Here is a 72,089-nt window from a genome sequence, read left to right as displayed (position 1 = left end):
GTATCAAAAACAATTAAGAAATTGAATGAAGCATAAATAGTTGCTTCACTCTCAAGGGCTCGCAAATGAAAATTTGGGCAAATAATTGTTACTGTTAAATTTGACGGAATTCTTTTTGAGCAGTACCTTCAAAAGAAGAAGGACTGAAGCCAGCCAGCCAAGCAGAGGTCACAGAATAGAAAGTCTCACATGTGACATGTTTTATCAGATCAATTTAAAACACTGGCAGAGAAGCAGTGTGAAAGAGGTCTGGTAGCTCAATTCATTTATAAGTATGGAAGGGAGGACTACATTACATGAATCCTAGGCTATGCAATGTTCATTTGTCCTGGATCTCTCCCTGCCACATCAGTATTCTCCACTGGTGAATGTTGTGTCTTCTAGAGTGAGTTGAGTTTGAGCAGGGGGATTGGGGAAAGGGAGGTTGTTGTAAGGGAGACACTTGGGGGCAAGTATACCCAACCATCGTTAAACTGAGGAGAGATCAATTCATTCCAATCAGGAACTGAGACTATTCAGAGCTGGACTTAGTCCTTGTGAAAACTAGTTTCTTTCCAGTTCACTCTTACTCCTGATGAGGGCCTTTTGTCCTTGGCCCAGCTTCCTCAGCCCCATGAGACAGCTAAAAGCTCCACTCAGTTTTTCAGCCACTGCTTTCAGAATTAGCAATCACCTCAGGTGGAAAAGTGATGGCAAATGTCAGGCTCACCTCTTGTGGCTTCCCTTTTCTTACAGATCTTGGACCCATAAATTCTCACTGCCATGGTATCTCCTCCATGCCTTAATGTTTTTGTGTTTTGTCCAGTGATTCTCAGTGGTGGGAGAATTTGTTAGACAACAGTAGGCCATTGCTGAAGCAAAATTCATATATATATATATATATATATATATATATATATATATGATGTTACTTTTACAAAAATGTTATCATACCACGCAATGTGTTTTATTAGTGAATATCTCTCTGACTTCATCTTTTTGTAGTTTGAGACATTTTTAAATTGTAGAACAATAGGGTTTTTCTTTTTTACAAACGATGCTGCTATGCAAATTTTTGCACACATCTTCATGTGTGTAGGGAAACTGCTAGATCCTAGGATATTGCATCTTTAACCTCACTAACTGTGATAGGAAGAAGTCTAAGATGGCCCCCTGATCTTTGCCCCCTGGTGTTGCCATATTAATCTCTACCCGTCAAGTGTGGGTGAGATCTGTGACTTAATTTTAATATCCAATAGAATATGGCAAAGATAATTGGATGTTAGTCCCATGATTACATTTCATTATATAAGTCTCTATCTTAGCAAACTGGGGCTAGACATGCTCCTGTGGGGCTTGAAGAAGTGAGCTGTCATGCTGTGACCTGCCTAAGGAGAGGGCCATGTGGCAAGGATCTACTAATGGCTTCTAGGACCTAAGTGCCTCCAGCTGACAACCCAAAAGCAGCCAGGGCCCTCAGTCCTACAACCATGAAGAAATAAATTCTACCAACAACTTTAGAGAGCTTAGAAGTGACTCTTCCCCAGTCAAGCCTCCAGATGAGAAGACACCCTGACTTATACCTTGATTATAGCTTTGTGAGACCCTGAGCCAGCAAACCAGCTAAGCCTAGACTCCTGGGCCACAGGAACTGTGAAAATGCTTTACTGGTAATTAGTTACACAGAAATAGAAAACTAATACACTAAATATTGCTAGATGATTTCACAAAGTGGTTGTACCAATTTATACTCACAAGCAGTATATATATAAGTTTCTCTTCTAAATATCCTTGCTACCATTTGAAAATGTCTGGCTTTTTTTTCTCATTCTTATAGGTGTGAAAATAAATAATAATATAATTATACTCATGTTATCACTTTAACATAAAAACATGAAAAATAGGTATTTACTTGAAATTATATATTCTGTTATATTTCTTTTCTGTTGCATAAATGCTATTACTTAAAATAGCAACAGGACTAGTCAAAAGTGGTAATTCATAATAAGAAGACTAATGACAGTTAAGTAAATAATATGTGTAAGAAAAATATAACAATATTTTTTAACATAATATTTTTATGTTCTTTTCTGTCCTTGGGTGCAAGAAATTATTTTAACTCTTTTAACTATTTCTTGCATATTTAAATTTTGTCAGCTATATTATTGTATATTCTCTTTTTTTAAAAAGAACTTGGTTTTTTTTTTCAGATATAGAATTTAGTGATTCATCACTTACTTATCACCCAGTGCTCATCCCAACAAGTGTCCTCCTTAATGCCCCTTGCCCATTTAGCCCATTCCTCCACCAAAACCCCTCCGGCAACTCTCAGTTTGTTCTCTGTATTTAAGAGTCTCTTATGGTTTGTGTCCCTCCCTGTTTTCATATTATTTTTGCTTCCCTTCCTTTATGTTCATCCGTTTTGTATCTTAAATTCCACATGAGTGAAGTCATATGATATTTATCTTTCTCTGACTTATTTCGCTTAGAATAACACACTCTAGTTTCATCCACATTGTTGCAAATGGCAAGACTTCATTCTTTTTTATCGCCGAGTAATTTGGGCTCTTTCCACAATTTGGCTATTGTCGATAGCACTGCTATAAACATTGGGGTGCATGTGCCCCTTCAAAACAGCACCCCTGTAACCTTTGGATAAATACCTAGTAGTACAATTGCTGGGTCATAGGGTAGTTCTATTTCTAATCTTTTGAGGAACCTCTATACTGTTTTCCAGAGTGGCTGCTCCAGTTTGCATTCCCACCAGCAGTGCAAAAGGGTTCCTCCTTCTCCACATCCTCACCAACATCAGTTGTTGCCTGAGTTGTTAATTTTAGCCATTCTGACAGGTATGCGGTAGTATCTCATTGTGGTTTTGATTTGTATTTCCCTGATGATGGGTGATGTTGAGCATTTTTTCATGTGTCTGTTAGCCATCTGGATGTCTTCTTTGGAAGTGTCTGTCCATGTCTTTTGCCCATTTCTTCACTGGATTATTTGTTTTTTGGGTGTTGAGTTTGATAAGTTCTTTATAGATTTTGAATACTAACCCTTTACCTGATATTTCATTTGCAAATATCTTCTCCCATTCTGTCAGTTGCCTTTTAGTTTTGCTAATTGTTTCCTTCGCTGTGCAGAAGCTTTTTATCTTGATGAGGTCCCAATAGTTCATTTTTCCTTCTGTTTCTCTTGTCTCCAGAGACATGTCAAGTAAGAAGTGGCCAAGGTCAAAGAGGTTGTTGCCTGTTTTTTCCTCTAGGATTTTGATGGCTTCTTGTCTTACATTCAGGTGTTTCATCCATTTAGAGTTTATTTTTGTGTATGGTGTAAGAAAGTGGTCCATTCTTCTGCATGTTGCTGTCCAATTTTTCCTACACCATTTGCTGAAGAGACTATCTTTTTTCCATTGGATAGTCTTTCCTGCTTTGTCAAAGATTAGTTGGCCATATGCTTGTGAGTCAATTTCTGGGTTCTCTATTCTGTTCCATTGATCTGTGTGTCTATTTTTGTGCCAGTACCATACTGTCTTGATGATTACAGCTTTGTAATACAGCGTGAAGTCTGGAATTGTGGTGCCTCCAGCTTTGGTTTTTGTTTTCAGGATTGCTTTGACTATTCGGGATCTTTTCTGGTTCCATACAGATTTTAGGATTGTTTGTTCTAGCTCTGTGAAGAATGCTGGTGTTATTTTGATAGAGATTGCATTAAATGTATAGATTGCTTTGGGTAGGATCGACATTTTAACAATAGTTGTTCTTCCAATCCATGAGCATGGAATGTTTTTCCACCTTGTTGGGTGTCTTCAATTTCTTTCATAAGCTTTCTATAGCTTTCAGTATATAGATTTTTTACCTCTTTGGTTAGGTTTATTGCTAAGTATTTTATGATTTTTGGTGCAATTGTAAATAGGATAGATTCCTTGATTTCTCTTTATGCTGTTTCAATATTGGTGTATAGACATGCAACCTATTTCTGTGCATTGATTTTATATCCTGCGACTTTGCTGAATTCATGGATGAGTTCTAGCAGTTTTTTTGGTGGAGTCTTTTGGGTTTTCCAAATAGAGTATCATGTGATCTACTATTGTATATTCTTAAGAAACATAAATGTAAGAGTTTTTTTTTAAGGAGAATGTAAATACAGTAGGACTAATTAAACAGATACTACCTATATTAAATTTAAAAATAACAATGGTATGTTTCTTTGTTCTATGATACAGTGGAAATTTTTTCATTCATTGTTTCCTTTTCCATTACTACTTATCTGAATTGCCTGGAGTCTTTAGGTCTTTCTTTCTTTTTTACATAATAGCTAAAGTGAATACATATTCTATCAAAAAGTGAGCACAGAATACTTAGAATTTTATTTACGAGCACAGCACATTTCTAAATTTATAGGGATTCATTTCCAGCTCTCCAAAGTATCTACCTGCTTTGTATCTATGGACTTGATTTGGTAAGCCAGATGTTTGTCAATCAGAGTGTTTGCATGTATAAATTAACCATGTGAGCTCTCCATATCTAAAATCCTCATCATTTAAAAAACACTCTGAAGCACACTGTATGTCATCATAAGTTAAACTTCTCTTCTCCAGGGAAAATGGCTTTAGAGCACAGAAGTAATTTAAACTTGTGAAAACTGAAGTTAGCTTCCAAGTAAGTTTACAATTTTAGTAAAGAAACTCAGAAAGTTCTGTTTAACTTGGTTGCCTTTGGTGGGGGGGACTTCTTAAAAAGTTCTGAAACAGTTTTATTTCCAGAAAATTCATCTTTTTTTTTTTAATCTGTTGGAGTTTTTGACTCAACCTAGTATAACACTGAATAACTCAGGTGCAGTTGGTTTATCTTTTTCTAGATTCCTTATGGCCTCTTCAAGATTATCACACATTTTTAGAGAACCAGCATGTTTATTTCTGTTTCACTGTAGTCCTTTCCATTCTCATCCTCAACATATTTCCAAATTGGAACAGGACATTCTTCTTGTTCCACACTATGAAAATATGATTTTATGGCAGGCCAGGATTTTAACATCTTTTCTCATGGCTAACAATAATAATAGTCATCTTTTTTTAAATAATGTGGTTTTATTTATTTATCTATCTTTTAAGTAACCTTTATGACCAATGTGGGGCTTGAATTCATGACCTTGAGATTGAGACTCATACTCTACCAATTGAGCCAGCAAGGTACCCTCAATGATAGTCATCTTGTGCCTACAAGATGTTTCATGTTTAAGGTAGCTAACTCCTTCCATTTCTATAAAGCCAAAAATTTAATTAAATGCTTCTGCATATTTTGAGGAAACTGAAATGAGCAAACACTTCTATTATTAAAACCTCCACATCACAGGTGAGTAAACCACACCTTTTTTTAGTATTGTTATGTATAAGGTGTTTAGCAAATGAGATTGTTTCATTTTCTTTGGTAAGTAGTGTGGAGACTGAATAGAATTTGTCCAAATTAACATTTTCACTGAAAGCAGATAAATGAGCCAAGGCTACTTTGTCTTTGGACAAGATATAACACCCTTTGTTATGTTTATGGTTTCATTTAAAAATCTTAATAAACATTAAGAAGCCAATTTGAAACTCCATTTTTCAGGTTAAATTGGCTAAAGGGCTAGAGGAGAGTTTTGGTTTTTTGTTTTTTTTTAAATCAGGAAATGTAACCTTTTTTAGTTCCATAGAGCAGTAGAAAGTACAATACAATAATGCACATTGGTTCATGTGATACGCCCAAGCTAATTCAGCAGCTGCTATTTTCAGTTGAGCAGTGGTATCTTTGAGAAACTAAAAAACTTTTGATTTTGAAGTACTTGTCTGTCTTATCCCAGACTTGTAAGATTCAGTCTCCGTATGTGCTTTCAAATCCTCTTCTCTACCATAGCCAATCCAAAAGTCTTTCTGCATATTGTGCAGTATGCTCTGTTTTTTGTTATTTACCTTCCTAATCCAGTTATATATTGTCTTCCATTGGTCATTAATATTACATAGTTGTTTATCTTTCTTATGCAGTGATGTCTGGATCATGTTGTTGTTGGTGTTATAATCATTCTCATTTCATTATCTCTGCTCTTATAAAATATGGTCACCACATTCACAATGTTAAAAAAAATCAACTTGTAAAAGGCACAGCGGTTAATCCACAGGCAAAGCCAAAGGTGTACTGTTAATGCTTATGATTATAATGCACTTAAACTGCATATTTAAGTCATATTCCTCAGAACAATGCAACAATGGATGATAATTATTGTGAACTGCAAATCATGGTTACTAATATTAATGGGCAGGGGAAAAAACACTGATAGTGATTACAGACGTCAAAGAATCTGCTATATCTATTTGACATGAAGCATGATTGCTTTCAGCTCCTATTTTCTGGGCTGTCATATGGATGGGTTTTGTAATTTTCCCCCAACCTTCCACACCCATCGAAGACCAGGATGTTTTGTGTGTCCTGGGAGGGTTTCCCCAGGATGTGGGAATTTCAGTGCCAAAACCTGGAAGATCAAGCAAATCGGGACAATTGGTCACTCTTCCCCACCTGTACGGGTGGGGAAATGAAATGAATCTACTCCATCTGGCCAATATACCCATTCCCCAACCTGATGTGAGTGCTGGCAGGTAACTCTCAACTGCCATCTTTGAAGAAGTGCAAGCCTAACAGGAGCCAGCTCGCTGGAAGGCTCCCGCTCCCACCCTCAAGGACAGACCTAGGCCAACAACTGACATTACTTCAAAAAGCTAACTTTTGGAGCGCCTGAGTGGCTCAGTTGGTTAAGCATCTGACTCTTGATTTTGGCTCAGGTCATAAACTTGAGGTTCGTGAGATGGAGCCCCATGTTGGGCTCTGTGCTAACAGCCAGAGCCTGTTTGGGATTCTCTCTCTCCTTCTCTCTGTCCCTTCCCTGCTTGTTCTCTCTCTGTCATAATAAATAAACTTAAAAAAAGAAAAAAGCCAACTGCTGCTACAGTGTTCAGCTTACTCTAACGGTACAATTTTTTCCCTAGAGCTTTCCCTTGGAATTATATTGAAGCTAGTCTTCAGCTGAGACTATACTCTTGCTAGCTTTCCCCTGCCCTATGCTGTCTCCTTGATTCCCACATTCCCAAAAGCACTCCCTAATAAGTCACTTCAACAAGAATCCCCACAAGATCCAAATTTATTATTCCACTTCCTTAACCAGTTGTCTAAGACCATTTATTAAGATTGGTTTATTGTTTTCCCAATGATCCACAACTTTACCTCTGTCATTCATATATATACACATATTCAAAGCTCTATACTGAGAAAAATGTGTATATAGTCACATGACACTCAGAAAATAAGAACTAGTGAGCAAAAATGCAAGCATCAAATAGCCATTTGACTTCATATGGAAAATTGAGTAAGAAATCAACAGTATTCTTTATCACCTGAATTATGACTTTTGAATGGTACTTAGCTTCTAATTGCAAATATCTGAGGGAAAATTTTATAAATGTACCATAAAAATATGGACACCATAAAACCTGCAATGTGAAAAAGTATATCATAAATATTGCAGAATATATCATTTTTATAGTACATATAATATATAAACTTGAGAGATATATTTATCTCATATATTTATAAATTTATTTGTATATATTTTATGTATATCATATATTTATATATTTAATATATTTTTTATAAATGTATTTGATATATATTTGTAAATGTATTATATATGTATACATATATATGTGTGTGTATATATATATATATATATATATTCACTCAAGATACATATATTCTAAAATTTCCATATTGGTATAGGTCTGTTTTGCAGCTTTCTATTCTATTCAGTTGGTCTGTTTGTCCCTGCACCAGTAACACATCTTAATTACTGTAGTTGTATAGTAAGTCATGATATGCTGTAGGCCAAGTCACCTCCACTTTGTTTTTCTTCTTTAAAATTGCCTCAGCTCAGGGAGCGTGGGTGGCTCAGTCAGTTGGGCACCTGACTTCACCTCAGGTCATGACCTCACCATTCATGAGTTTGAGCCCCATGTCGGGCTCTGTGCTGACCGCTTTGGATTCTGTGTCTCCCTCTCCGTCCCTCACACCCACTCACACTCCTGTTCTCAAAAATAAATAAACATTAAAAACAATTCTTTTAATTGCCTCAGCTCTTCATGGGTCTTTTTATTTCATATAAATTTTACAACTACTCCATCAACTTCTATGAAAAAAACTTTTATGATTTTGACTGAAATTTCATTGAATTGATAAGATTTATTTTTAGAGTATAGAGATTTTTATTATATTAAGTCTCCCTTTCGATGACAATATAGTATATAGTTCCATTTATTTATAAGGTCTTCTTTAATGCCTTTCAAAACATGTTGTGATGTTTTTCATGAAGTTTTTATACATCTTTTGTTAAACTTATTTTTAGTTACTTTATTTTTTTGGTGTTGCTGTTATAATGGTAAAAAAAGTCATTACATTTATTGTTTCTCATGCATAAGAATGAAATTGATTTATGTATAACTTCTATTTAGCACCTTACAGAATGCTTTTATTCATTTTAATAATTGTCTCCAGATTTTCTTGGATTTTCTTTTTTTTCTAGAGAGATTTTTAAGTTATCTCCAAACCTAACCTGGGGCTCAAACTCACAACCCTGAGATCAAGAGCCACATGCTCCACTAACTAAGCTAGCAAGGTGCTCCTTTCTTGGATTTCCTATAGACAACCATATTTCCTTTGATTAATGACATTTTTATTTCTCCACCACTAGTCATGTTTTTCATTTGTTGTTTACTGTGTTTGACAGGAGTTCTAACTCATTGGAGAAGGTAAGTGGTGATAGCATCCATTGTCTCATTCCTGATTTTGCAGGGAATTGTTCTAATGTTTTACTATGAAATATAATGCTCTAGGTTTTTTATGAATTGCTTATTAAGTGACTTATTTCTATACATTGAAATGAGCATACTCTTTTATATATTTATATGGTGAGTTACACTAGCAGATTTTCTTAAGTTAAATTATCCTTGAATTTCTGAAATAAACCCAACTTGACCATGATTTATTTATTTATACAGAACTGAACTATATTTGTTAATAGTTTCAGATTTGTGCTTTGTATCTGGATTTTTCATATCTATACTGGTTGTCTATTTTTGGTACCAAGGTTAAACTAGCCTTGAAAAAATTGTTGGAGAAAGTTTCCTCTTATTTCTCTAAAAAGTTCTCTGGAAGATTTTATATAAAATTGGAATTATCTGTTCTTTGAAGATTTAGTAGAACTCACTTAGTAAAATCATCTTAGCTTGTATTTGTTTACTTGGTAGGTAAAACTTCAATTGCTGATTCAATTTATTTAATAGATTTTAGAACATTCAGGATTTCTAGTTCTTCAATCAATTTTGATAGGTTATATTTTCAAGAGAAAATCTATATTTTGTCTAAATTTTCAACTTATTAGCACAAAATTGTTTCTGACATTATCTTATTACCTTTAGATCTCTAATGTATTTTAGTTACATCCTCTTTTTATTCCTCAAATTCTTTATTTGTACCTTTTGTTTTTTCTTTATCAATCTTACCAAAGATTTGCATATTTTTAAAATCTTTACAGGGGCACCTGGGTGGCTCAGTCTGTTAAGCATCTGACTTCAGCGTAGGTCATGATCTCACGGTTTGTGAGTTCAAGCCCTGCATCGGGCTCTGTGCTGACAGCTCAAAGTCTGGAGCCTGCTTTGGATTCTGTGTCTCCTGCTCTCTCTACCCCTCCCCCACTCAGGCTCTGTCTTTCTCTCTCTCTCAAAAATAAATAAACATTTAAAAGAATTTTAATCTTTACAAAGAAATAGCTATTACTTTATTCCCTCTGTTGTAATGTTTTTGCATCCATTTCATTATTTTCTGTTTTTATCCTTTCAAATTTATTCTGATTTTCTTAAGTTGGATGCTTAGCTGATTAATTTATGCCTTTATTTTTTTTTAATATAAGCTTTAAGGTTATAGATAATTTAAGCACTATTTTAGCTTTATATCGCAAGCTTACCCCCAGGCATATGAATGCTTCAGCCCTACTGTCCATGACCCAAACAGTCACTCTTTGGCCATTCTTGATGCAGACTGTGGCACAGTCCACCCTCAAGAGGACAGAACCAAGAAAGAGGTCGAGTTAGGCCCTGGAAATAGACTTGGAGCTGTTCAGTCAAGAAACTTTGGGGTTCCAGGTACCTAGTGGGTGGTTTAGAAGTGAAGTATGAAGGCTTATAATTGATACATTCTCTTGACCTTATAGACTACTTATCTTGTAGAGATGAGAACACATAGAAGCAGACCAGAGTGGGGCCCTCTCAAACCAGAGGTTCAGGGCAGGGCCTCTTTTGCCCATATCCAAAGACAGTACCATATGAGATAGGAAGCATGCTTCTTTCAAGAGGAAGAATACTGTCACAGCACTCAGACAAGAAAAAGAAATAAAAGGCATCCAGATTGGTAAGGAAGAAATATTAGATTCACTATTTGCAGATGACATGATACTATATATAGAAAACCCTACAGACTCCACTAAAAAACCATTAGAACTAATAAATGAATTCAGTAAGGTTGCAGGATACAAAATCAATATACAGAAATTCATTGCATTTCTATATACTAATAATGAAGTAGCAGAAAAAGAAATCAAGAAAACAATACCATTTACAATTATACCAAAAAGAATAAAATACCTAGGAATAAACAACCTAGGTGGTGAAAAACCTATACTTTGAAAACTATAAAACATTGGTGAAAGAAATTAAAGACAACACAAATGGAAAGATATTCCATGCTCATGGATTGTAAGAGCAAACATTGTTAAAATATCCATACTATCCAAAGCAATCTACACATTTAACGCAAGCCCTACCAAAATACCAATAGCATTTTTCACAGAACTAGAATAAATAATCCTAAACTTATATGGAATAACAAAAGATCCTGAATAGTCAAAGCAATCTTGGAAAAATACAAAACTGGAGGTATCACAATCCCAGATTTCAAGATATACTACAAAAGCTGTAATAATCAGTATGGTAGTGACACAAGAATAGACACATAGATCAATGGACAGAATGAGTTCAGAAATAAACCCACAACTATATGGTCAATTAATCTTCAACAAAGGAGGCAAGAATATACAATGGGAAAAAGTCTCTTCAACAAATGGTGGTTGGAAAACTGGATAACTACGTGCAAAATAATAAAACCAAACCACTTTCTTACACCATACACAAAAATAAACTCAAAATGGATTACAGATGTGAATATGAGGCCTGAGACCATAAAAATCCTGGAAGAGCACAGGCAGTACTTTCTCTGGCATTAGCCATAGCAACATTTTCTAGATATGTCTCCTCAGGCAAGGGAAATAAAAGCAAAAATAAACTATTGGGCTATATCAAAATAAAGCTTCTAAGGAGCTAAGATGGTGGGGCATAGTAGGGGGGCCCTACACTCCTCTCATCCCTAGAGCACAATTAGATAACTATCAAATCATTCTGAATCCCATAAAATCGACCTGAATACTGACAGAGCAACCTACACAACTAGAGGGAGAGAAAAGGCCACATTAGGGAAGGTAGATAGCATGGAGACATGGTTTAGGGGAAAAACAAAATAAAAAGCTTCTGCACAGCAAAGGTAACAAGACTAAAAGGCAACCTACAAAATGAGGAAAGAGATTTGCAAATGACATACCTGATAAAGACTCAGTATCCAAAATATATAAACCAACACCCAAAAAACAAATAATCAAATTGAAAAATGGGAAAAAGACATGAACAGACATTTCTCCAAAGAAGACATTCAGATGGCCAACAGACACATGAAAAGATGCTCAACATCACTCATCAGGGAAATGAAAATCAAAACCACCATGAGATATCACCTCACATCTGTTAGAGTAGCTAAAATAAAAAAACACAAGAAACAATAAACTGGAATTTAAAAACTTCTTTAAAAATTAAAACACACACACACACACACACACACACACACGAAACAACAAATGTTGGCAAGTATGTGGGGAAAAAGTTACCCTCATGCCCTGTTGGTGGTAATGCAAACTGGTGCACCCACTGTGGAAGACAGTATGGAGATTCCTCAAAAAATTAAAAATAGAATTACCATATGATCCAGTAATTCCACTATTCCCAAAGAATAGAAAAACACTAATTTGAAAAGATATATGCACCCCTATGTTTATTGCAGCATTATTTACAGTAGCCAAATTATGAAAGCAGCCCATTGATAGATGAATCAATAAAGAAGATACGGTATAGATATACCCAATGGAATATTATTCATCCCCCCCCCCAAATAATAAAATCTTGCCATTTGCAACAACATGAATGGAGCTAGAGGATATAACGCTAAGTGAAATAAGCCAGGGAGAGAAAGACAAATACCATATGATTTCGCGGATATGTGGAATTTAAGAAACAAAACAAAGAAAAAAAAAAGAAACCAAGAAATATACTCTTAACTATAGAGAACAAACATTGTTACCAGAGGGGAGGTGGGTGGGGTTGGTGAAATAGGTGAAGGGGATTTAAAAAAAGAGGAAGAATGCTGGTTAGAGTAAGAGGAGGAAGAAGTGTTCTGTGTAAGGATATGAGGGTGAGGAAATTTTGGAAGCATAGGGAAATACAGATTTCAGAATAGGCAAGAGATAAATGGTGAGATTAGCTGGCCTTTACATTACAGAACTCTGAAGTCAAATTTGGGCAAAGTCACAGTGGATTCAGCCTTGATAAGAGCTTTTCTCTCTGCATAAAGTATTCTTCCATCTCTGCTCCTGATTTGCTGCACCCCTCTTTCACCTACCTCTTACAAATACTTCAGGTTTCATCTTGAGTTTCACTTTCTTTAGAAGGCCTTCCTCCCAACCCCTGATTAATTTATTCCTCTCCCTCTTAAATTTTTCCAAAGAATCTGTAATTCCTCTTTTATTATACTCAATCATATAGCTGCATTTCTGATTATTCAGGCTGCCAGCTGCCTGAAGATATTTGCCTTGTCTGGCATCATGTCCCCAGTATCCAGAAAAACGAAACACATCTGATGATCAAGAAATATTTGGTGAATTAATCATTTGGCCTCATGATGCTTGAATGGCATTGCTTGATATGGCTGAATCCAAATATGATATCAGTAGAATATCAGCCTTTTGATGTCCTTCCACTTCGAATAATGTCATTTTACATATAACTTTTCAAAGCCAGTTACTCAGACAAAGGTGATTTATTTTGATCTCTAAAACACTATATAAGATTATCTGGAAAATGCAAAAGCATCCTGCTATTACACTATCCATTTTAGAAACTAAAAAGGCTTGGATTGTATGCTAGAAAAATCCCTTCATTACATGTAAAACATTTTTGCTGTTACCTATAGTAAAAGAGGTGAAAGGACAACTTGAAGGAGAGGGAATGGTCCTGAGAGTGTTTTAGTTGGGATCTATTCACCTCAATCCCAAGAGATGAAGACAAAGATGAAAGAACTAAGATGTGAGGATGTGGTGGGTTCCTTGAATAACACAATCAGTCCACATGGACAACCCATTTGACATATTCAAGCCACTCTGACTTACTGATGGTCATTATTTGGATAGTTCCTCCAAAGTAAGGACATGCCAGTTGTCAAAATGATGTGGAGGTTAATCAACAGAGGTTAATCAACAGAGCTACCACTTGAGAATCTTTCCCAAGGCTGCTGTGAAGATAGCATCATTGGTCCTGCTGAGTCCTTCTGTGGTTGTACATGATCCTGGGTGCAAGTCCACAAATATCGAGGCATAGCCTGTGTGCCACTAAAAATAACAAAGGTTTCAGGGTTGGAGACATTGTCAACCACGCTGTCATGGCTATCTATGTCTCCAGGACTCAACGGTGGGGGGAAAATATTTAAATGATGACCCTGACAGAAGGAGCCTGTGAGTACTTCAGCTTCAAACACATAGATCAGTTCATCTGTGGCAGATGTATTCTTGACTTGGTATGCTAGGTTTTTCAGATTCTTGGTGAAGTATATACCAACTCCATATTTTGGGTCTGATAAAAGAAAAAAAAAGATCATTATGATCTGTTGAATCATATTGCCTATTTGGGTACTAACATGTATACTCTCTCTAGTCCTATTACATTTTCTAGTAGCCACATAAAAAAGTAAAAAGAAACAGGTAAAACTAATGTAATTATTTTTATTTAATCTGTTATATTCAGTATGGTATCATTTCAACATGTAATCAATATAAAAATTATTAAGGAGATATTTTATATTCTTTTCTTTGGTAGTGGTCTTTAAAATCAGTATATATTGGGGTGCCTAGGTGGCTCAGTTGGTTAAGCATCTGACTTCGGCTCAGGTCTTGATCTCATAGTTCATGAGTTCGAGCCCCAAGTCAGGCTCTGTGCTGACAGTTCAGAGCCTGGAGCCTGGAGCTTGCTTCATATTCTTTCTGTGCCTCCCTCTCTCTCTACCCCTACACACCCCCAACTCAAAAAAAAAAAAAACAACATTAAAAAAATTAAAAATAAATAAATAAATAAAATGAAGTGAAATTAATTTACACTTAGAGCATGTCTCAATTCAGATTAACCACATTTTAAGTGCACCATAGCCACATGTGGCTAGTGGCAACCATTTGGACAATGCAGCTCTAGGGCTTAAAAAAATGACTAAGACATGATCCCTGGTCTCAACAATTCACAAAGGGAACTCCCCACATGTAAACACAATTTTATGTGGAGAGCAAATATTTTGAGATAAAAATCAAAGATTTATTTCCTGGGAGTTTCTTCTTGCTCTTGATTCCTCCACCCATTGAGTTCTTCCTACTTATTACTCAGGGAAAAAAGGATAGAGCTTAGAATAAGGTCAGTTGTGTGTGTTTGTGTGTGTGTGTGTGTGTGTGTGTGTGTGTATAATTATATCCTATGTAATTAATTTTAATCAAAGCAGAGACTGTGGTCTTGAAAGTTAGGTTTTATGAGAGAGAAAAGGGTTTTTTGAACCAAAAATCTAAAAACCTAAAGAATTCAGGGCGCCTGGGTGGCTCAGTCAGTTAAGCATCCGACTCTGTTTTGGCTCAGGTCATGATTTCATGGTTTCGGGAGTTTGAGCCCCGCATCAGGCTCTGTGCTAGCAGTGTGGAGCCCGGTTGGATTTTCTCTTTTTCCCTCTCTCTCTGCCCCTCCCTCACTCATGCTCTCTCTGTCTCTCTCAAAATAAATAAATAAACTTTAAAAATAAATAAAAATTAATAAAAACCTAAAGAATTCATAGCATGGTGTTTATGCCATATGTAACAGAGGAGAGAAGGATGAAAGATATTCTCAGAATAATTTTCTCACTTCAAAATAAATAAAAATTCTTCATTTCACCTGGTAGGAAGAGAAGAACCAGAGAGGACATGACTAGAACTCTTGGGGATTCTGAGAAGGGGCTCACTTCACTGCTCCATTCTCTCAAAAGAGCCCTGGGAGTCGAGATGGGGCAGAACAACAAGAATCTCGGAAAAACAGGGAGGGGGACTTCTAAAGTAGAAGGAACCATTGCCTGACTCTACTGGGTACAACCCCCTCCTCCAGTCTGGCATCTAAGTGAAAAGTAGCAATGGCTGGGGAAGATGTCCAGAACAGCTGAGGACTGCTATATAAGACCTTGCACTTCAGCTTGGAGGATGTGCACACTCAAAAATTTCCTGTGCTCTAGGACAGGCACAGACACTGGCTTGGAAAGGAATTCCCTCAGCATGAAAAACAGAGTGCCCTGTGGAGACACTAAGAGCAAAGGGCACCATGAATTTAAGTACTGGAGGGTGCTAATGACTGATGCCCAGGATGGCTTATCTAGCAGAGGACATTGGGAGGCAGAGAACAGATAGATGCAGACCATGCACCAAACCACCTTCCTCACAAATGCCTGTCCCATAATCTAAAGCACTCTCAGAAGAGAAGAAGGGGAACACCTTGCAGGAACTGAGTTTAAACCCCAAAGGGACTAAGAAAACTCTGAAAATGACTGAGTTCATCTTGAACCATCAAGAGTTTTCCTCATCTGCAGACATAGGAGCATGAGATGTAGGTAAAGTTCCATTTTACAGCAATAAAGACAAGACCCACACCCAGGTTTTGTGGAACTGTAAATTTTGATACTTATTGGAGTTACAGATGTGGTAACAAAGGAATACCAGAAGTGCAGGAGGACAGAAGAGGAAGCAAATTCCTGGGCCTGCAGGAGTTAGGGAAGGTGTCAACCAGGACATGCCATTTGAGCTATGTCTGGAAGAAAGAATGGGACTTTGCGGGCTAAAAAAGGATGAGAGAGGGGCGCCTGGGTGGCGCAGTCGGTTAAGCGTCCGACGCCAGGTCACGATCTCGCGGTCCGGGAGTTCGAGCCCCGCGTCGGGCTCTGGGCTGATGGCTCAGAGCCTGGAGCCTGTTTCCGATTCTGTGTCTCCCTCTCTCTCTGCCCCTCCCCCGTTCATGCTCTGTCTCTCTCTGTCCCAAAAATAAATAAAAAACGTTGAAAAAAAAATTAAAAAAAAAAAAAAAAAAGGATGAGAGAGGAAGGCATTCCACATGCAAAGGCATAAAGGCAATCTCCAGCACATTTAGGAAACTCTTAAGCAGTTCATGGCTGAAGTGTTGAGGAACATAGTGACAAGGTGGGTGAATAATGTGGGGCTAGGGCCTTACGTGCTTTGCTAAGGGGTTTGGGGTTTTACCTTGTAGGCGACTAGAAAAATAGATATTAAATAAGCATGTATTTTGATGAGCTCTGGTACTTGTTTAAAAAACATTTCTATTGGTTTCCCCTTCTAGAAAAAATCTTTTAAACCTTAAACAATGGAGATTGATTATGAAAACACTTAGGCACGCTCATCAAAATGGAGATATCATTTCTTTAAAAGTTTGGTCTTTATGCTCTTGGAGATGGCTTTATAGCCTTTACAGTCTGACTCAGAACAAAATATAAGTTCACCTAAATTAAAAACTCATCAAGAAGAAGGAGATGAGTTGGATTTTACATCTGATAGTTCTGAGGATGAATCTTCTTCTGAAGAAATCAAGGCTATCGCGCCTGAGGAAGACACTTCACCAGAATGGCCTCTACCGCCACTCACAAATGATAACTTGGAGGCCACTGCCCCTCCTTACAATAAAGTATACCCCCCTCCTTTACCTGAAAAATTACCACTCATGTTAAATGAAACACTGCCTATCCAGTCACTTCCAATCCTTTTTCTAATGACCAGCCTCATTCCGACTCGAGTATGAGGACCTTCACTTAACTGCACTTTGTTTGCAGGCTCATCTTTTGCAACTCCGGCCATACTCCCTGCAACACGCGTATTTTTTTAGGATGATAATTCTGGTAGCAGAGTAAAGGGTAGGTTGGATAGGGTTGGTTTTGAGGCAAGGAAAGGACCTGATGATTGTCCAGGCCCAGGGGAAGAACAACAAAGGCAGTAGGAATAGAAAGGTGAGACTGGGCTGCAAAGGTCACCGAGAGAGAACCAGTAGGGCTGTGTGACTGCCTGGACATAAGAATGAGAGGAAGGAAGGAGTGGAAGATGGTAGAGTTTCCAGCTTAGGAGACCCAGTAGATAGATGGAGATGGTATTAGTCAGGTTAGGGAGTACTGGGAGGGAGGGGGGAAGCATATTTCTCAGGGTAAAGTATGGCCAAGAAAAGAGTTCAGTCTGAGGTGGCTCTGGAACATCTTGGCAGAAATGTTCAAAAGACAGTCAGAAATATGGACCTGCGGGTCAGGGGAGAGGTAGGGGGTCAGAGTTACAAATTCATAACTCATCCATAGAGGTAGGAGTTTGAAGCCATAGGAATGGGTGCAATCACCCAGGGTGACACTGTAGGGTTACAAAAGAGAAGGATTCCTTTTGAACTCCAGAAAACATGGACATTTAAAGAATGGGTAACAGATGGACTCACTAGATTATAAATTTTAAGGGTAGGAACTCTGTGTGTTCTGTTTACTGTGGTATTCCTCTCACCTAGCACAGGGCCTGACTTATAGAACGTGTTCAAGAAACACTTGTGGAATGAATGAATGAACCCAATAAAAAAAATTGCAAGCATGTATTCTCCTTCTTGCTACATTCAGCCAAGCCCTACAAGCAAGAGATGAACTGGCTGGAATACAAGGCAATATAGAAAATATATACATACAACTTCATTAATAGAAGCCCCTGTGCCTATAGGTGGCCATCTGAATTGACCAAGAGTCCCATAATTTGGAACCTTGCAGGGTAAAAAAGACTTTGTAGTCCAAATGAAAACTAGGTTAGGGGCACCTGGATGGCTTAGTCAGTTAAGCATCTCACTCTTGATTTAGGCTCAGGTCATGACCTCACGGTTCGTGAGATCAAGCCCCACATCAGACTCTGTGCTAACAATGCAGAGCCTGCTTGGGATTCTCTTTCTCCCTCTCTCTTTGCCCCTTCCTCTGCCCATGCTCGCTCTCTCTGTCTCAGAATATACATTCAAAACAAAAACAAAAACAAAAAAAAACGAGGTTTAAAAAAGAGTTGCAAAACAACTTCGGGGTAATAAAATATCTCCTGTGTTTCTCAAGCACCTTTGGTCAAGCATGCTCCCCACAGACATGTTGGTACAGTCACATTATGGGCATAATGACTCTAATCATCTGAAATGCCTCAGGCAGTGGGTGTTAAGCTAAGACCTAGGGACATGGACAGAGCACAGAGGCCAGTAGGTAAAAGACCAGAATCTTAAGGCTTAAAGACTAGATGGAGACAAGACCTTTAGCTGGGTTATAAAGACACAAACTTGACCAGAAGCAAACAGGTTTCCTGCCTGCTGAGGTTTTAAAGGAACTGTACTGCTGAAGAAACTGCAAGCCTGGCTACAGTAGCCTGAGAGCATTCTAGTCCCTGAGGCAATCCACCGACCCCTGATAGGCAGAGGGCCTAAAAATGACCAATGGTGGCAATACATAAGGAAGATTCTTCCCAGAGTGGAAAACAAGGGTCTTACCACTCCCAGAATAGAGAATACTCTCTATGCCTATCCAGCAGCATGATTAGTGGTATGGACCAGTGACTTTCCTTCTACCGTTTAGAAATGGGAGGGGTTTTATTTTTAAGTTTATTTATTTTGTTAGAGAGAGAGGCAAAGAGAGAGGAGAGAGAGAATCCCAAGCAGGCTCCACACTGTCAGTGCAGAGCCTGATGCGGGGATCGAACTCACGATGTGAGATCATGACCTGAGCTGAAATCAAGAGTTAATGCTTAACTGACTGGGTCACCCAGACACCCCTAAAAATTGGAGTTTTTATTGCAATTTTCCTGCTCCTTCTCCTCTCATTATATAACAAGTGGGTTAGGGCAATTACTTTGCTTTTAAGCTTTAAGAGAGGACTTTCTGGATTTGAAGCTGATGATGAGACAAGATGAGATTTGGAGGCTGTCTTCATTGGGAGGTGGTGTATGTGTCTTTTAGGGAAAAAGACATGTACAGATGTCAGGCAGGCAATTAGCAGTGTCTGCCACAGGATTGAAAAGAAGGCACTACTGGATTTGAAAAATAGGACAGTGATGGTCTTAGAATAGTTTAGGTAAGGGTAGGGAGGGGGAGTGCAGAGAAGGCCAGTTACAATGGGTTTAGGAGCAAATGGATGTTGTGAATTTTTAAGACTTTGCCAATATCACTTTTCTAGTTATAATCAAAGACTTCTTGGTGGGGATTCACTTGTGAGTTTTTACCCCCAGGAATTTTCCATGTTCAATTTTTACTCCAGGTATTGCTTATGTTCTCTCTGGGGCAAAGAGAAGATGATTTCTAGACCCTTTGCTTTCTAGAAATCAAGAGTTGGAGTTAGCTTCACAGCAAGGGTCATGCTATATATTTTGAAAGATAAAGATCAAGAACATAGTCAATAGATCAGGCAAAATCAAGCCTCATCATTAGGTATCCATCACGATCATCACTAAACTTCTTAGGCTCCTTTGGAGACAGACATCTGAAGGGGATAAAACAGCAGTTAAGTATGCAATATTTTCGCACAACTGAAAAGAGACATGAGAGCTACACATAGAAGCCCCATAGCTGAAAAGGATCTTAAGATGTTATTTACTTCCCCTGCCAGATATCTAATTCATTCACTAGCAGCCTACAGGAAATGAAGAGGATGGAAGAGAAAAGAGCAACTTTATGAAGTTCAGGAAAGCGCTCTTTTGATTAAGGGATGAGGTTTGGTAATGTTGATAATAATTTTGTGGAAATAAGCCAAAAAAAAAAAAAAAGAGAGAGAGAGAGAAGAGCTTCAGGGTGCTCTCTGCAGATAAAACACATGACCACAGAAAAGAGAAAAACAGTGAACTGTAGTCTCACCGTTCACTTTCGTCAACATTAAACCCATCAGCAATAAAAAATATGAAGGAAAAATAAAAAATATGACCCTTCCCAAATGACTTTACCACAAAATCCCAATTACAAGCGATCCCCTCACCACAGCAACAAATACTATTAGTGGTGAGTCATCTGCTGATGTCTGCTTACCAGTTCCCACATATAGAGCCCCCCAGTGATGAGGGGCTAATACCTACCACAGGGCATCGAGTACATTCTTTGAAAGCCAACTCTGCATACTGCTTCACAGAACTGGTAAGGAACTTGCTGAAACAACCTGTGGCTCACAGGATCCCTATGTGTTCTTTCTTCCACCATTTTCTTCTTTCTTTGGAAGACAGCCATGAGAAACACATTGTCAATTTCCTCCACCTATGACCCAAGGATATGAAAAACTGAAAACACTGAAAAAAAAGGGTGAGAACCCGTATTTCAAGTGCCTGATACTCCACTTCAACGATAATGGTTCTTACGTGCATATTACTTTGCAAGCAATTTACTTTTTATATAAAGTTTTTAAAGAGTCTCTCCGAGCCCCAACCCTCTCCTACTTTGACTTCTGTCTCTTCAAAACTCCCTGTCCCTTCTTTGATAAATCCATTTAATAAAAATTCACTGAGCACTCACTATGTGCCAAGAAGTGGTAACAAATTGGTCAACAGTGTATACACATTCTTGGCCTTCTTAAGAGCCCACAGTTTAATGAGAAGTAAAAATAGGTAAACAATTATAATACAGTGTGGTATATGCTATTCCATTTCTTTCACTTTGCTTCAAGATAGGCAGATAACTTTCCCCCAAATCTTCATCGGTGCTTCTGTATATCCTGACATCATTTCTACCTCCTGGTGCCCATCCCTGCCCCACTTTCAGTCTTAATCCCAGGGTTCCAGGTCAATGAGCAGCTGGCTTAGAGTCATCAGCAGGTGAATTCTTCTTTTGGTTATAGACCCACGACAGGTCAAACCCTTCCCTTAATTAAGTATACCTTTATAACCTGCAAACCACAGCTTTCAAACTGTTTCTTCTGATTCTGAATTTCCTCAGTTGAAAGCTTTAGGCATTTCAGAAATGTATTCCTTTTCATTTCATCCTGGTTTTTTGGTTGCCAATCAGTCCATTGTCCTAAAAACGAGTAACACAAAACTTGGTCTCAATACTCTGTGAGATGAAAAAGGTTTGTAAAGAAATGCAATGAAACAAATTATAGATGTTTAAAGGAATAGATTAGCCAGTTTACACTGTATGCCTTACATGTTTAGGCATGCAAGGAGAGTATCATATAATGAGAAGTCATAGGATAAGAGAGGGGGCTAATAAATTTGTCCTCACATGATTTGGATTATGAGGCTGAGGGGGTGAGAGAAAAAAGAGCATTAGTATATACTTCCCCCATCAATGTTGTAATGATGATATAGAATTGTGTTGCCAATAGGTAATGTTTATATTTCTAGCCAGGATGCTCATCAACAAAAAGATACAGGCATAACAAAACATTAAGGATGATGAAAAACAGTATGACATTTACATAAAACTTCAAGATTCTCAAAAAGATTTCATATCTCAACCTCATTTGAGCATTTTAACACCACCACTGAAATAATTATAATTAACACACTTTTACAACGAAGGAAATTGAAACTCAGAGAAGTTAAGTGACTTGCCCGATATCACATAGCTAATAGGTACATACCCAGGAGTATAAACCTGGCTTTCATCAGTGCTTTCTGTAAGTGGCAAGGCAGAATATTTGGTACATGTATCACTCATATGCCACCCAACCACAAAGAGCAAAATTTGGAGATTCAGAGTCTATGGTGTCCTGTCTTTCCTCCCTTCCTTCCTTTTTTCCTTTTTTTCTTCCTTTGTTCCTTCTCCCTTAACTTTCCTTCGTTCCTTCCTTTTTAAATTCAAGGGACAACCTGTTATTGCCCAGCAACTCCTTATTGGACAAAATACACAGGTGGACAAATGGACCCCACCACCACTACCAAAAAGACTTCTTTTCTTTCAGTTTATTTTCAGTTTGACGTAAACCCAAGTATACAAAAATGACAAAATTCCCAGCACATTATTTAATTGAGTGGTCTCAATTTAACCACAAAAAAGCAGATAATAAATCCTAAGAAAGTCACTAGAGGGGCCAAGTTGTAAATCTGGAAAGCAGGAAGGACAAAATTTCATAGCAGAGAAACTCCAAACCCAGGAAATTTCTTTTTTTTTTTTAATTTTTTTTTTTAATGTTTATTTATTTTTGGGACAGAGAGAGACAGAGCATGAACGGGGGAGGGGCAGAGAGAGAAGGAGACACAGAATCGGAAACAGGCTCCAGGCTCTGAGCCATCAGCCCAGAGCCTGACGCGGGGCTCGAACTCACAGACCGCGAGATCGTGACCTGGCTGAAGTCGGACGCTTAACCGACTGCGCCACCCAGGTGCCCCCAAACCCAGGAAATTTCTAAGGAAGAGACTGTAAATTAAATCTCAAGAGCAATAGCTGACATTAATAAAGTATAGTAATAGAATTCAGTTCACTTGAGTTCAGCAACTCATTTACTGAGCTCCTATTATATGCCTGGCCCTGGGTTGGGCACCGAAGAAGCACTCACCAGGAAGGATTTAAAAAGCAGCATAAAAGAGGAAATCCCTAACTTCTATTATTTAAATTTTATTGTTCTGACGGATAGTTGATGTTTCTTGTAGTAATAACTCATTGAAAATGTATCCATTTTGTTAATGAAGGTCTTAATCTGATCAAGAGAGGGTGAGTCTGTAGGAAACTCTGAAACACTGCTGTGGAATACTATGCTTAGTCATCACCTATCAAAAATGCCACCTTGCACCAGAACATGGGACTCACATGACTAAATTGCCAACTGCTGGGAGAGTGGATCAACCTTATGAATGCAGTTAGTTTAAAGTAATGCCACAAGTTTTATAGGCCAGTGTTTTTTTTTTGCGTCTTGTTCTCTTGGAAAGTATCAGAGTCAATTTAAATATCCACAGTCATTACAATTCAAACTAAGTAGAAATTAAAATCTTTGGTCTTATCCTTGTGTATTATTTTTGTGCATGTTCTTTGACACTGGTTTTTCTGGGGAATGTGGATAAAACACTTACTGTATACTCCCACTCACTTTGACCACATCTGCCTGAATTATTTTTACAAACACAAGTGAAAATAAGGTGCCCTTTAAAATTTCACATATGAATTTTTGTACCAACCCATCAACATCACAGTGATCTTTCTACAATACAAGTCTGACCTTATCTTTGCTTAAAATCCTTCAAGGCTCCCCATTTGTTCAAGAAAAACTCTGAACTCTTCCATGTGATTTATAAAGTCTTTCATAATCTAGACCCTGCTATGGTCTGATTGCTTGAAAAGTTTCTTTACCTTACTAATTTCTACTTACTTTTTTTTTTTTTTTTTAGAGAGAGAAAGAGAGAGAGAGACAGCAAGCAGAGAAGGAGCAGAGGGAGAAGAGAGAAAAATCTCAAGCACACTCCACGTCTAGTGCAGAGCCCAAAGCAGGGCTTGAACTCACGACCATGAGATCTTGGCCTGAGCCAAAATCAAGAGCAGCACACTCAATTGACTAAGACACCCAGGAACCTCTCTACTTATTCTTCATTCTCCATTTATGACACCTTCTCTGAGAAGCCTTCCCTTGACCTCCCAAGTCTGGGCTAAGTGCCTAAATTGGTATCCTGAGACCAATTTCAAAGTCTCTGTGTGTAGGAGGGTTTCCCATATGTACAACCAAGCAATTCTGCTATTGTCTATCCAAAGATAGCATCAGATTCCACAGGTTAGGGGTTCAGTCCTACAAGACTGCTCTTCAACACACACATACTTCAGACACCAGTCAAAAGCCAGGTTGTCACCTGTGCTTCTGACTGACTAGCCACAAACTAGAGATTCCAATGACCTTCTCTGTGGATTTCAGGCACTATTTGCAAGTCCAGGTTGTTACCTGTACTTTTGACCAGCTGGTCAAAACATCTCCTCCTCAGGTTCAATTAATTTGCTAGAGCAGCTCAGAGGAACATTTTACGTACTAGATTACTTACTGGTTTATTATACAGGGATATTATTCAGGAACAGCCAGACAGAAAAGATGCATAAGGCAAGGAAGGAATGGGGACAGGGTGCAGAGCTTCCATGCTCTCTCCTAGCAAGCCACTCTCCCTACATGCAACTTATATGCACTAAAACTCTCCACATGCTCGCTGACCTGGCAGTTCTCTGAACCTGTCCTTCTGGGTTTTTACTGAGGTCCATACATAGTCGTGGCTGATTAAATCATTGGTCAATGGCAACTGATTCAACCTCCAGCCCCCTCCCTGGAGGTTGGGTGGGGGAACACTGAAAGTTCCAATCCTCCAACCACAGAGTTTGGTGTCCTAGTGACCAGTCCCCGTTCTTAGGGGCTTTCCAGAGTCACCTCTTTAACATAACAAAAGACATCTTTATCACTCTCAACACTTAGGAAATCCAAGGGCTTTGAGAGTTGTAAGCCAGAAATGTTGACAAAGACCAAATGTACATGACCATATATTTTGGTCATCTGAATGACCAAACATATCTTATAAATCGCAATATCACAGTGCCTCTCCAAGGTGCTCCCAGAGCACATTCACCCTCCTCTTTCATAACTAACCTGCTTGCTTCTCAGTATCCTTACTTGGATTTTGAGTGGAAACAACATCCATCTTATCACTGTATCCCCAGCACCCATCACAATGCTTGGCACATACCATAGACACAATATACATTAATCAAATAAATAAATGAAATAAGTCTCTGTTTCTCAAGGTGGCATTTTCAATGGTATAATTTCTTAGCTCTAGGGCTATGTTAAAAGGATATCTCTGAACCCAAATTCCCAGTCATCATGATGAATTTTGCCCTGCTGCATGGGAGATACTTGAGTGTACTTCACAGTAAGAATGAATAATTTACTTTGGTGAGAGAGCTCAAAGTAATTTTAGGGTTCCTAATGCTGCTAGCAACAAATACATAAATGCAATAGAACTCAAAGAAATTAATTAATCAAGTGTAATGTGTCTGTCTAAATTTGAACATTCCATTTGTAGAATTAAGGATGCACTTTTTTCCCCAGAGCCTGGGCTTATATTATCCTAGGGTTTTAACTGCTAGGCATTTAACTGCTTCTTAGGCAATCCATTTCATCATAAGTAAATCCAATCACTCACGTACGTGTGTGTGTGTGTGTGTGTGTGTGTGTTGATTTTCTAATTAACCTTGCTGGTAGAAAGAGAGCCAAAAAACAGTTATAAAAGTTTATGGCTTAACACAGAACCAGCATGGTTTGTTCTCTCTCCCATGCCATATCTTACCCACATATATACATGTGCACTCACACCCATAAGAAGGAACAGTTGGGAGAGCCGACTTTTCAACTCAGTTGGAAGTTACTCACCTGACAAGCTCCAAAGGGCTAGCTCCTTTTTTCTTGCCATTTCCTCTTGAACTTCACACAGCATATGTTCAATGTTCATAACCACCTCAACGAGGCTAGCCTGGGCTCCTTTAATCTCTAAAATTACCTTTTCCAGACTGATAATCTCTGAGATAGAGACCCTTAAATTATTCTGAAGCTGAGTCAAAATGTCATGTTCCCTTTTTCCAAGGTAGAGTATATGATAATTCTCAATGATGTGGTGGTCCTGGAGGGTCAGTATCCTTCGGATCCACGCTTGGGCCTCCTTCATCTTTTCCATGTTGCGTCCCATCAGGCTGATGGCAGGAGATCTACTTTTGAGCCCATTTTCTCTTTTCTCCTCTCTGGTCAACTGGGGGACTGAAAAGACTATCATGAACAACCACAGAAGGCAGGTGGGCCTTAAACCGGAGCAGAACAAAACACCAATGCCAATATTTGCCCCGAGGATATCGTGACCACTACCAGCAGCAGCAACTTCAATTAAGTGCCTAGCTCTGAGAGCTGTGTTGGATACAAAGGAAATCTAAATGTGTGGTTTACAGTCTCCTTGAGAACGGTGGTGCCTGTAAGGGGTTGGCTCTCTCATGTCTTGCTGCTGCTCTGTTGCATTTGTCAATTCACAGGTGAGTTCACCTTGATATCACCCTGGATGTTAACCAACTATTATAGACATACATGCAGTTTGGATTCCATATCACCGCAATAAAATGAATACTGCAATAAAGTGAGTAGAATGAATTTTTTGGTTTCCCAGTGCAGAAAAAAGTTATGTTTACACTATACTTTAGTGTATTAAGTGTGCATTATGTCTATAAATTATGTCTGTAAATACCTTAATTAAAAAATACTTTGTTGCTAAAAAATGCTAACCATCATCTGAGCTTCCAGTGAGTCATAATCACTGATCACAGATGACCATAACAAACATAATAATAGTGAAAAAATTTGAAATACTGTGGGAATCACCAAAATGTCATATAGAGACACAAAGTGAGCAAATGCTGTTGGAAAAATGGCACGAACTGACTTGCCCGATGCAGGGTTACCACAAATCTTCAATTTGTAAAAAAAAAAAAAAAAAAAAAAAAAAAAAAGCAGTATCTGTGAAGCTCAATAAAATGAGGTAAACATTTATTTCCTGCTGACTGGGAGTTTCCTTAACCTCTTGCTACTACCGAGTTTGAAATCAAACATCTCTGAAAGCCATAGAACTTAAAGAGTGAAAATTCTTTTTGAACAATATGAGTATTTCTGATTGTAAAAATAGTACATTTATTTTTGAAAAATTAGAAAGTTACCCAAGTATAATGAAAGGAAGAACTACTCATAATTCTTCTACCTGGGATTCCTCTTTATATATCACCTGTCTGGAAAAGGACATGTTACACCTCCACAGAATCTGGAGCTTAGCACTTCCTATTGCTTGACATGGTATATCCCAGCAGAAAAGATAATGGAACTTTATTCCAACTCATGTGGAATAAAGGGGGTACCCATGTGTACCCCTCTCTAAAACCCCCCTCCATAACAAGCAAAGATATATATAAAGAAGAAGAATCTCTTAGATGGATTAGAGTGACCCTGAACCCAAACTGAAAAAAAAAAAAAAAAACAACTCAGGGGGCAATGGACTAACTGAGAGGAAATTGATAGGTGAGGCAGTATCTAGAATGCATAAAGAATTCTCTCAAATTATCAAGAAAAAGAAAGAACCTAGTAGCCAGCCAGGCAAAAGATTTCACAAAAAAGGAAACACAAAGGGCCCCTATATGTGTGAAAAGATGCTCATCTTCACTGGTAATCAGGGATATGAAAAATTACCCACCAGGTTGGCAAAAATTCATAAGCCTGACAATACCAAGTTTGTGGAAGGATATAGAGCAGGGGCTCCTGTATATATTCGTGACGGACGTAAAACTGGAACAACCACTCCTATAATTATATCTTGTAAAGAAATTCTTGCATGTGTGTATCAGGAGATATGTACAAGAAAGTTCACATTCTCATTCGTAACAGCAAAAAACTAGAAATGACTCAATTGCTCTTCAACAATGGAATATTATTATAGCAATAAAAAGGAGTGAACTTCAGCTATTCAGAAGAATCTCAAAAACGTATTTTGAAAGGTAAAAGTAAATTGAGCACTTACCATGTTCTAGGCATTGCTCTAAGTGCTTCACATAAATTATTTTGTTTACTCCTAACAACCCTACGGGATAGGGGAGGCTGCTATTAACAGCCCCCTCTTACAAATGAGGAAACTTATTCAGAGTTATTAAGTAACTTGCCCATGGCTATAGGACTAGTAAGTGGTGGTCATGGAGCTAGTAGGTGTGGGCAGTCTGCCTCCCCAGGAGTGATCCCAGGTTAGTAGCAGTAATTAGCTTCTTTTACCCTTACATAACAGTTGGGTGGTACCAGGAACTATGAAATAGTACCAAGACAGACCTAGAAGTAAGAGAGGGAGGGTAGCTTCCTTTGAATAAAAATAAAATCCAATGTTTTAGACTAAAGAAGTGACAAGAGTTCTTAAATTGGAGGCATAGGAGCTTGTCTGTTTGTTTTTAACCCTTGTTCTGCCTGGGAGCTTATATTACTTTTTAGGAGAAAATAGAAGTAATACATGGTGATATTTCATTTATTCATCACTACCAGAAAAAAAAGAATTGTTCTTCTGGGTAACTACTGGTTCAGATCACTAAGGGATACTCTTCTAGCACCAAAACACATTAGTTATTTATTAGCTAAATTATTTATTTAATTACTTAAATATTTCTAATGAAAACACATTTCCCTGCTTTTCTTGTTTAACTTTTCCTTGTTAACCTGAGATCATCACCATTAACCCATTTTAAATGTCAATTATTGTCCTGTGCTATCATAATTCTTTTATAGTTGCCCTCAAAAATTACTGACATAACTGGTAACCTCTGGCCCTACTATTCAGGCTAACAACATAGAGACATTTGTATGTTCCTTTTCCATATTATCCTCATCTAAGACTCCTAGCTACCTTTCCTAGATTCAGTGAAGTTCCCCATATATGCACTGTATTTATTTGCTTCTGTGGGTTTTCTTCACCTCGGGTGCCCAACCCCACCAGCTCTTGCCATTGAAAATCTGCCATCCTCAAAGCCTAACTTAGATCCACCTGTCCAAGAAGTCATTCTTGATCCCTTCCGGTCAGAAGGAATCTCTCCCTCCTCTGGGGCACCTGGGTTGTCTGTCCATCCTCTTGCTCATTATTCCATGGCCTTTATTTAATGCTTTGCATTTACAGAACATTTTTCATACATGATCTCCAATTATCCTCACAAAAGTCTGTCATTATCGTTTTACAGATAAATAAGCAGGTTCCTAAGAGGCACAGTCACAGACCACAGCTCTCCAGCACTGCTGGACCACAGCATATCCATAAGCAAACTCTTCTGTTAAAGGGTGTAAGCAAACCATTGTGACCCTACTGGGAAATAGCCTGAGAGTTTCTATTGCTGGTTGAATGTCTAGTGTTTTTAAGATTCATAGAATACTGTAGATTAATACTATTTCTAGAATACTGTAGATGTGTACTATTTCCGAAGTATACATCCTAGCTGTCAGGAGGCAATTCTAACTCCATCAACTCAAACTCCACTAAAGAAAAGGAGTTATGAGACAAAGTTAATCTTTTTCTAACACCAACCAGGGTTAGTTTAGTCCTGTGATCCCCAAACCTAGTTCAGCAGCAAAATTGACTAGGGGGCCATTGAAAAATATACATGCTTGGCCCAGACCCAGAGCTCCTGAATCAGAATCTACACAGTTGGGGCCTATACATATTTTTGTTTGTTTGTTTGTTTGTTTGTTTAAAGTTTCTGTTATGATCCCAGTGATTACCCAAGTTTGGGTAGCATCAGCTTAATCCATTTATTACTATTTGGTATTACCTAGATGTGTTTTCTAGAATGACTAATGAGTATCTCCATTTAGATGTAACCCCATTCAGAGCAGAAAGAGTAATTGGCTTTGTCATCTTATGAAGGGCAGAACTTTTTCTTAGGGAAAAAGTATAGACAGCTATCTATGAATGGACTACCCACACTGTGGATTACCCACTGTGGCTTAGCTTCTCTCTATTCATATCGTGAGACTGGCCTGAGCAAAAATAGGATCATGATCAGATACAAAGCAGGTTGGTGTCCAAGCAGGAGCATAGTGAAATATATTTGGCTTATTTCTTCTTCTCCCTTCCATTAGTTCAGATGATAAAGAAGAGAATGAATTTCTGGTGGGTAGACTCTACTTCTAAGGCTGTGAATTTCGTACTCACCACTGTAATTATTGAAACCCCGTAGCCTGGACTTACTCTTTGCCATTTCAGCACTGAAAGCCTGTAAGAAGAAAAACAGGAGAGTCATAAGTGGGGCTTTCAGCCATTGTCATCAAAATCCCTCCATCTACCTGCACATGCCACACCTGACCTCATCCACTCTGTCAATCCCCATTCCCACTGCCACAAATCTAAAGCAGCCTTTTGGTAAGTGCTAGAGAATAGCAATTCCAGCCCCAAATTATGCAGTACCACAATCTATTAGAGTATCTTGGGGAAACAAGAATAGAAAAACTGGAAAGAAAACCAAAAGCTGGTATATAAAAAAAAAAGAATGTGTATTCCAAGGCAAAATATAATCATTCATTCCACAAACATTCATGCTCTGCTTTTTGCATGTTAGACACTGAACTAAAGCTGTGGATGTGTCACTCAAGAAGAGAAACATAGGTAAATGTTCTTATAATTAACAAAACATAAATTCATTTAAAAAAGGTATATGCACACACGTCTGTAGACTGAATAGGTGATCAATTCTTGTAAAGTGCTTAAAACTCTACCTGGCACACAGTAAGCATTCAATGTATGTTAGCTCTTGTTGTAATTATTACATAATTCTATAGACAAAAATTTGTGTGTGTTACCACGCAGATCCTTTAACAGAGTGTCTTTTTTAAAAAACAAATCTCTGCAAGGGTTTGGAGCCACTACCCAGTGTCTTCCTTATCTAAAATTGATTCAATTGGCAGTAATTACTTCATTGGAAAGATGGTATATAATGAGGTAAAGACTAGATTTGGCTTTGCACCTGAACTTTAACAATGAAGTTTCTTAATCTGTAGGACATTTTCTTCATCAATTGTATTTGCAGCTGCTATATCCAGAGCAAAAAGCCCTCAGTCGTACCATATTTAGTACCTGGAGAGGTCATGACAGGGTATTTCTTTTGCATCCCTGTCCAAGGACTTGGAAATAAAACAAATGGGATAGCATTATCTGCTGATAAATATAACATCTGTCATGTGTAAAATGAATAAAAAACATCTCTCTCTAGAAGTCATTTTCAATACCAGGATGTGGGGCACCTGGGTGGCTCAGTTGGTTGAGCGTCTGACTCTCAGTATCAGCTCAGGTCATGATCCCAGGATCTTGGGATCAAGCCCCACATCTAACTCTGCACTAAGCATGGAGCCTGCTTGAGTTTCTCTCCCTTTCTCTCTTTGCCCCTCTCCCCTGCTCTCTCTCTCTCTAAAGTTAAAAAAAAAAAAAGTAAGGATGTATTATAGGGTTAGAAACAACTAGGCAAGGCTTTTGAACTAAATGTGAAAGAAAATTGTTACTAAGTCAATGTCAATAACATAGAAAGTATGAATAACAAGCAGATGGTCTGCAAGTGGTTTGGAAAAGTGGACCCAGACAGCAGGAATCTGGCAGATTCAGGGCTGCAGCAACTGTCCATAGCACCTAACGTGAAGGATGTCAGCAGCATGTCCCTAGAGAAGGTATTCCTTACTCTGAGACATTGTGTCTGGTGCAAAGTAGATATGCTATAAATATTTGTTAAATAGCCAAAGGAACAATGATCCATCGACTTTTACAGATACTCTGTTCCATCCAGTAAACCTTATCATCATGAAATACCGGTAGATACGAGTATTTCAGTCAGCTTGGGAGTCATTTACTCACTGTCATTCATGAATTGGAAATTTCTTAAGTGTGTGAATGTAAGTCTCACTTTATTGGAAGTTTGGTATTGGTTGATCTTCTTGAGTCAGGTCAAGACTAAATGTCTGACAAATCCATTCTCTGGAATGCAGGGACCTTGCCAAAGTAATGCCTCCTATAAGAAACTGTGTAAGTTGCTCTCTGCTCTTTCTGAAAACACACCCCTCATTGAAAGGCTTACTTAGGAATAAAATAGGTGCTTATCAGAAGGCCAGAGGTTTCTACATATGTGTATACACAAGTCATATTCCAACATGGTTATAATATTGACGAAAACCTGAAGGAATGATCAATGTTCAGGGTATAATATAAATTACTGTGTAAGATATTCCTCATTTGAGTCACAAAACTGAAAAATGTATCATCTCTCACGTTATTTTGTTGTGTTTTTTTTTAACTTTTTAAATGTTTATTCATTTCCTGAGAGAAAAAGACAGAGTGCAAGCAGGGGAGGGGCAGAGAGAGAGGGAGACACAGAATCTGAAGTAGACTCCAGGCTCTGAGCTGTCAGCACAGAGCCCGATGCGGGGCTCAAACTCACAAACCGCGAGATCATGACCTGAGCGGAAGTTGGTTGCTTAACCGACTGAGCCACCCAGGTGCCCCTCTCTGTGTTTTTGTTTAGTGGTTAAGAACATATAGGCTTTGCGGCGCCTGGGTGGCTCAGTCGGTTGAGCATCCGACTTCAGCTTGGGTCACGATCTCACTGTTCGTGAGTTCGAGCCCCGCGTCAGGCTCTGGGCTGATGGCTCGGAGCCTGGAGCCTGCTTCCGATTCTGTGTCTCCCTCTCTCTCTGCCCCTCCCCCATTCATGCTCTGTCTCTCTCTGTCTCAAAAATAAATAAACATTAAAAAAAAATTAAAAATCGCTCCTTATCAGGGAAATACAAATCAAAACCACACTCAGGTATCACCTCACGCCAGTCAGAGTGGCCAAAATGAACAAATCAGGAGACTATAGATGCTGGAGAGGATGTGGAGAAACGGGAACCCTCTTGCACTGTTGGTGGGAATGCAAATTGGTGCAGCCGCTCTGGAAAGCAGTGTGGAGGTTCCTCAGAAAATTAAAAATAGACCTACCCTATGACCCAGCAATAGCACTGCTAGGAATCTACCCAAGGGATACAGGAGTACTGATGCATAGGGGCACTTGTACCCCAATGTTCATAGCAGCACTCTCAACAATAGCCAAATTATGGAAAGAGCCTAAATGTCCATCAACTGATGAATGGATAAAGAAATTGTGGTTTATATACACAATGGAATACTACGTGGCAATGAGAAAAAATGAAATATGGCCTTTTGTAGCAACGTGGATGGAACTGGAGAGTGTGATGCTAAGTGAAATAAGCCATACAGAGAAAGACAGATACCATATGGTTTCACTCTTAGGTGGATCCTGAGAAACTTAACAGGAACCCATGGGGGAGGGGAAGGGAAAAAAAAAAAAAAAAAGGACGTTAGAGTGGGAGAGAGCCAAAGCATAAGAGACTGTTAAAAACTGAGAACAAACTGAGGGTTGATGGGGGGTGGGAGGGAGGGGCGGGTGGGTGATGGGTATTGAGGAGGGCACCTTTTGGGATGAGCACTGGGTGTTGTATGGAAACCAATTTGTCAATAAACTTCATATAAAAAAAAAATAAATAAAAAAAAATTAAAAAAAAAAAAAAAAGAACATATAGGCTTTGAGGTGAGACAGACCCAGGATGAAATCTTGGTTTGCCACTTGCCTAGCTGTGTGCCTATTAACCTCTTTGTATGTTTTCCCTTTTGTAAAATGGGGGTGACAATTGTGGCTTCATCACAGGATTGAGGAGAGGATAAAATGAGACAGCTTCTCCTTAGCATAATACCTGACTAATGCAATACATGGCAGCTATTTTTATTATTAATCCTTAGGAGAGCCCTGAATTTGTGGTTGACCTCTCTACTTCATTTGAACCGCCATGCACATTCTTGTTTGTGTATTGAAGAGAATGAACCTTCTTTTCTAGCTGCAGTTAATTCCCCTTGTAGGGCTATGATACTTAATGAGCAATTCAGGGATATGGCTGGGGCATTTATCTGGGCCCACTGATAGTGCTCTGCTTTTAGGGGGAATTTCATTTAAAAGACAGGATGATTCATTTTGCCTGGAAGGCAGGCTACTTGGCTGGGTAACTCTCCGCCACCTTGCAGGTCAGCTGTGGATGAGACACAGTGGTATACTAGGGCTGGCTGACATTGGCTCACAAGAGCTCACTGAACATCTCTTCCCAACTCCACCTTCAGTGATCTCACATTCAGAGCTTGAAGTCGGCAACGAATATCAGCAAATGCTACAAACCTCCCTGTGTCTAGTCAGGCAGCAAAAGAAATAAGAACATTTACATTTGTTCCAGGAAAGAGCAAGCTAGAATAAGAATAAGTTCGTTTTCTTGTAGGGAGAGATAAAATGGCAACCACCCACATGGAGACAGGCTGGGAGGTGGAAGAGTGAGCAGTCAGAGGACTAGTGTTCGGAGCCACTCTCCCTGCCAGAACTGAGCAAGGCCCTTTCTACCCAAAGCCCAGACGCACGCCTGGGAAGTTGCGCTAGCACTTGGATGTTGCTATTGGCAGAATCAAAAACATGTCTTGAAAACCTATTTTAAGTTTCTGTATCTTATTTCACTTCCTTTTTTATTCTTCCTTAACATCATGACAGTCCCTTCTCAAAGTGCCAGCTAAGCGAAAATAAAGCACAGAGACGGCACTTTAAAGGCAGAACAGCACAGCACTATATACTAATTATGCTGACTATATCAGGGAACTTTTCACAGGTTAGAAACTCAGCTTAATCTGGCCACTCTAAAACAAAAAGCTGAGCTGAAGTGAAAACAAAGGAAGCTGGACACACAGATCTCTGCACTCAGACACATGGACACACTCTCCTACACACACATCCCTCCCTTTTGCATCAGAACACAACCAACTTCCCTCTGAGGTCATCTACATAGAACTTAAGAAACAACAGATTGAATTTGGGGACAGTACCAAGGACATGGCAAAAGCTGCCAAATATATCTGTGCCGTGAAAGAATTTATAATCTAATTGGGGAAAAAAGATAGCAAACGAGTCATTTAATTTAGTATACAGTTCAGCATTCAGTGTGTCACAGCTCCTTACAGCTGATACAACAACAGCTGACCTTCATGAAGGGCTTATCTGTATGCCAAGTACCATTCTAAGTGTCTTATGTGTATACGCTCATTTAATGCTCACAACAGCTCCCTACGAGGGTAGTTATTATTCCCACTTTATTTTACTTTTTTTTTTTTTCAAATAAGCTCTACGCCCAGTTCTACAGACTCAAACTCATGACCCCAAGATCAAGAGTCTCATGCTCTACCAACTAAGCCAGCCAGGTGCCCCTATTATCCCACTTTAAAGATAAGGAAATTGAGGCACAGAAAAGCAAATTAACTTGCCCAAAGAAGTTGATTGGAGAGAAGAAGATAGAATTTGTTTTAAATATGTTGGATTTAAGATGACAATCAGATAACCAAATGGAAATGAGAGAGGCTTAGGTGTACAGGTCTGAAGGTGACTCAGAAGACAGGACTTTGCAGAAGTTATGGTAGAAGTTCTAAGAATACTTGTGTTCTTGTAGGGAGAGAGAAGAGAGAGGAGCAGAGGACCTCATACTAAAACTAGAAACTTACTTACCTTTAAGGAGCAGAGGGAAGAATAAATTCCAACAAAGGAAAAAGAGGGAAGTTAGGTAGCAGTGAAAAGATGGCTTCTATAATGACATTCTTTACTAGGTCAGAGGTGGGCAATTTACAAAAATTAAATTCACCAAGTTAGAATATCACCGTGTTGTACAGGTGCTTAGCTCATGTCTTCACAGGAGATACTAAACAGATGTTACTGAGTGAATGAATGAATGAACAAACTACAAGACATTTCTAAGATATTAACTTACATTATAGACCTCCAGTTCTTCTGGAAAGATCACAAACTTTACGGTTAATTGTTTTTTCAAATGGCATTTGGCAAACTTTAAAACTTCATTAAACATAATCTTAGCTGCTATATTCATCCATATACCAATGCTTCCAGTCCCAAGGGCAGGAAAGGAAATGGAAGTGTTATTTAATTCAAGGCATTTCTGCAAACATTCATTCACTGCCATTCCCAGTGTCTGTAGGAAAAACAGATCAGCCTTTGAGTCAAGATAAAATTTCACTTACTCCTTGATTCCCCCATATTTTACAATGCCAACCTCCCACTCTCCCTCAGGATCATGTCCATGCCTCCTCAGAGAGCAGGAAAGGCCCCACTCCATGGGGAACCCATTGCAGCCATAAGGTTAGATGATGATGAGATGATGAGAGGTTAGATGATGAGAAATAATTAAGGGTCTGTTTTATCCTCTTCAGGACATTTGGGCACCGTGATTTCTCCCAGTTAATGTAGCCTTGCCCATCTCCCCAGGTCAGGTCAGAGAGCCAAACATCAGTTTATCCCCACTTACCTGCCACTTCCAGGTCAAAACAAAGAGCTCTTGGAAGTTTAATAAAGGAGACAGAGGGTAAAAGAAGCAAGCAGCTTTATCCAGAGTCTTTAAGATATGTCCTAATGTCCTATGTGATTTCTCCTCAAGAAGTGCTAATATAGGGGAGCCTGGGTGGCTCAGTCGGTTGAGCGTCCGACTTCAGCTCAGGTCACGATCTCATGGTTCGTGAGTTCGAGCCCCACATCAGGCTCTGGGCTGATGGCTCAGAGCCTGGAGCCTGCTTCCGATTCTGTGTCTCCCTCTCTCTCTGCCCCTCCCCCATTCATGCTCTGTCTCTCTCTGTCTCAAAAATAAGTAAACATTAAAAAAAAAAATTTTATAAAAAAAAAAAAAAAGAAGTGCTAATATATTGGGCACATTTAAACTTTCCATCAACGTTTCAACATCCAGACTGAATACAAGTACAGGAAGGTTGTCTGTGGAAGAGCCTCAGAAAACTGAGGGGTAGAGAGTGACTGGAGAACCAGTATGGGTTTAGAGGGCTCTTAGTCAAAGGACCAGAAATGGTGACAAAATAAAGTCAGAGAAGGGGACTGTTTGCCTTTCTCCACATCTGAGGGGGTACCCCCTACTCTTTAAATTTTATTTATTTATTTATTTATTTATTTATTTATTTAGAGAGCAGGGGAGGGGCAGAGAGAGAGATGGAGAGAAAGAATACCAAGCAGTTTCCACACTATCAGCACAGAGCCCAATGTGGGGTTCAAACCTACAAACCATGAGATCATGACCTGGGCTGAAATCAAGAGTTGGATGCTCTGGGGTGCCTGGGTGGCTCAGTCAGTTGAGCGTCGGACTTGGGCTCAGATCATGATCTCGCAGTTCGTGAGTCCAGCCCTGCACTGGGCTCTGTGCTGACAGCTCAGAGCCTAGAGCCTGCTTCGGATTCTGTGTCTCCCTCTCTCTGTCCATTCCCTGCTCATACTCTGTCTCCCTCTGTCTCTCAAAAATGAATAAATGTTAAAAAAATTTTTTTTTAATTAAAAAAAAAAGAGTTGGATGCTCAACCAATTGAGCCACCCAGGCACCCCATCCCCCTACTCTTTAATGTGTACATTGTATGTGCCTCAGGTGAAGAGCTGGCCAGAAAGCCAATCTCTCTCTACCACAGGCATAGGTGGGAAGATACCTTAGGTAATAGATTTACCTGGAATAATGCTGGAAGGGAAATCCCAGATCCTTCTGGCATTTAACAGATGGAGGGAAATATGGAGAGGCTGAATTCCAGGCCCTCTTAGGAAAAGGCCGACAGGGTCATGGTGTGGTGAGGTGAGTGGGTGTGTAGACTGAGGGAGCCCTGCTCTTTCCATGTCTCTTTGCTCACTTACAATCTAGACATGGGTTATGTAATATTTTAAATTAAACTTCTTTTCTTTTAATTTTTTTAATGTTTATTTATTTTTGAGAGAGACAGAGACAGAGAGACAGAGCATGAGCAGGGGAGGGGCAGAGACAGAAGGAGACACAGAATCCAAAGCAGGCTCCAGGCTCTGAGCTGTCAGCACAGAGTCCAAGGTGGGGCCCGAACCCATGAACCGTGAGATCATGACCTGAGCCAAAGTCGGATGCTTAACCAACTGAGCCACCCGGGCGTCCCTTAAACTTCTTAAGATAACTTGTGACAACACCTTTTCCATATTTCAGGGTGGTAGAGAATGAGGACTATCCCACTTAACAACGTTTCATAAATGTAATGACATGATGGAAATCCAGAAAGACTACACAGACTATGGAACTATGTAAAGAGAAACTTATTTTGCACTTACTGTTGTCAGTTTGGAGTATCTTGAATGCCATAACACATGGTATACATATTGACAGGACAATTTAAATCCTTTTGTGATCAGTACCAACTGAGACTCTTGAGGTATCTCAGTAATTTTTTGGTTAAATTCCAATTCTATTTCTTCTCCTGCTTGTTGTAGAATTGATGTCGACACAGGTCCGAACTTAAGACCATACAGTGGATTTACAGAATTAACAATTACATCTGTCTGAAAAGAAAAAAAAATGGACAGGAATCTTTGTTAAATTACTCTTTCTTAAATCTTTATTTTGCTGAGGAGCTTTTAAAAATACTGTTGAAGACCCTAAATTCACAAAATGTCATTTGACAGTAGATAGAAACTCTTAAGTCCAAAGAATGACCATTTGATTGCCATGAGTCCATTTGTCCAATTCAGAAATTAGGTAAAATGTATAAATGATACAATTTTTATTGCAAACATCTGTCAGCTCCTTGCTGCCTTATACCCCCTATATTCCAAGATTCTAAGCATCTCCTGCGATTTGTTTTAACCTTTATCAAGAAATGGTTTCATTCCCTGCCCCATTTTACTATTTTTGTGTGAATTCTGTTTTGTTTTACAGAGAGTGGAAATAAAATTTCTCAGCAAATTTCTACCTCCTGATGTTTTTATTTATATTTTTTAATTTTTTTTAATGTTTATTTATTTGAGAGAGACAGAGTGTGAGTAAGGGAGGGGCAGAGAGAGAGAGGGAGACACAGAATCTGAAGCAGGCTCCAGGCTAGCAGCAAAGCTGGAACTCACAAACCTGTGACATCATAATTTAAACCCAAATTGGCCACTTAACTGACTGAGCCACCCAGACGCCCCCTGATGTTTTTATTTTTAAGGTAAGCAGTACATGGTTAAAGAAAGTACAAATGAGTTGAAAAAAGTCTTCAGTGGAACTAGGCCTCCCTCGTGCTGGGTTCCCTGGATGCCTCCTCACTCACCCACCTGTCCTACAGGCAACTGCTCTTACCAGTTCTTTGTCTGTCCTTTCAGCAATGAGCTGCACATACACATGGGCTGTATTTTCAGTAAAATCACCTCCTAGGCAGCCCTGAGAGCTGTGTGACAGGGGGTGGTGGCCTTATTTTCCCTCATGCTCAAATCCTCCTAAATCATCCTGATGGCTTTGGCCCCCTTTGCAGGCAACCCAGGTACTTTTCATGGATGTTAATGAATGCTTCGCTTTGAAAGTGCGATCGGAATTTCCAATCTGGGGGCACTGGCACCCTTTAAAAATTTTATAGTTCTTGGGGCGCTTCGGTGGCTCAGTCAGTTAAGCGTCTGACTTTGGCTCAGGTCATGATCTCACAGCTTGTGGGTTCGAGCCCCAAGTCAGGCTCTGTGCTGACAGCTCAGAGCCTAGAGCCTGCTTCGGATTCTGTGTCTCCCTCTCTCTCTCTCTGCCCCTCCCCAACTCATACTCTATCTCTCTCTTCCAAAAAATAAATAAAACATTAAAAAAAAATTTTTTTTTAATTTTAAGGTCCTTAATGGTGCTGGCAGTAAGTAAATAAAATAAAATTTTACTTTTATAAAAATAAAAGTAAACTGAAAGGGGTAAGTTATTCAACTAGGATATCTCCACTTTAATTTAAAAAAAGTTTTTTTTAATGTTTATTTATTTGTGAAAGACAGAGAGACAGACAGAGTGTGAGCAGGGGAGAGGCAGAGAGCAAGGGAGACACAGAATCCGAAGCAGACTCCAGGCTCCCAGCTGTCAGCACAGAGCCTGACATAGGGCTTGAACTCATGAACCGTGAGATCATGACCTGAGCTGAAGTCAAACGCTTAACCGACTGAGCCACCCAGGCGCCCCTCCACTTTAATTTTAAAGTGGCATATTAATGGGGCACCTGGGTGGCTCAGTCGGTTAGGCATGTGACTCTCAGTTCCGGTTCAGGTCATGATCTCACCGTTTCGTGAGTTCAAGCCCTGCGTCAGGCTCTGCATGATACTCGGAGCCTGCTTGGGTTTCTCTCTCTCTCTCCCCCTCGTGCTCTCTGCCCCTCCCCTGCTCACACTGTCTCTGTCTCTCTCAAAATAAATAAACTTAAAAAATTTTTTTAAGTGGCATATTTTTTTTAATTTTTTTTTCAACGTTTTTATTTATTTTTTTGGGGGGGGACAGAGAGAGACAGAGCATGAACGGGGGAGGGGCAGAGAGACAGGGAGACACAGAATCGGAAACAGGCTCCAGGCTCTGAGCCATCAGCCCAGAGCCTGACGCGGGGCTCGAGCTCACGGACCGCGAGATCGTGACCTGGCTGAAGTCGGACGCTTAACCGACTGCGCCACCCAGGCGCCCCTTTAAGTGGCATATTAATGACTTACTGAATAAATGTTTCATCTTGTGGGGTGGGTCCCCTCAGTCTTCTTCTCTAATTGTCTTGCTGGCGATTTGGGGTATTTTCTCACTTATGATTAAGTCTATTTGATTGTGGCCATAGGAGAAACTTAAGTGTGACATCACTGGTCAGAAATAAAAAGAATATAGCCTTATATTCTTTCTCTTCCTCTTCCCTGCTGCCCCTTAACTTTTTCATCAATAATTTGCTGAACACCTAGATGCATGCATGCATGCCCAGACTGGGCCCTGGGGCCACAGAGATGAACAAGTCATGATCCCCATCCTTAAGGTGCTCTGCCCAACAGGGGAGCTTCACTAACCCAGAAATATCCAGGTTCATGGTTACCCTGATTCTCTCTCCTCCTTGCCAGGGCCCTCACTTTTGTGCCCAATGAGCCCTGGCTAAATGCTAAGTTACCCTCTGTATTCTCCACAACCCCTGACACAGAGCAGTATACTAAGTATACAACTTACAGCTTCACCCAGATCTCCTGACTGGTCCTGACCAGTCCTGACTTGTCTAGTCCATTATTTTCAGTCTGTCAACCACTTCTGTGTCTCTCTGATCAAGTCATTCTAAGCAGCCAGGCTGCCACTCTCATCAGTTCATACCCATCATAACTTGAGATCAAATTCAAAACCCATGTCTCCTGAAGTAATCTTTCTTGGTCTACTACATTCTTGTCACAAATTTACATACTCTTAAATACTGCGAATTTATTTTGTATTAAGACTTTTTTGGTTTTTTTTTTAATTTTTTTTTCAATGTTTATTTATTTTTGGGACAGAGAGAGACAGAGCATGAACGGGGGAGGGGCAGAGAGAGAGGGAGACACAGAATCAGAAACAGGCTCCAGGCTCCGAGCCATCAGCCCAGAGCCTGACACGGGGCTCGAACCCACGGACCGCGAGATCGTGACCTGGCTGAAGTCGGACGCTTAACCGACTGCGCCACCCAGGCGCCCCAAGACTTTTTTGTTTAATAGTGATAGGTTGCTTCAGAAATGTTCAGATGGTTTGTTTCCCCAATGGGATTTTTAAAATAGAGAATTTTTTTCTTAGATAAAAAGAGGATAATAGGGGCGCCTGGGTGACTCAGTCTGTTAAGCATCTGACTCTCGATATGCGTTCAGGTCCTGATCTCACGGTCGTGAGATTGACCCCCACATCAGGCTCTGTGCTAAGTGTGGAGCCTGCTTATGATTCTCTCTCTCCCTCTCTCTCTGCCCCTTCCCCACTCACACTCTCTCCCCCTCAAAATAAATAAATAAACATTTTTTAAAAGTATAATAGATTTCAAGTTCCTTGGAATCAAAGATTGTTCTATTTCCTCATGCTACCTAAGAATAATGACAATAATAATCATAGTTATCATGTGCCAAGCTCTATTCTAAACATTTTATGTGTATTGATTCATGCTCTAAGATATAAGTGCTCTGGGGCGCCTGGGTGGCGCAGTCGGTTAAGCGTCCGACTTCAGCCAGGTCACGATCTCGCGGTCCGTGAGTTCGAGCCCCGCGTCAGGCTCTGGGCTGATGGCTCGGAGCCTGGAGCCTGTTTCCGATTCTGTGTCTCCCTCTCTCTCTGCCCCTCCCCCGTTCATGCTCTGTCTCTCTCTGTCCCAAAAATAAATAAACATTGAAAAAAAAAATTAAAAAAAAAAAAAGATATAAGTGCTATGATTATTCTCATTTTACAGGTGAGGAGACCCAGGGCCAAAAGATAAATGAACTCGATTCAGATCACCCAGTTAGCAAATGGCACAGCTGGCATTCAAATCCAGAGGGACTGTCTTTGAAGTTTATACTCTTAGCCTTAACAAGATGCTTTCTAAACAGCATCTGAAATAGTATGTATTAAGAAAAATACCTGAGTGGTTCATTTGGTTAAGTGTCCAACTCTCAATTTGGGCTTAGGCCATGAACTCATAGCCCATGAATTTGAGCCCAAGTCAGGCTCCACACTGACAGTGCAGAGGCTGCTCAGGATTCTCTCTCTCACTCTCTCTGCCCCTCTCCCATTTGTCCTCCCCATACCTGCCTGTCTCTCTCTCAAAATAAGTAAACAAACATTAAAAAAAAATACTTGGTAGGTAATCAGGGATCTCCTTTGGCAGGGCAAGAGATCAGAAACAAAGACTTACCTCCTGCTGTTCAATGTAGCCCTGGACAATCTGGAGAGTCAAATTGTTTACAATAATCATGTTGACAGGTGGGGTGGCTTCTTGATTCACCCGGGATCCTGGCTTGTTCACCCCTAGGATTACTTCTGAAGCATTTTTAAAGGCAACAACAGTAGGGTACTCATTGCTTACCAGGTGAATTTCTTTCAAATTACCAGCCAGTTGCTTCCTTTGGAAATAAAAACTGATAGTTTCCACAATGGTCTGTGTACACAAGTCCAGAGGGAACTGGAAAATCCCAGAGCTCAGGGCTGGAATCGCTACTGTCTCAACGTCTGACTCAGTAAGGGTGACATAATTCAGAATATTTCTAATGGCCTTCTGCAGCTTACAGATACATCTCTGACGATCTTTTGCCACCCACCGGGGCCCAACAGCATGGATAATTAACTTGCAGGGAAGTCTCCCTGCTCTTGTGATAACTATGTTACCAGTTGGTATTTTACCAAATCTGGAAATAAACCTTCGGCTCTCCTCTTGGATTTCAGGGCCTCCAGCATTCACCAGGGCCTGGGCCAGGCCTCCCGCGTGAATAAGTTCTTCATTGGCTGCGTTCACCACAGCATCAACAGTGTGTCTGGTGAGGTCATCCCTCCAAACAGATAACTCCAACCCAGGAATGAGCATTTGTCTGAAGACTTGCAGAGACTCACTGTTACCTTCTGGGGATGGAGAGATGAGGGTACAGATACAGTCAAATTTATTCTGAAGGACTTCACACAGCTGACTCTCATTATTTTTTAAAATTGTGAAGGCATTGTGATCAATGGGAATTTGCCAACCATAGCCTTCTTCAAGAGTGGCAGTCTCTGGAAAAGGAGAGAAAATAAAAAATAAATGAGCAAGGGTTCCTTTGCAAAGGATGTAATTCCATTTCACACCAGGACACTGAGCTTCCCACGTGCAAAAGAGATGAACTTCCTCTCGCCCCCTTCCTGGTTCTCCTTTTCAACCAGACATGTAACTAGGCCACGGATATACAAGAGTTGTTCATGAGAGGTCACCTATAAAGTGCTTAGTTTTGTGTCTGGCACACAGTAAGTACTGAGTAAATGGTATGTTACAGTGATGGTGGTGAGAAAACTATGTGTATGGGGACTCCCGAATTCTTAAAATCTATGTAAATACGGTGATCTGGGAACCCATGCTTAAGGCCTATGTATGGGAAAGGACCTAATTATGAGTCAAATATATATGGAGGCTTTATTCCTAACTTGTTTGCTTTTGTCAGTGTCTCAGTTTGGGTTCTTTTAAAGCAGGCTCTGAAATAAGGATTTGAGTGTAAGTTTATTCGGGAGGTGACCCTAGAAAACACCAGGGGTGGGTGAGGATGAGGAGGGCGGAGTGAAAAGGAAGTAAGACCTGCAAGGAAGGAAATGAATACAGGGTGTGTTACAAAGCAAATGAAGTTTCACTTCACTAGGGGGCAGTGCAGATCATGTGTCTCAGTTCTACCACCAGAGGGGTAAAACCTGATATTTATTCAACTTCCATCAGTTACCGGTTGAGAATGCTTCTGTGGGGGCACGGTCCAGCAAGTGTGTGGAGCACTGATAGTGCTACAGTAAATGATTCTTCATCATACTCTACTTTCATGGCACAATTCTGGTGGAATTAAACCTAAGAAGTATTTTTATTGTATGTGGCAGATAAGATGTGCTGCTCAGACCCCCCCTCCCCCAAACTTCAATGCAGTTATGAAGGGAGGAATAGGGTAAGGTAACAGCTTCCAGTTGTTAGTCGTCCCTCAGGGTCCATGTCAGCTTTCCAGCCAAGGTCACAGCATCCTCAGGGTGGCACCCATCAACGGCTGAGCCCGGTCATTCACGTTCAACATAGGGCTTCTGTAATGGGTACTTTCAGGCTGGCAGAGCTCTGCCAGGTTTTCATCATAGTCTCCACCACCCAGTCTGGTTTCTTTTCTTTTCCTTTCACAATAAACCTTGTGTACCCCTAACTCCATCTCAGTCTCTGCTTCCTGGAGAAACCAACCTGTGACACTGTATTTCATGAAGCCTAAGCCATCATTATCACATGCCACTGAGAGAGGAAACAACGATGCCAGTTAAGCCAAGGCACTCTACGGACCGTTAGGGAGTAACCCTATTTCAGAGATGTGAAAAAATGTGTGTCACAAAACAGATAAAATAGTAAGTAATTACATTTTACTTCAACTCCCATTTTTAATCTGAGCCACCTAGAAAGATCTCTGGTGGCCTCAGTCTCTGGTGGCAGCATATGAATAGTCAAATCAAGTTGGCCTGTGCTTTGGTCAAAAATCTCACGTGGGCCACTCCTGTGATTAGGCAGGTTCCATTCGGCTCATACAACTTGCTAAGCACAAGGACAATCAGTGGGTCACTTCTGGCCAATATCAGCTCTGGGGCTGTGGTCAGAAGAGTCTCACATCTGGTGGGCAAAGCAAAAGATCAATGGGAGCACTAAGAGAATACTCCTGCTGGTGTCACACTGCCCCTGAAGCAGTCTCCCTTCTGAGGAATGTGCTGGGTCACCATGATGTCCTCTCACACCTGAGCACCTGGGGAGGGAGGACACATTCTGCTTCTAGATTCCCCTTTCTCCAAGGAGGAAAGGCCTAAGCAGAGATCCGCCGAAACAAGAGTGAGGTGATCCTACCTGATTTCTCACTGTAAGCCACTGCTCCAGGACCCTGTGATAAATAAAATGGTTTTTAAAAAATTGCAAATGAACGACTACAGAATTACTGATAACAATTACAGCCTAATAAATACATAGCAACAAAAACCCCACAAAAAGCACTAAGTTTGAGGGGGAAGGGGAACGCGTGTTTGTTTAATCTGTGTACCTGACATACTTGAAATACTAAATGTCCCAGCAAACACTGACCCTACCCTACTTCCCTGAAGGCCAATGAACTTCTAATTCAGGGTGAGATGAAGGGTTGGAGATTAACACATGAAAAGGTCCAAAGGTCACAAACCAAAATGACCCCAAACTCCCAGAGAGGCCTCCAATCTCCAAAGGTTTTCGGGGTTTCACTAGACAAAACAGGAGACATGGGCACATGAACCTCATCAGCTACACCTCCCCATCTACCAGTAAGAACCTACTTTCAATGGTTTATTTCAGGACACAAGCCTGAACATAGAATTTTCAGTTTAAACACATGAGGTGCCTTTTCTCTATTCTCTGATTTTCAGTCCTCTCCTATCTTCCCCAACTCATCCTGCAAAGGCAGAATTGCTGAATGAGTAGATAGAATCAAAACGATACCGAGATGACATTTTTTTAAAAATCACCCATCCTTGGGGCACCTGGGTGGCTCAGTGGGTTAAGTGTCTGACTCTTGATCTCAGCTCAGGTCTTGAACTCAGAGTCAGGAGTTCAAGCCCCGTTGAGCTCCGTTTGTCTAAAAAGCAAACAAACAAACAAACAAGCAAACCACACCCATTCTCATGTTGACTCTGTTGCTTACATTAGCACATTCTTGATTGCCCATCTCTCACATGGTGCAAGGTAAAAACTTTCATTGGGCTATTAAAACCAAAGAAGAATGCCAAGTAGAACTAAAGACCCCAGGATTCTGTTACAGGAAAAACTATTCATGTGCTGATCAAAGTTCATCATGTGTAGATACTTACACTTTCTACCTTGGAAAAGTCCATCCTCTAGGCCCCTGGGATCTTTAACCGTTTATACTCTGTTTTGTGTTTCCAAGCATAAACTTGTCATTCCCAAATATGGTTGCCTGCTTCTAGGAATGAATAGAAACGATGAAATAAGCATGGACTAGTTTCTCAGGGAATTTGGTAAAAATACACCATAGGAAGACTAAATATGATTTCTGATCTTGAGTAGTTTTTAATTTCATTGGTGAAGAAGCACACATTGTTTTTGCTGCTGTTGTTGCTGTTCGCCTTCTATCGTTCACAGAGAGGTTCCAGTTGAAACCTTCCCCGTAGTTCAGAGAAAGAAAAGAGCTATGTGGACAACAGCAGGGAAACCTTTATGGGAAGAGGCAAGGGCAGAGCCAGGCCTTGAAACATGGAGCAAGCTTTTACATATCTAGGAGAGGAGGATGAAACCAAGAGGTAGGATTGAGCACTGCACTCAAAAGAAAAGAAAATGAGGAAAAACCGGACTTACGAGTGCATGAAGACGCCTGAAGGGTATCTGAAGAAAGAAGAAATTGTGCTTGTGCCAGTGAAGAGTGTGTGTTACTAAGTTTGTGATAAATATCCTTGATCAAAGTACAAAGCGGAATGTCAGGGGCGCCTGGGTGACTCATTCAGATGAGCGGCTGGCTGACTCTTGGATTTTGGCTCAGGTCATGATCTCACAGTCGTGGGATTGAGCCCTGCCTTGGTCTCCGTGCTGGCAGGATGGAGCCTGCCTGGGATTCTCTCACTCTCTGCCCTTCACCCACTTGTGGTCTCTCTCAAAACAAGTAAGACTTAAAAAAAAGGGGGGGGGATATTCTGGATAAAAATCAGAAACTCTCAAAAAATGTATCTTAAAAATTGTCCCTCTAATAGGGAGGAATTAAAGACTGGCAAGTTTTAGGAGAATGATGATGGCAATGCTTGAAGATACAGTTGCTCACCTTTGTTGCCCACATAGTTGCCTTCAGGCCTCTGAAATGATTTCTAATGCCTCTGTTGCAGAAAACTTTTGTTGCACTATCGACAGCAGTACAGCACTATCATTCTTTTATTGATTTATTGATTTACTGATTTATTTATGAGAGTGAGAGAGCGAGAGAGCATGAGCCAGGCGAGGGACAGAGAGAGAGAGGAAGACACAGAATCTGAAACAGGCTCCAGGCTCTGAGCTGTCAGCACACAGCCCAACGTGGGGCTCAAACTTACAAACCATGAGAGCATGACCTGAGTGGAAGTTGGATGCTTAACCAACTGAGCCACCCAGGCGCCCCCCCCCCCCCAGAGCACTAATCATTCTTAAGAATCAGGAAAAGCAGCAAGTCCAATAGAATCCCAAAATGCAACGACAAGATACATTTCTGCCTTTAGAGGGCACTGCTGTTTTCACAAAAGAAGGATGGCTTCAGTGTCTGCTTGGCTATGGGCTTCCAGTGGGCTTTTGCTTTAGATGCTGTTGTACTTGTTTTTCCTTCAGATCTAGGGATTTTCCTTGAAGACCTAGGGATAGACTTGGCAGTGGGAGTGGGGTTCACTTAAGCCCAAAGAAATTAGAAACAAGGAACATATTGCCCCATTCAGTCTCTTCCAATTTAAAAACAACAGTAAGAACAAATGCCTTCCCGATTTTCCATCAGTGGTTCCTATTCTTTCTCTCCATGGGTAGTATGAAGGAGCTGACTCTCCTCTTGTCCATCTGCACGCTCAGCACACTGTAGTCTGGCTCTCCATCTCACCCCAGCACTCCTCCACATGGTTAATCTCAGCAGTCTATCTTTTGTTTTAATCTTTACTTGACGGTTCTCTATAGCATTTCATTCTTTGATTCCTGAAACTCTGCCTTCTTGGCTTCTCCTATGCCAACTTCCCTGGGTTCTTTTGTTACCTCTCACCTTGCCTTTACAGGCCTTTTGCCTGGATTCACTTCCATGGTCTACTCCTTAATTGAATGCCCCAGAAATCTGTCTGACCGGTGCTTCTCAGCTCATTCGACCCACTCTCCAAGGGTGATCTCATCCACTCTCAAGGCTCCAACTCACCAGTCACAAATATGACTTCCATACCTATCTCTAGGCTATGCTTCTCCTGATCCTCAATTTTCAACTTCACCTGGATGTCCCATAGTCCCCTCACACACAGCCTCTGCAAAACTGGACCCATAATCTCTCCCTCCCTACTCCCTAACCCCTACTGTTCTCACCAGCCCCTCCAAAATCCACACATTATCTCCTGGATTCCACAGTACAGTAAGTGATATACCATTTTCCCACTCAAATCAGAAATCTAGAATCTTCTCCATTGTGCCATATTCAACCCATCACTGGGTCCTGACCACCTAAATTACTTTCACATTTGCCCCTACTCTCCTTGCCCACTGACAAAATTTCATTTCAGGGCCTCAGAGCCTGTTGCTTTGAGGCAATACATTCTTTTTAAAGATTGAAATGTAGGGGCTCCTGGGTGGCTCAGTCAGTTAAGCTTTAAGCATCCAACTCATGGTATCAGCTCAGGTCATGATCTCACAGTTCGTGAGTTCAAGCCCCACATCAAGCTCTGTGCTGTCAGCACAGAGCCTGCTTGCAATTCTCTCCCTCCTGTGCATGCGCGTGCACTCTCTCTCTCTCAAAATAAATAAATAACCTTAAAGAAAATAAAGATTGAAATGTATTCAAGTTTACATTTTATTGTTTGAGCGGGTGTAATATTTACTGGTTCACATTTACAACAAATTTAAAAGTCTCCCTCCTGTACCCCTAAGCTTCCTTCCCAGATGCAATCAATGTTATTAGCTTGTCCTGGATCCTTTCAGAGGCATTTTTACACACAAGGTAGCATCTTTTACACACTCTTCTGCATTTTGCCTTTTTCATGTCATGTATCTTTGAGATCTTTCCATGTTACCACATAAAGGGTTTCTTCATTCTTTTTGCTGCTTTTTACATTCTATAGTATAGATGCACTATAAGCTATTAAACTTCTAGGTCTCCCTATTTATGGATAGTTAAGGAGTTCCCAATCTTCTGCTATTGTAATAAAGGCTGTAAAGAACAACTTTGTACTGAGGTCAATTGACACAGGTGTTAACTGATCAATGAGCATATACTTTTAAAAATATGGGTACTAAAAAAACTTAAAATTACCTACACACCTCCTATCCTATTTCTATTGGTCGGCATTGACCCAGACACTTCCTCTGTCCCATCTCACCTCCTCCAAGACCAAGTGCTCCTTCCTCTGTGCTTCAGACCCAGGGATCCTAGTGCCTCAGATGCTCCCCACCCCTCACTCTTAAGATTCTGCTTCCAACTTACTCTTGGAGGCCTCCAAAAGATTTTGCTTCTTTATTCACAAGTCCACCTTCCTTTCCCAGCCCCTGAGGTCAGGGCCTCTGCTCTTATCTTTATTGCCTGGTACGCAGGACGTTACCCAGGTCGGTACTGTTAGCCAAATCGAGGCCTCAGGGTACAAAAGTCCCAAGGGCCACTCTAAAGGATAGAGTTGGAGGGAGAGAACTGCTGACATGTCATAATGCAGGTAAACAAATTCAAATTTTAAAAGAAATGTAGGTACGTTTTACCCGAATTCACAATGTGAATTACATTTTCGCCGCAAATAATAGTAACAACAAGAAGAGTTAATAAAAGGAATCATAAACACAGGAGAAACTTAGTTTGACGTAGAGCCCTGCGCGGTCCCCATCCTCACAAGGGGACGCAGGGCCCTGGGAACCCCCACCCCCACCCCGCCCGAGCCCGCAGGAGAGAAGCGGCAGCGCCCCCCGACCCCAGGCCGGCGGCGGGTCAGGGGCTGGGGGGCTTGGACCTACTCACCCGGCGGGCGGGCCACAGCAGGGAGGGCGGCCCAGAGAGGAGGGGGAACGACTCTGCAGAAACGGGGAGGGATTTCCGGAAAAGCGAAACTGAAACTTTGCGGCCCAGGGCGGCTGGGCGCGGCGCACTCGCGCCCGGGCCTAGACGCACCCCCGGAGCCCGACGACGCCGAGAGCCATGGCCTCGACCCTCCGTTCTCCGTCCCCGCTGCTGGTGCGGGTGTCCGAGTCCAGCCCCCGAACACGCTTGAAGCTGGGAATCTACTTCCAGAGCCAGAACTCTGGCGGCGGGGAGTGCACCGTCCAGCCCCTCGACCCCAGGGACCAGGTCACCTTCCAGGTGACGTTCATGGAAAGGGAAGGTGAGCAGCGGGCCGCTGCGGGTGCAAAGGGACCCGGCCCTGAGGGATTCCAAGCAGACCCAGGTCAAGGTGACGTAGGAGACAGAGGGCGGGAGAAAGCACAGCACCGGGTCGTGAGCACGGGGTGAAGGTGCACACAGGAATTGTGTCTTTCCACAAAGGGTCAGCTTTATTCGGCATATATATAGCAAAGTTGACCACAATTATAAAGCAGGTTCAGGATTCCACACTCAGTGACATTTCACCATGTGATTTAAACTTCACTTCCTACACAGCACACGGAGCGGGACAGAAGACGAGCCACACAACAAAGTAACAGAAGGGTGTAGGAAGTTAACGAACCAAAGGTGAAATCAGTCTGTGAGCGCGCAGTTGAGATAAGGCCTCTCTCTCCGTTGGGGTCAGCTCTCAGCACTTACTGCTTATTATTTTCAAGCGGTGAAGGATCTCAGCTCTCTTCGTAGATCAGTCGGGCAGGACCTTCCTCCGCAGCTGCCTTTTTTTAAGTGGTCCGACATAGAGAGGTCATGTCTGAAGAGTCTGACAGTTTGCTGCAAAAATCCCCTCCTGCTTTTTAAAGGGATTTAATTGGTCTTGGGCCCCTGCCGACCTCCTCTGCTTCTGCTTGTTATCAGTTCTGGGGTGTCAGCTGATGCTGGGCCCAGCGATGTCTCTTAGCTGCAGTACCTTTAACTACTTGTGTCATTGCTTGACCCAGGCCCCTGTTTGACATAAGAGACTCCGTTTTGCTTGCTACACACTGTCTGGTGGGGAGAGGAATGGTGGGGGAGGGCCTCTTGCTGCCCAAAGATGCAACCCAACAGGGAGACAAGAGCCCAGTAGTGCCCAGTTGGTTGGTGATCTGATCTGACCGCATTTTTTTTAATTAATCAATTAATTTATGAGAGAGACAGAGACAACATGAGGAGGAGAGGGGCAGAGGGAGGGGCAGAGGAAGGGGAGAGAGAGAATCCCAAGCAGGCTCCGTGCTGTCAGCACAGATCCCGATGTAGGGCTCGAACTCACAAAACCGTGAGATCATGACATGAGCCAAAACCAAGAGTCAGATGCTTAACCAAGTAAACCACCCAGGGGCCCCTGATCAGACTGCATTTTAAAGTTGATGCTTTCCAGTATCCTCATCCTGACTCAAATTTCTTAGCTCTGGGAAGAACACCTTTCTCTCCCCTAGATACCTGTAAACTCTTGTCATTTAGGAATTCTATTTTTGATTCTTGCTCTTTTCACTTAACTTTATATAATGAATATTATTCCATATCATTAAAATGGGAAGTTGGAGACATTTTCAGAAACGCGACTTTTAAAGAGTAGACTGTATTCCATTATCATGAGCTTTCATTTCTACAGCTGCCCCCGTTAGAGTTTGAATCTGGGCTCCTGCACAGATGCCCTGTCATCAGTCCACCATTCCAGGATGCAGGGAGCAGCCTTCCTGGGAAGCTGCTGGGGCAGGGTACAGATGCGCGAATAAGATGTTTATTTGAAGCCTTTCCCATGTGTATGTATGTGTTAAATGTTTCCATTGAAGCTAAAGAGAGAGTTTTGAAGAAAGAAAAGCATCAAATTATCATTGACAACAAACTTGTGACTGTTTTTCTGGAGCCCACTGAGAATCCAACAGAGAAGAATGCAAGACCCAGAACATCTTCGCTGGCACAGTCACAAGATGCTTCTGGTGAGAGGCATCCAAACAAAGAACATATTCCTAATGCCGTGGATTCCTGTGTCCAAAAGGTGAGGACTGAAAGAAGGAGGTGGGTATGTTCCTGCACCTTCTTCTCCATTCACCATATCTTTCATTATTGATCCAACCACCACTTGCTGAAGACTTACTTGGAGGCGGGTACTCTTTTAGGCCTTGGGGCATAGAAGTGAGCACAATAGACAAGGTCCCTGCTGGGTGGGGAGGTACATAGAAAGACAAGAAGCAAGTAAACAAGATAAGTAAAATAATTTCAGGCAGTGATATGTGCTATGAAGAAAATATAATAGGGTTTTGCCTTAGAGGGTGACAGGGCCAGGGTGAGGAAGGGGAAGGGAGTGGTGCTGCTTCTGACCAGAAGTCAGAGACAGTTTCTCTGAGGAGATGACGTTTGGCCTGAGACTTGAGTGATGAGAAGGAGCCAGCCATGCAGTCATTCAACCAATCAATATCAACTGCCTGCTGTGTGCCAGGCACTGTCACAGGATCTGGAGACCACTGTTGCAAATAAGATATCAGGAAAAAACCTCTCAAATGAGATAGTGTCTGAGTAGAGACATGAATGAAGTAAGGGAGCTAACTAAGTGAGGTAAGAATGTCTGAGGCAGAGGGAAGCACAAGTGCAAAGGCACTGAGACAGGAGCTTCTATCCTCAACCCCAAGGCTTCAAGGAGGGAGACAGGTGTGCCTAAAAGGCAGTGGGCAAGGAAGAGAGTGACAGGAAAGGAATTTGGAGAAGTAGCCAGAAGTCAGGTTTTGGGGGGATGAAGGTAGGGACTTTGGATTTTAACTTCAATATTAGGGGATTCATCTGATCAATCATTTTGAACCAGGGGAGTAGGGTGATCTGATTTACATTTCTTTTTTTTTTTTTTAATTTTTTTTAATTTTTTTTTCAACGTTTATTTATTTTTGGGACAGAGAGAGACAGAGCATGAACGGGGGAGGGGCAGAGAGAGAGGGAGACAGAATCGGAAACAGGCTCCAGGCTCTGAGCCATCAGCCCAGAGCCCGACGCGGGGCTCGAACTCACGGACCGCGAGATCGTGACCTGGCTGAAGTCGGACACCTAACCGACTGCGCCACCCAGGCGCCCCCTGATTTACATTTCTAAATGTAATGTAACGGTTGCTGTGTGGAGGACTGAGTGTCCTCAGAAGGGGCCAGAGCAGAGGCAGGAGGTGAGAGCCCAGTTAGGAGGGCTTGTAGCAGGCCGGGAGCAAGATGACAGTGGCTTGGAGTCTGGGTGGTCCTGATGGAGGTGTAAGAAGTGGCCGCATTCAGAGAAACATTTGAAAGAAGATCTGGAGGAAGGACGTTACATGTGGAGGAAATAGCACATGCAAAAACCTTGAGGGGAGCAGATCATAGAAATCTGGCTTTTCGATTACATTCAATTTGCCTCTGTCCTTTTTAGCTTAACTGCTGTTTTTTTGTCCTATATTAGAGCTTCTCAAAGGACAGGATTTAGAGGGCCCAGCAGTACTGCATGCAGTTAGGTGTTTAATTTTTGTTTTTGTTTCTGTTTTTAAAAAGGAGGGGAATTGAAGAAGTGAAAAAACTGAATAGGAAAAAAAAAGAATAGGAAAAAACATCCTTTTCAGATTTATGACTCCCTTCCAAGCTCACAGACTCTTGTGAGAACCACAGCTGCTGGCCTGAGAGCAGAAGTACCTTCCCTTCACTCCATTCCCCAATAGCGGAGAGAGTGGGAGGCTCTAGAATCCGGAATTCTTGTCCATGTCACTTGTTAAATACGCCTCGTGCCCAGGCTCTACAGTTACATCAGACTCTCTGGAGATGGACCTGGTCCTTGGCTTTTTTGTTTGTTTGTTTGTTTGTTTGTTTTTCTTTTGCTTTGTTTTCATTCCCCAGGTGATTCTAATGTGCAGACAGAGCTGAGAACCTCTGGGCTGTAGCATACGGCATCCTCCGCAAAAAGGGTTTGAAAGAAGTCACCCTCTCTGCTAAGGAAAGACATAATGGCTATTTGTCTGGTCTCTAGACACTGTCCTGACAGGAGACTGTTGAGCTGATGTGTGAGAGATTTTGTTTGTTCCTTTTAAAATTTCAGATCTTTCTTAGTGTCACAGCTGACCTGAACTGCGACCTCTTCTCTAAAGAGCAGAGGGAACACATAACCACCATCTGCCCCAACATCAAAAAGATGGAAGGGCACAATGGAATTGAGAAGGTGTGTGGTACCTTCGGAGATATTGAAAAAATACATCACTTCTTGAATAAGCAACTCTGGGAAAGGGGGCAGAAACATGAATCTTCCTCTTTGACAACAGAGAAGGAGCCAGTCCATCAGCACCAGAACGGCTGCCCTTATTCCCCTGAACCAAAAAACAGGGCAGAAGAAAAAAGTGGCCATTTTGAAATTCCCTTGCCTTTCTTTGAATACTTCCAATTAATCTATCCTGATAAGATGGACTCAATACAGAACAGATTTGGTGTAAAAATAATAATCCAGCAGAGTTCGAACATAGTCTATTTAGACTTCACCTCGAATCAACCAGGTGACCTCAGAGCAGCTCAGGAGTTTTTTGTCAGTGAATTTCAGAAAACTGTAGGACTTCTGGAGCAACAATGTGTTGCTTTCGCAGACAGTAAGCAGGCAAATAAAATCAAACAGGAATTGAATCATCGGTTTACAAAGCTCCTTATAAAGGAGAAAGGAGGAGAATTAACTCTCCTTGGGACCCAAGATGACATTTCAGCTGCCAGATATTTTTTTGCTCTGAAAGACTCTGAAAGTCTTGTCATGGGACCTGTGAAAATATCAACTCCCAGATGCATGATGAATGGAATTGAAGTTGATACTTTTCAGTATAAGCTTTTAGAAGCTGAAATACTCCAGGAGATACCAAAGATAGAAAAAAAGTATGACACTCAATGTAAGGTTTCAGGAAACACTGAGAAAACCTGCATCCTATTTGAACCTAAGGACAAGGAATTAGATCTGTCTGCCCATGCTTATGCAAGTTTCATTGATGTCTATCAACATGTGTCATGTCAGGTGATGAGAGAAGTTCTTTCGCTGAAACCTTTGGGCAAAGAGAGAATGCACTTACATGGGACCAAGTTTGCTGATGGCTTTAGGAAACAGCATCCTAATGTACACTTTGTACTGAATCAAGAGTCAATGACTTTGATTGGATTGCCAGATCACCTTGCAAAGGCAAAGCAGTATATCTTTAAAAAAGTGGGGATGTCCCCATTAGCTGGAGACAAATGGAATGAGGACCATGAAACATCCATGGACATTGACAGTAATGATTCAAAAACAGCTTCACCCACATTCCAGCACTCTGCCGATTCTGGGGCGTCAGGCATGGACAAGGAAGAGGACATATGTAGCATCTGCATGGACATGATTAGTAACAAAGAAGTGCTACCCAAGTGCAAGCACGAATTCTGCTCCCCTTGTATCAACAAAGCCATGTCCTATAAACCGGTCTGTCCTGTGTGCCAGACTTCCTATGGTATCCAGAAAGGCAATCAGCCAGAGGGAACCATGACTGTCACTGTCCTAGGAGACTCACTTCCAGGTTATGAATCCTGTGGCTCCATTGTGATTAATTATAACATGAAAGGAGGCATTCAAACAGTAAGTGTTTCTTGAGGTACATGGGTTTCTTTCCAGTATGTTAGAATTACAGAGCAAGAGACTGTTCTCTTGCCAATTACTGGATTTCCCAGGGTATTATTTTCATGCAAGGGCTTTAAATAGTGATAAAGGTAGCAATGTTTGCTTATAACTTAGGTATCTTTTGTGTCTATTAAGGCAGAGAAAGAGTGAGTGGTGATTATGTGTTAGAATGGTGCAAATCAGAAGATGAATAGTGTTTCCAGCATGAATGTAGGGAGAGAGGAGAAATATGAATTATTGGGAATATGCACAAACCTTTAATATTTTGTTTGTTTTTGATTTTCCTTATCTACAAATGAGCATGTCTATCTGTAGAGTAAAATTTAGACATGGGAGTGTTTTCAGGTGATATTTTCTTGTCTTCATACAGGAAAAGCACCCAAACCCAGGAAAGGCATACTCTGGAGTACAACGAACAGCATACCTGCCCAATAATGAGGAAGGAATCGAAGTTTTGAGACTGCTTCGTAGGGCCTTTAACCAAAAGCTGATTTTTACGGTGGGGGAGTCTCGAGTATTAGGAATCTCAGATGTCATTACATGGAATGACATCCACCACAAAACATCCCGTTTTGGGGGCCCGCAAAAGTGAGAACCTTCTGAAACATAATGATTGCTAAATAGGATTTAGAGGTTATAAAATACGGCAATTTGAGGATGTGGCTATAAGGAGACTTTACAGCAGTGGGATTGGATACAATAAAGTCTTTTTTTGAAGTATAGTTGATATACAATGTTATATTAGTTTCAGGTGTGCAGCTGTTGATTCCACAATTGTGTACATTAGGTGGTGCTTACCACAAGTGTAGTTAGTTACTATCACCATACAAAGTTGTTATTATATTCTGACTATATTACATATATATACAATATATATATTATATACATAATATAATGTATATTATATACATTATAGACGTAATATTTATAATATCCTGACTATATTCCCTGTATTTTTTTCATCCCTGTGACTTAATTTATTTTACGATTGGAAGTTTGTACCTTTTAGTTCCTTTCACCCCTTTTGCCTATCTCCCCCAACCAGCAGCCTCCCTTACTCCAGCAACCACCAATTTGTTCTCTGTATTTGTGACACTGTTTCTGTGTGTGTGTGTGTGTGTGTGTTGTATTTTAGATACGACGTGTAAGTGAAGTCATATGGCGTATTTGTCTTTCTCTAACTTATTTCACCCAGCATAATCATCTCTAGGTCTATCTGTGTTGTTGCAAATGGCAAGATTTCATCCTTTTTTAAAATTTTTTTAATATTTATTTATTTTTGAGAGAGAGAGAGAGAGAGAAAGAGAGAGAGAGCTCAAGTGGGGGAGGGGCAAAGAGAGAGGGAGAGGATCAAAGAGGGCTGTGTGCTGACATAAGCAAGCCCGATGTGGGGCTTGAACTCACAAACTGTGAGATCATGACCTGAGCCAAAGCCGGTGCTCAACCAACTGAGCCACCCAGGTGCCGCAGATTTCATCCTTTTTTATGGCTGAGTAATATTCTATTACATAGCTATAGAGTGTATATACATATAGATAGATATAGATACATATCACGTATTCTTTGCCCATTTATCTATAGATACTTAGGTCACTTCCATATCTTGGCTATCATAAATAATGCTGCAATAAACATAGGGTGCATATATCTTTTCAAACTAATGTTTTTGTATTCTTTGGGTAAATACCCAGCAGTGGAATTACTGGATCATATGGTATTTCTATTTTTGACTTTTTGAGGAACCTCCATACTGTTTTCCATCATGCCTGCACCGGTTCACATTCCCACCTGTTGGGCTCCCTTTTTTGTACATCATTGTCAACACTTTGTTTCTTGTTTTTTTAGATACTAGTCATTCTGACAACTGTGAGGTGATATTTCACTGTGGTTTTGATTTGCATTTCCCTGATGATTAGTGATGTTAAGTGCCTTTTTGTGTGTCTGTTGGCCATCTATATATCTCTGGAAAAATGTGTATTCAGGTCCCCTGCCCATTTTTAAATCAGGTTATTTGTGTGGGTTTTTTGGTGTTGAATTGTAATAAGTTCTTTATGTATTTTGGATGTTAATCTCTTATCAGATTTATCATCTGCAAGTATCATCTCCCATTCAGTATTTTGCCTTTTTGTTTTATTGCAAAAACTTTATTTTGCTGTAATCCCAACAGTTCATTTTTGCTTTTGTTTCTCTTGCCTGAGCATATCCAGAAGAAAGTTGCTAAGACCAACGTCCAAGAGATTACTACCTATGTTTTCTTTCAGGAATTTTTTGGTTTCAAGTCTTATGTTTAGGTCTTTAATCCATTTTGAATTTATTTTGGGGTATGGTGTAAGAAAGTGGTCCAGTTTTATTCTTTTCCATATAGCTGTCCAGTTTCCTCATGGGTTCGAGCCCCGCATCGGGCTCTGTGCTGGCAGCTTGGGGCCTGGAGCCTACTTTGGATTCTGTGTGTGTGTGTGTGTGTATGTGTGTGTGTGTGTGTGTGTGTGTGTGTGTGTGTGTGTCTGCCCCCCCCATCCACTCACACTCTATCCCTCTCTCAAAAATAAACATAAAAAAGAACTTTAAAAAAAAAGGAATGCATCCTGAGACTTTTGAAAATTTACCAAATTTGAAAATTCTCCTGTAGAAAATTATTATTCTCCATAAAAATATAGTATAGTATGACTTTAGGAAAGTGACTGCTTACCAATGAGCTGAAAATGAAAACATCTTGTTGGAAGGCAGATCCTGGGCAGACAGCTAGGCTCACTTACCAGCTAAATGACTCACCTCTACACACTTACAAGTGATTATAAGTCATCTGTCTTTAAGATTGTTTTCATGTTTGCAACACTGAATGTTAATGCCAGGAATCTACTGTACAGATTTCTTAAGACCATTTGTGAAGAAGCTAAAGGGCTTTTTCCTTCTGCAGGTTTGGCTACCCTGATCCTGGTTATTTGAAACGTGTTAAACAAGAGCTGAAAGATAAAGGAATTGAGTAAGAAAACTGCTGGAAGGATGTCTTGAGCCAAGCTTTCAAAAGACACAGTTGAAGAAACATCTTTAAATTTTTTTTCATCTCAAGAAGTGGTCTGTTTAGAAGTAAAAATCTACTAGTCTGTCATTTCTGGAGTGTTACTTTTTATGGAAGATAAAAGTTCCAGGGGCGCCTGGGCGGCTCAGTTGGTTGAGCATCCAACTTCTGCTCAGGTTGTGATCTCACAGTTCATGAGCTCCAGCCCCACACTGGGCTCTCTGTTGTCAGCATGGAGCCCACTTCAGATCCTCTCCGCCCCACCCCTGTCCCTCCCCTGTACTTTCTTTCTCTCTCAAAAATAAACATTAAAAAAATTAAAAATTAAAGAAAGCTCCAAAATCAATGTGATTTTGCTGCAGAGGTGTTGTGCCTCATTCTTGTGTCTTCTTTGGGGAGTAGGGAGTGGAGTACTGGGGGTCTGAAATAATCTGTGTTCTTCAGTTGAAATAGTAGCTGTCAATTGATCCTCTTTCTACTGCTGTCTCTGACATAGCCTTTTGGGGTTTTTTTGTTTGTTTTCTCTTTACCCTAAAAGTAAAATCCTAGTATGAGTGGCAGAGGAAAGGGCTTTGGCTATGGAAAATTAGAGACACACATTTTCTTCCCTCCCTCATGGCCAAAAAAGTGGCCAGAAGCAGAGATTGGGCAACAAAGGAATAAGTCTATTATTTTTCACAGTACAGAGCCTGGTATGCAGTTGGTGCCTCATAATGCTTTGCTGCCTGACTCAGGTTACTAATAACCCAGCAGAGGGTTATATGCTCCCTGAATCTTTGACAGAGGCAGGAGTAAGGAAGCCATATCTGGAGACCTTACTACTGATGTGGAAAACTGAGTTTCTTTACTCCAGAACACTTAACCTCTAAACTCTGAACTCTGACCGGTCCTCTAACTTGGTCCTTGTTCCTTCCTGAGTTTAATAATCTGCCATATGGGGTGCATTTGTCCTGTCGTACTAATGCTACACGTTTCTGAACATTTTTTCCTCTGGATATCACTATACTTTTTAAGTATACCCTGCTTCCAGATAAATAACCTTTCCTTAGTTTCCACAGACTATCATTTTCTCAGTTATGTAGCCCCCATAATAGTTTTTCCATTCTTTTACTAAGTCCCACCAAGTCCTGTTTTCTTCCTTAAAATCTCTCTCCCTGGTACTATCTCTGGACAGAGACAAAGCAAGTTGAGCCTGCTATTAATATATGACATGTCAAAATGCACTTTTAAATGGTTTTCCAAGTCAGAAGAAAATTATACTAGCAAATTATCTGGTTATCCATGTCCCAGCCCTTCTCCAAAAAAGATGAAGTCTTTTTCTTTTCCTAAAGATACACATACACACACATATACATTTTTTATAATCAGATGGTAATAGCTTAGCTAATATTTATTATAGATTTATTTTATCCTCTTTTTAAGGGCTTTATACCTGGGACTAATACTATTACTATCCCCATTTTATAACTGAGAAAACTGATGCATAGAGAGGATAAGTACTTTGACAAAGGTCACATCGTTTATAAGTAGAAGTTCTGGGATTTGAAGAAGGTAGTCTGGCACCAAGGCTTCTGCACCCCAGAGCTACCCTGCTCCAACTGGGCAAGCTGAGGAGTCCCATGATTCTGGGCTTCTCTCAGAAGTGGATTCCTGCACAGTGCCCAAAGTAGATTTGCTCCAAGGAGGTCCTATATGAAGAACTTAAAAACCCAGACTCTTTTCCTTTGTCCAGAGAGTTAAGGGATAGGTCTTTTTTAAAAAATCAGATTATACATTTAGTTTTTGATGATTCAAGTTTTTACTATTAGGATTGTTTTGTGTCTACAGAACTTTTGGCTAAATTTGCTTCAAAAAAGCAAAAGTTTGGTTCCTGCTAAGTTCTGGATCTTTGACTGCAATGTGTGCTCAAAGGCAAGTTTCATGGTGCCAGCGGTTGGAGAGCCTTTGGATTACCGCTCTTGTTCTGTGACGGTATTATCATCTGTATCTGCTTCATTATTTTTTTGTATCTGCTTTAAATAAAGTTATATACGGGGTGCCTGGGTGACTGAGTCAGTTAAGCCTCCAACTTCAGCTCAGGTCATGATCTCACGATTCATGTCATGAATCCTGTGTCAGGATTTCTGCTGTCAGCATGGAGCCCACTTCAGATCCTCTGTCCCACTCCCCCCATCCCCTCCCCCGCTGTTTTTTTCTCTCTCTCAAAATAAACAAACAAATAAATATACACGTATTAGGAACAAATTGTGTTATTTCCCTACTCCTTTTTTCTTTTCCCTTAGGAAAGAATTGAAAATAGTATTAAGATATTTGATGTTTTGGGGCACCTGGGTGGCTGAGTCGGTTAAGCGTCCAGCTTTGGTTCAGGTCATGATCTCGCGGTTTGTGGGTTCGAGCCCTGCCTCAGGCCTATATGCCCCTCCCCTACTCATGCTCTTTCTCTCTCTCTCTCTCTCTCTCTCTCTCTCAGAAGTTAGTAAACATTTAAAAAAAATTTTTTCAAAGATATTTGATGTTTTTCTAAAGATAGCTTCTGCACCCAATTTCCATGTATGGGTTTTCCCTCCATACATACAAGGAATTATCTGACACCAGCTGGGTGTCCTATAGCTCAACTCAATTCAGACATTCTCTACCCAGAGACATCATCAGATTCCCCAGACTATGGGCTCAGTCCCACAGGACTTCCCCCCCGCTTTCAGATGCCAAAAGCAAGCCTAAGATGTTACCTGTGCTTCTGACTGAAGGGCTATAAATCTCTGGTTCTCCATGACCCTCTTCTTGGATTCAGTTAATTTGGTAGAGCAGCTCAACCAGTTACTGAAACTCCATTTGTTTCGGGGAAATTCCCGGTCTTCTCTTGCCTGATGTGGACTCCGTATTTCCACTTTGGTGGAAAAAACATGGCATCTGCTCCTCTGTCTGAGTTAAGGTTTTGAATTAGGTTTTCCTTCTCTGCCTTCTACTGACACCTTGCCTCTTCTGCCTTCCCCTCCCCCTGCTGTTTCTGCACCAACTTGGATGTGGTCTACATAACTGGGTCCTGTATCCCCCTCAGTGCCTCAGGCACCATTGGTTCCTCCTCCCATCCTCAAGGTCAGAGAGTAAAATGCACCCCTTTGGACATATAGGTCTTTTCCAAATAGAATGAATTGCTAAAGCTTTGATTACTGAACATAGGTTTGTGTTTTTAACTTCTTATTGCAGAGAAATTAAGGCTATTTGAATCTAATGGAAAACATGCTTTGTACTTAATTGGTTCATGAATTTACCATCTAAAAAAATTCTGATGGTTGGTTACTAAGTCCTCAATTGGAGACTAAGGTTTCCTAAGAGTTAAAATTCTGCTAAGTGTACTTAAGACTGATGGAAATAAAGAAAGCAACCCTGTATGTAGGAAAGTAGAAGGTATGTAAGAAAGATATAAGGAATGGAAATACATTTTTGTTGAGGGTAGAAGAAAGTAATTTTGTCCGAAATGAGACTGGTTATTTGGAGAGAAATGGCTTTCGGACAAAGTTTGAAGGTAAAGCAAAGAAGGTTCATGAAGGGAAATCTTTGGAAAGGAATTTTATGTGTGCTCAGGATGGACTAAGGTTGAGATGAATGGAATTTTACAAGTACACTGGTATGAGGTTGAAATTCTGCTTTTCTCTCTGCTCAAATGACAAAGTTTTCTTGGACTGTTGATCTGTTCTTGATAAGACAATGCAAACAAAGGTTTGTCTTCCAGGAAAACCAAAGTTTTAGGTTGTATCTTTATCAGGTCTTTGATTACTTAGTTAAAACTTCTCAATGTTAAAGGAGCTAGGTTTTGGTAACAACTATATAATGCTCTACATTCACCATTAGGATCTTTTATTTTCACCTTGATTGAATAAATAAAGTTTTAAGATTTGTAATGATCTGTAATCCTATTTGGGATGTACTTATAACTTCCTAAGGTTTTAACAAACTTCCCAGGATTTAAATGGTAAATGAAGTCTTTTTTTTTTTTTTTTTTTTTTTTTTTTACCACTTAGGCCCTTTTATTTGGGATGCTAAGTTACTTGGAAAAGCACTGTCATACAATGGTAAACCTTAGGTTGTATTGCACAGGTAAATGTTGTAACTGCCCAAATATATATGCAAGTCCTAAAGTTATTTAATGTTTTGGTATAAGGCCATCACTTAATATTCTGATTACTTGAAATGTTATGTGTCACAGAAATAACCAAATTTCTTTGTCAATTGCATCATAATGAACTCTCATCAGATCTTTAACAATGTCTGTGTCTGAGATTTTGTCATTTATTTTATTTTATTAAAAAAAATTTTTTAAGTTTGTTTATTCTTGAGAGATAGAGACAGAGCGCAAGCAGGGGAGAGGGGGAGAGAGGGGGGAGACACAGAATCTGAAGCAGGCTCCAGGCTCTGAGTTGTCAGCACAGAGCCCAATGCAGAGCTCAAACTCACGAACTGCGAGATCATGACCTGAGACAAAGTCAGACGCTCAACTGACCAAGACACCCAGGCGCCCCGAGATTTTGTCATTTATAATTGTTTGTATTCTCTCACAAAATGTGTTTCTTCTTCGAGGAGATTTATAAAAAGGAATTTGGGGACAAATATAGGTATTCGACATCTTTAAGATTAATACTAAAATGGGTAAGAATTTCCAGAACTAAAAAGCTGAATTCAAATTGAACAAGATTAGGAACATGGGATTAAATGAACTAAGGAAGATTATAGTTTTGTGATTCTTGTTGAAAATATTGCTGGTTGTCTAATGTTTGCCCTTCCAGATTAAGGAAACTTTCTCTTAAGATATCTATGATATACAGAAATGTCATAAAGTATTCATTTGTAAACTGAAGCATTTATCTTTTCTCTCTACATAACTCCCCTGAAATTCAAAAACTTTCAGTGAGTATTCTTTCTTTCATGGCAATTACAATTGTTTGCATAAGTTCAATAAGAATCTGTTCATCTTGTAACAGGTCACATTGGAAATACTGGTTATTTTACCAAGGCTTTGACTGGAATGTCATATTTGAGAGTGACATTCATAGACTCAGATATGACCAGACAGGTTTAAGGAACTATGGTTGGCTTTATGAAACATGGAGCCATAAAGCCCCTTGGAAGTGTTGACCTGATACCTTACTTACAGAGTTCCCAGCGGCTTCACCAGGTGAGTAAAGAAGGTCACTTCCTGGCAGGTGCAGGAACCTCAGGATATCTTGGGGACCTCATGAAGAGGAATTCGCCCAATTCTACAGGTATTGCAGGCCTGTCTGATGGCAGGTATTTGGCTTGGCTTCTGGCCTGGAGAGGCTACTAAAAGTTCAACCTAGAGATTCTTTATAAAAGTTTCCAGAAAAGCAAACTTTAAAAGATCCTCATGATAAATCGCTATTCTTGCTGGGCTTACGTAAATAATTAGGCCAGGTTTGTTAAGACTGGACTTGTTCTACAAATGCATTGATCTCAATTTGGCTATCTCTGGAAAGGGGGGTTTTTAGAGAGAAAAACTATGTTTCAACAATGCACCATTATGGATATTAAATTCTAGTTATGATTGTCTTTAAATGTTTGTTGTTTGCCTAAATTAGACAACTTGAGGTAAATTTCAGAAAAATTGTCACAGTATTTCATGTATAGACAATCTTCTGTGCTTGTTATTCTGTGGGGATAATAATAAGACCCCATGGGCATATGAGTATTTAAACAACTAGAAAACAAGATGGATCTCTAAATATGCAAACCATATCTTCCCTAAACCTGATCTGACAGTTATCAGAAAGAAACCCGCCCCTTTCGAAGACTTGGAGGTGGACTTTACAGATATACAACCAAATAGAGGATTCAGTTTCAGGTATCACCCCATGGGTCTATCACTCCAGAGTTAAGAAGGCCAACTCAGGGGAATCCACAACCTGGAGAAGTGATCCAGATCCAATCAACCCGCTTAAACTGACCCTCAAAAAGACACTGGCCCCTGAGATCTCCAGCCCTGCTCCAGCCACACCCCAGAAGCTGGCTGGCCTGTGCACGGCATAAGCTTGAGGGATCAACGTGTGGACTGAGCCCAGGGGTTCGGATGCAATTCTGTCAGCCCTTGCCCCTTACTGGTGTCATAGCCCTGATCTTGCTTCTTGCTGTTGGACTGATAGAGACTGCACCAACAAGCTGGACGTGGAACGGATGGCAGACTCCCTGGTAACCTGACAAAGCCAAATAAACTCCCTGGCAGCAGTGTCCCTCCAAAATAGGCGAGCCCTCGATCTCCTCACTTCAGAAAAAGGAGGGACCTGTATCTTTCTGGGGGAGGAATGTTGCTATTTTGTAAGCCAATCAGGAATAGTCAGGACTAAGGTTAAAGAACTCAAGGAAAGAATTCAACATAGACAACAGGAAAGTATCAGTCAATGGAGAGGATGGGATCTCACAGACTGGGCATCCTGGCTCTCTGCCCTGGCAGGGCCCCTCCTTTCCATAATTTTACTTGTGACCATCGGCCCCTGTATACTAAATACCCTGGTACGTTTTACTTAAAACATTGTCACTCGCCAAACTGCAGCATGTATCTTAGCCCTCCGAGGGTACCAACCGCTAGAGCTAAAAAGTGATGCCTAATAAAAGATTTTTAAAAAGGCAGCAAAGGGGGGAATGTTGGGAAAATGAATAAAGTTTTATACCATAAGATGGCCTATGGGACTAAAACAAGCTCTGGTCTCTAGCTTAGAGACCCCTCTTCCAGGTTCTTCTTGCCCTGTTTGCCATGTGTGAAAACTCGCCATAGATATGGAAGCTGACAACTATAAATTACCCTTCCCCCCTTCATTCGGAGCTCAGATCTTTGGAGAAACGGTCTCCTCTGAGCCCGCAGTGTTAAATAAATCTTGGATCCACCAAGATCTCCGAGTGCCGCTTGGTTTTTCTGCCAGCATTCCAGCCTGGTTCCGTAACACTTTCCTCCAAACTTGTCTTCAAATTACAAAACCCCTATTTCCTTGTGTTCCTAATACTTTATACCTATCTTTATTAATACAGATGTGCTATCAAAATCCACTACCTTGGGACTGCATCAACTCCATTCTGTGCCCTGATTGTTGGTTAGGTTCAACAATGGTAAGTACCAGAAAGAGATAGGAAGGTAGGGGAAGCTAGTGGTTGGGGGACTTATTTCCCTTGCTGTCTCTGGAAAGCAGCCATGGCTCCCCTGGAATGGCTCTCTCCTGTAGGTATATGGCTCTTACCAGGTTTGAAGCCGTTGCCTCTGCCCCTCCGGCCAACTTAGTAGTCTAAGTTTTAGCAAGTACATTTAGCCCGTGTGATTGATTAACTAAATCTTTCTTGGTATATCTATAGATCATGCATTGTTTCCTAGAAAGACTGGAACCAAACCCTCTTGCACAACCCAGCCCCCACACCAAAACACAACCACCATGAGAATTTCTGTAGCTGGCACCATTGAGTCTGCATGCAACCAAGAAGTGTTACAGGGGCACCTGGATGGTTGAGTCCCACAAGCTTCCGACTTCGGCTCAAGTCATGATCTCATGGTTCCTGAGTTCCAGCCCTGCATCGGGCTCTCAGCTGTCAGCATGGAGCCCCCTTTGGATCCTCTTTGCCCTTCTCTCTCTCTCTCTCTCTCTCTCTCTGCCCTTCCCTCCACTCGTGCTCTCTCTCAAAAATAAGTAAAAATAAAATAAAATAAAATAAGAATTAATTGCTACAGACTACAGACCACTGTGCTCTCCTTTTACTGATTAACTTCCCTAAAGTTCCTGTAAAAATCTATCGGCCAGGCAGAAACCTTGAAGTTGGTTTTCAGACAAGAGTCTGCCTTCTCCCCAGGTGGTCAGCCTCCTGAATAAAGCTTATATTCCTTTTCAGTCAAAACTCCTCTCTTGTGTATTGGCCTTTCTAACCAAGGGCAGTCGAACTTGGGTTCCTGTAACAGGTGTAGAACACACTCCTCCCTTGTCCCTTCAGTCTAGATGGTAAGGGGAGGATGAGGCTGCTTCAACATTTCTCACCGATTTCTCTTAACTCCTTGCCTCCACCTATATAGGTAATTACTTTATTAAACTCTCTTCGATTACCCATTTTGAGTATACATGTGGCCCGAGCCCCTTTTGGAAAGCTCACCTTTAATGTTTTCTTTTCTTTCTTTCTTTCTTTCTTTCTTTCTTTCTTTCTTTCTTTCTTTCTTTCTTTCTTTCTTCCCCCCCCCCCCCTTTTTTTTTTCCAAGTAGGCTTCCTACCCAACTTGTGGCTTGAACTCCAGACCCTGAGATCAAGACTGGTATGCTCCACGGACCAGGTGGAAAGTTCACCTTTACAGACACTTTGCTTTTATGACAGACCTACATTTCTTTCTAATGCAAAGAAATTCGAAGAGTATTTCATACTTTGCCTCATTTAATCGCCATGATAATATAAAGTAGCTATGCCCACTGTTAACAGATGGAGTCGACTGGGGTTCCACACCTGACCAATCGCAGAGCTCAGAATCTGGCCACCAAATTTGTGACAGCAATGTCTGTCCCCAATGGATGATATAATCTTTAGGCAGCTATTTGCAACCTCAAGACCACAAGGAAGGCAGAAGTGCTTTTCACAGAAAAGAAAGTGAAAGAAAAGGCACACGCCGGTTGGGTGGGTCCGGGGCGGTGACAGCGGACCGGCGAAGCTGGGGAGAGCTGCGCCGTGCTTCTCTGGGCCCGGACACGCGAAGAACTTGCGCACCAACTTGTGGCTGTGCGAACAGAACCCAAGCGATCGGGAGGCCGGGAGGCCGAGGTCGGCCGGGAGCCCGGCAGCCGGACCCGCTTCCTGGCCCCCTTCCTCCGGGAGGATGGTGAGGGGCGCCACGGGAGGGGGTGCGGAGGGCGGCGCGCGACACAGCAGCACTAGGCGTCGCGGAGACTGCTCGGCCTTCGAACCCTCTCTTCCTTGGGAGGAGCTTACCGCCGCGACTTGTTTCGGAAGAGAGTAGAGTGTCGGGCATCATTTTCCTGGGAATCTTTGGTCTCTTTACTCTCAAATTTCAAAAGTTCCTTATAAATCAGGGATATTAATCTTTTATCTGTGATAATAATGTTATCACTAATATAATGTTATGACTATTACCTTAAGTTTGTCATTTGTCTTCTGAGTTTGCTTATGGTGGCTTTCCCCCCCAATGCAAACGGTTTTTATTTTTATAGGAAAATTTACCAATCTTTTATTTTATTGCATTTGGAATTTGGGGCATATTTTAAAAGCTTTCCTCATCGCCCAGGTTATAGTCACGCATTTTATTTGTAATGCTTTATTTTTTTACATTTAGATCTTTGATACATTTGGAGTTTATTCTTGTTTATGATTTGAGGAATGGATAAAACTTTTATCTTTTTCCCAAATGGGTATCCACTTGTCCCAGCACTATTTATTAAAAAGATTAGCACTGCTTCAGTAACTTGAGATACAACATTTATCATATACCAGATTTTTATACGTACTTTGGCTGTTTCTAGAACTTCTGTTTTATTCCATTGACATGTTTATTCATCTGCTGCAGAGAGGCTTTGTTATATATTTTAATATCAGGGCTAGCTCCCCTAAGAGCTCTTCCTTCCTGCTGTTTTCCTAGCTATTCTTATGTGCTTATCTTAAAAACTTTAGGATTGACTTCTGATTTATGATCAGTGTCAAAAAAAAGCTCACTGGGATTTGTACTGGATTTGCATGAAGCTTATAAATTACAGACAACTGACATCTTGAGATAGTGTTGAGATGTTCTAATCAAGAACAAAGGATATCATTTCATTTGTTTGGGTTTACTTTTGTGTCTTTAAAGAGTGTGTATAGTTTTTTTACATAGAATATTTGTTAAGTTTGTTCCTAAATACTTTATCTTTTTTTTTTGCTATTGTAAATGAGATTTTTCATTCATTATATCTTCAATTTGTGTATATGAATGCTATTGACATCCTTTCATTTTTAAAATTGAGGTACAATTTATATACAGCAAATTTATAATTTTTAGTATACAGTCTGTTTTTTGACAAATGTACACAATCGTGTGGCAACCACAAGATATAAAAGATACAAAGACAGAAAGATAGAAAAAAGAGTTTCATCACCCCCAAAAATTCCCACCAGTTCCTTTGGAATCAAGCTCACTCAAGGTGAGTCCCTGCCAAACACTGGTCAGATTTTGGTGCTGATAGTTCCAGAATGTCATATAAGTGGAACCATAGAGCACATAGTCTTTTGAGCCTTGCTTCTTCCACTTAGCATAAGGCAGTTGATTTTCATCCACATAGCTGGAACTATCACTAATTTGCTATTGCTTTCTAATTTAATTTCACAGTGGTTAGAGAACATGCTTGTGTTATTTGAATCCTTTTAAATTTATATACTGAGATTTGTTTTCTAGACAGAATATGGTTATCTTGATAAATTCTGTGGTCGTTGGGTTAAGTGTTCTATTGATGTCAGTTAGATTAGGTTGGTTGAAAATATTGTTCAAGTCCTCATCTCCTTACTTATGTTATGACTAGTTGTACTATCAGTAATTGAGAAAGGATGCTGAAATCCCCAAGTATAATTACAGATTTATTTCTCCTTGGAGTTCTATCAGTTTGGGCTTCATATATTTTAAAAATCTATTATTAGCTGTACACATGCTTAGGATTATTAATTCCCCTTAATGAATCTATTTGTCACTCCAAATGATGTAGAATAAATGTTCTTATATTTACAAGCATATAAATATATAAATGTAGAATCTATATAGAAATTAATAATATTATAGACTATAGATTACAGATACCACATTATATATAGATATTACATTATAGATTATACATTATAATGTATAGATTATACATTACACATTATATATAGATATTACATTATAGATATATATTATACATTATAGATATTACAGTATAGATATATATTTATATATTATATATTTATAGAAATATATAAGTATAGAACCTTTATTCTATTACTTTTGGAGTGTTTAAAATTAACATTTAAAAAATTGTGTTAAATTTTTTCAACACTTATTTTTGAGAGAGAGAGAGAGAGAGAGAGAGAGACAGAGTGTGAGTGGGGGAGGGGCAGAGAGAGAGGGAGACACAGAATCTGAAGCAGGCTCCAGGCTTCAAGCTGCCAGCACAGAGCCCGACGCGAGGCTCCAACTCATGAACCGTGAGATCATGACCTGAGCCAATGTTGGATGTTCAACTGACTGAGCCGTGCAGGCACCCGGTATATGTGTTGTTCTTCCTCTGACTGACTAATTTCACTTAGCATAATACCCTCCAGTTCCATTCACATAGTTGCATTATCATTCTTTTTGATTGCCAAGTAATACCCCATTGTATATATATACCACATCTTCTTTATCCGTTCATCCATTGATGGACATTTGGGCTCTTTCATACTTTGGCTATTATTGATAGTGCTGCTATAAACATGGGGGTGCAAGTGTCCCTTCGAAACAGCACACCTGTATCCCATGGGTAAATACCTAGTAGTGCAATTGCTGGGTTGTAGGGTAGTTCTATTTTTAGTTTTTTGAGGAACATCCATACTGTTTTCCAGAATGGCTGCACCAGCTTGCATTCCCACCAACAATGCAAAAGAGATCCTCTTTCTCTGCATCCCTGCCAACATCTGTTGTTGCCTGAGTTGTTAATGTTAGCCATTCTGACAGGTGTGAGGTGGTATCTCATTGTGGTTTTGATTTGTATTTCCCTGATGATGAGTGATGTGGAGCATTTTTTCATGTGTCAGTTGGCCATCTGGATGTCTTCTTTGGAGAAGTGTCTATTCATGTCTTTTGCCCATTTCTTCACTGGATTATTTGTTTTTTGGGTGTTCAGTTTGATAAATTCTTTGTAGATTTTGGATACTAACCCTTTATCTGATATGTCATTTAAATATCTTCTCCCATTCTGTTGGTTGCCTTTTAGTTTTGCTGATTGTTTCCTTCACTGTGCAGAAGTGTTTTATTTTGATGAGGTCTCGGTAGTTCATTTTTGCTTTTGTTTCCCTTGCCTCCAGAGAGTGTTGAGTAAGAAGTTGCTGCAGCCAAGATCAAAGAGATTTTTGCCTGCATCACATCATCTATTCTTAATTTAGAACTGTTTAGCTTTATAATTACTACTTAAAGATACATTTTTAAAAGTTGGGCAGAGGATACAGAAAGTTCCCATATACCACCTGGTCCCCCTCAATTTCCCCCACTATCAACATCTCACACCAGAGTGGTACACTTGTTACAATTGGTGAGTCTACATTAACATGTTATTATCACTCAAAGTTCATAGTTTACATTAGAGTTTACTCTTGGTATACTACCTTCTATGATTTTTGACAAATGTTTAGTAACATATATCCACCATTATGGTACCATACAAAATAGTTTCACAGCCTTAAAAATCTTCTGTACTCTGCCATTCATCTTTCCCTCTCCTCTAATCTCTAGTACCCACTGCCTTTTTTTTTTTTTTTTTTTTTTTTTTTACTGTTTCCTCAGTTTTGCCTTTTCCAAAATGTTATTTAGTTGGAATCATTTGTTAGCCTTTTCAGATTTGGCTTGTTTCACATAGTAATATACATTTAAGTTTCCTCCATGTTTTTCATGGCTTGAGAGCTCATTTATTTTTAGCACTGAATAATATTCCATTGTCTGGATGTACCAATGTTTATTTATCCATTTACCTATTGTAGAAGAAAATCTTACTTGCCTCGAAGTTTTGGCAGTTATGAATAAAGTTAGTATATCCGGAATTTCTAGTATACTTCCTGTAACATCATCTATTCTTTTTTTTCCCCCCATAATATTATTATTTTTTTATTTTATTTTTTATTTTTTTTTAATTTACATCCAAATTAGTTAGCATATAGTGCAACAATGATTTCAGTAGTAGATTCCTTAGTGCCCCTTACCCACTTAGCCCATCCCCCCTCCCACAACCCCTCCAGTAACCCTCAGTTTGTTCTCCATATTTATGAGTCTCTTATGTTTTGTCCCCCTGTTTTATATTATTTTTGTTTCCCTTCCCTTATGTTCATCTGTTTTGTCTCTTAAAGTCCTCATGA

At 40.4% G+C, this 72,089-nt stretch overlaps 2 protein-coding genes across 3 annotated transcripts; one reads left to right on the top strand and one right to left on the bottom strand.

The window, feature by feature from the left end:
* Nucleotides 1-12,629: 12,629 nt before the first annotated feature.
* PARP9 (poly(ADP-ribose) polymerase family member 9) lies at nucleotides 12,630-50,780 on the bottom strand. Its single transcript, XM_047098606.1, is given in 11 exon segments — nucleotides 12,630-14,053; nucleotides 20,593-20,767; nucleotides 21,384-21,520; nucleotides 25,842-26,222; nucleotides 30,175-30,235; nucleotides 35,847-36,065; nucleotides 38,207-38,434; nucleotides 42,730-43,577; nucleotides 45,406-45,439; nucleotides 50,240-50,686; nucleotides 50,688-50,780. Coding segments are annotated over 11 exon segments (3,003 nt in total). The 3' UTR covers nucleotides 12,630-13,673.
* An 859-nt stretch (nucleotides 50,781-51,639) lies between these two features.
* Nucleotides 51,640-59,087, top strand: DTX3L (deltex E3 ubiquitin ligase 3L). 2 transcript variants are annotated; one of them, XM_047098604.1, is made up of 4 exons: nucleotides 51,640-52,355; nucleotides 54,398-55,936; nucleotides 56,349-56,566; nucleotides 58,896-59,087. In XM_047098604.1, exons 1-4 carry the CDS (start codon nucleotides 52,116-52,118, stop codon nucleotides 58,963-58,965), a joined length of 2,067 nt encoding a protein of 688 aa, XP_046954560.1. In that variant the 5' UTR covers nucleotides 51,640-52,115; the 3' UTR covers nucleotides 58,966-59,087. The 2 variants fall into 2 exon arrangements, with proteins under 2 accessions (XP_046954560.1, XP_046954561.1); XM_047098605.1 differs by lacking the exon at nucleotides 51,640-52,355 and having other exon boundaries at nucleotides 53,364-55,936.
* Nucleotides 59,088-72,089: the final 13,002 nt, after the last annotated feature.

The sequence above is a fragment of the Lynx rufus genome, unplaced genomic scaffold (assembly GCF_022079265.1).
Source record: "Lynx rufus isolate CCGP_SWC_20201006 ecotype Redwood Valley unplaced genomic scaffold, mLynRuf1.p SCAF_5, whole genome shotgun sequence".
In the NCBI taxonomy this organism is placed as follows: Eukaryota; Metazoa; Chordata; class Mammalia; order Carnivora; family Felidae; genus Lynx; species Lynx rufus.
This window is presented reverse-complemented; position numbering and strand designations above follow the sequence as displayed.

Bases quoted from the DNA above. Each gene is read 5' to 3' on its own strand.
- DTX3L (XM_047098604.1), top strand. From the start codon at position 52,116: ATGTGTATGTATGTGTTAAATGTTTCCATTGAAGCTAAAGAGAGAGTT. The intron at 55,937-56,348 runs GTAAGTGTTTCT...GTCTTCATACAG, and splicing joins TGAAAGGAGGCATTCAAACA to GAAAAGCACCCAAACCCAGG. The intron at 56,567-58,895 runs GTGAGAACCTTC...TTCCTTCTGCAG, and splicing joins CGTTTTGGGGGCCCGCAAAA to GTTTGGCTACCCTGATCCTG.